This window comes from Ischnura elegans, assembly GCF_921293095.1.
Source record: "Ischnura elegans chromosome 13 unlocalized genomic scaffold, ioIscEleg1.1 SUPER_13_unloc_1, whole genome shotgun sequence".
Lineage (NCBI taxonomy): Eukaryota > Metazoa > Arthropoda > Insecta > Odonata > Coenagrionidae > Ischnura > Ischnura elegans.
The window spans coordinates 14,937,641-15,009,729 of NW_025791657.1; the positions used below are offsets into that span (position 1 = coordinate 14,937,641).

The following is a 72,089-nucleotide window of genomic DNA, read 5'->3' on the forward strand; positions in this document are numbered from 1 at the left end:
AATAGAACCTGTGTGATTTGGTTCTTGCATTCATCTTTCATGCATTCACACATTAACTTGCACATGTTATTGTGTGGTGTAAACAGGCCTTGAATCTATGAGGTGATAATTTTGATTCTCATTATGTATTTTTTTGGTCAACTTTTTTGAAAATGCATGTATTGTACGTACAGATAATTTTTTGTTAATATGTAGCTTCTTGGCGTAGGGAATAGGATGTATTTCATTTTATAGATATATTTTGTTTAATGAATTTGAACCCTGATAAAAATAAACTCCACCATGGTGGGTTAAGGAAGGGTAGTAGCCTTCATGGTGGGTAGTTACCCTGGCACAACCCATGCCCTACCCACCATTAAGAGTAAGGGAAGGATAGAAAAATCCTTTGTCTACCCTTCATTGGGACTTAACATTTATAACTGAGGAAATCATATCCTGAAAGTGTCTCCTCAGCTACTTTCACATGCTAAAGAGCATTGAGTTCTGTACAAGAACGTAAGCAGACTTTGAATCGTACCCTCGCCCCCGAAATATAAATCGTTTTCCTTCATAAAAGAAAACAAATATTGAAAAATAATGGATTTAAAAAAAATTCTTTAACTATTGAAGTTTTTTCGATCATGGAAAGTGTTTGAATTAGTTGGAAACCCATTACTTAGTATCCTGTTTTTCAAAAATTTCCCCACCCCGTTTTGGACACCCCCCCCCCCCCCCCCCCCGAACGAAATTCCTGGCAAAGCCACTGTACACAATAAATTCTAAAATTGTGTGGAAAAAGCTCATTTAGAAGTTCTTCATTCACATTTTTAGGATGTAACCTATTTGTGTGGCTGACAATGAAATATGACGAGGGTGTTGTTCGGTATATGTATGCCGATCTTATTTTCTGAAATGAAATAGGTGTGGTAGAAAAAAAGTCACAGCTTTCTTCCACATAGACTCAGGTGCGAATCTCATCTTAAGATTTTGTAGTATAAGTTTTGTTAAGAAGCATTATCTCAGCAGTACCTCGAAAGCCAAGGTTGTTAAGGCACTAGTTCAATATCCTCCTATTTGTAGGTTCAGGGTTCAAGACCATGTGTAGGCCAATTTTTTTGTCTTATAATTTTAGAAATAACTTTTTTAACTCATCCTCATTAGTTTAATTTAGTTGCTTAGCGAGTTTTTAATTTTTTATGTTAATTTATGGATTTTTTGTTTTTATATTAGTCCTACCGTTCCGGTACCCTTCATTGAGGCTGGCAGAACCCTTCCCTTACACTCCAGGAAGGAGAGGGCCTACCCACCAATGTTCTAAAATACCCTTTGTGTACCCTTGCTGCAGGGTATAGGAAGGTTACACCTATCCTTCCTCTACCATTCATTGAGGCTGGCCAAACCCTTCCCGTACACTCCAGGAAGGAGAGGGCCTACCCACCAATGTTCTAAAGTACCCTTCGTGTACCCTTGCTGAAGGATATAGGAAGAGTAAACCTATCCTTCCCTTACCCTCAATGGAGGGTAAACCTCTCCTCAATGGAGGAGTTTATTTTTATCATGGAAGGGCATGGAAAAACTGTTGGAGTAGAGATTGTAATGAACTACTTGAATGGGAAGGTCTTTTTTTTCTTTCATATTTTTGGGATATCTTGCATTTTAATTTTCATGGCTGTCTTTCCAAAATCATCACCAGGTTATGACATGCACAATAAAAACTTTAGAAAGCAACTTTCCTGAGGCCATAATATCATACTTTGTTGTATATTAGTGTGCTACTTTGCTTTGTGCAATATTTCTTCAGTAGATGCTCGCTCGCGGACACATATTTTCTTATTTTGCATTTCACAATTTGGTGTCTCTTAAAAGATGCAACCCATGTAGCACTGGCATAGAATTCAAATCCTGGAGACATGTGCTGAAATCACCCTGAAATAGCAGATTCTTGTAAAGTCCGAGTCATCACCAGTTCATTCCTGTTCCTGGCTTCCACAAAGCGATCGTATACCCATCTGTCGATCATTTAAAGCCTGTCAGTTTTCATTCTCCCTGATCTTATATCTTTCTCTCACATGGAACCTGGGTAACTCTTCAAAGGCAGTACGTTTAAAATCTTTTGCTCTGAAAATAAGTTCCCTTCATTTTGATGCCAGCACCACAGTTTTACCACTCCTGCTTGGATGAATCTTGGCGACATCAGTGTCAATATAGGGCTTATTCCCAAGAAGCAGTCAAGTAAAACATTTTTCCTCCCCACAACTCTTGTGGAGTCTTACCTTGAATAGCTCTATGTGGTACACGGTTAGTCATTACACATATTGTGCGATTAGCACGTTCTGCCATACCATTCTGTTCAGGGGTGTATGGGGTGCTAGTCTGATGCTCTATTCCATGTACCCTTAAAAATAATCAAACCTTTCATTAGGTTATTCATGACCATTGCCTGATCTTACAACCTTTATCCTTTTATCAGTCCTGTTCTCAACCCAAGCTTTAAATTCATTGAATCTATCAAATGTTTCACTTTTGGATTTCAAAAAAATAGCAAAATGGCTTCCTGGAATAATCATTAACAAGCACAAACATGAATTTTGCCCCAGCAGCTGAGACATCACTTATTCGACCAAAGAGATCCATATTTACCAGACCGAAAACTTGATTAACAGGCATGCTGACACCAATCCATTTTTATATGAAAGCATAGACAGTACGTTGAACATCCTTTTTCATATTAATTTAGAGCATCCCATGTATGTATTTGTAAGGAGATGAATTTTTTATCACTGTTACTTTTTCTGCAGTGTTTTGAAGGAGAAGGGGGAGCTGATGACAATTTGGGGCCTTCTGTGGAGACTAAGGGCTTCACTAGGAATGTGATTGAAAACAATTCACAGCTCACATGCTCAGCCCAAACCACTGAAATATACATTCCTGTGCCAGACTTGGTACTGCCCAGGGACAATGAGTTGGTAAGTTATGTTCTCATACACAGTGAAACCTGATTTGAACCACCTTCATTTGTACAAATTTCTCGGATGCTATAAGAAAGAGGGTGTCTGTCATACATATAAGTATATTTATGGGAAGTCACTCATAGTTATGCAACCGTCAGTTGAGGGCTTTTTCAGTTTGAAGCAGAAAGCTAAACCACACTAATATTTTTCAGTCAATATCACTTGTACAACACTGGAAATATTCTTATAGAAATGATGGAGTAGACTTGTTGACAACTGTGTGAAATCTCTGTTCAACCCATTTGTCTTGGTTATAACTGGGCTGTGTCTTATTATTGCCCTTTCTTTGTTTAAGCCATCTTCCTCCTTCATTTCAATGAAGGATCCAGCTTGTTGTGGCACTTCTTTATTAGCCTGGGTAAAGAAAAGATGAAGACAATTCAATGTACAGCGGAACCTCGATCTATCGTTCTGTGGCGTTACGTCGTTAAATCTGGTCGATTGTTCATGTAAGCCCAGACGGGAAAACTCCAACCGTTGGTCACAAGCTGGATCAGGGAAAGACCCCACAAACAAGAGAGCACACTCACAAGAAAAAAATTGCCAAAAATAATTTACGAGTATTTTCGTTCAATATCTATTCGAAGTAGAGTATTCAAAATCAGAATTATTACAGAAAACAACGATGATAACTAATGATCCCATAGGAAATATTACCAAACGAAATACCAGCAGTATAACTTTTCTAAAATCGGCTGTCCCACTAGCCGTCCGTCCAACAAGAGCGCCCAAGCAGAAGAGAGCTTGGCTCTTCCACCACGAGACAGGATTGAGGGTAGGGGTTTTTCGGAGGGAGCGGAGGGGTAGTGAGGGCGATGTTCTATCAGCTGCGTCACTGTCCCTCTTGACAGGCTGCTCCGCAAAACATCATCCCTGGGTTGGAGTGAACAGCATACCAGCCAGAATTTTCCCCTCAAACTTCTGGGTTGGAGACATCAGTCGAATCAGAGGGGTATTCATTGGAACACAAGGAGGGGAGAGACATGGTGGGGAGAGGTGTTGGAGGGAGAGAGATATGTGATAGGACTATGGTAATACTTCTCACTCCAAACTGCATACTAGAGACTCATCACCCATTTCCCCTTCATTGCCAAGGAGTAAGAATTCCTCCGCAGTAGTCCTATATAAGTATTGCACTGCAGGTAGGCTGGTTTGGGGCTGGTTTTGGATGCTGGCTTCAAATGCTGGTTTCCGGATGCAGGTTTTCTGGAGGCAGGATTTTCTGGAGACAGGATTTTCCGAGACAGGGCCTTTGTGGAAGGGCCTTTACGCGAAAAACCTTAGCACAAAAAGTCCTTAGCAGGAGAAGTTCTGCAGATAAGTTTGGAGGAATTTCTGGGGGGGTACCAGAAAGTTTTGGGGGCGGGAACACTAAAAAATGCCACAGTTCCAGCTGTTTTGCCTCTGCTCTAAGTGGCCAAAACTCTCATTCAAACCACACGCTCTTTGTGACATTACTCCTCCTCCCTAATTGAATATTGATATTCTGGAGTTTGATCTGTGAGTGGCAAGAATCTCATTAGTATATTGGCCAGCTGGAGTGGTCTGAAGGAAACACATTTCCTTTATGTAGAGTGAATGTGTCTCTCTCAACCAAAGGAAGTTTTGTAAGGTCCCTTCAATTGTCAGTTTCCTTTGCGTTTTGTGAGTGCACATACCTCAATTGAGGAAAACCTCTTACAGTACCTTCATCCATTGCAAAAACTTCCTCTTAACTGGGTGCTTGTTATGAGTTTCCGGTGTGGATGCTGGGGTTGGTCACTACTATGAATGCTTCCGTTCCAGTAAAACAACACAGTATGTATTTGTTTTTTTTTCGTGCCTCCTGATCGGTACGTTACAGCCAAAGATGACTTTTTTCATGTTTCAGGATTGAAGCTGTAAGGCTCGCTTTACCATTCTATAGCAGAATTGGACATGTGAGCGAAGGTGCAGTCAAAATGCATCTTGCATAAGAGTGAAATGCTAGAACACATGAGCCAAAATGAGTGAATGTGAGATGAAAAAATAGCCCCTGTTCTAATTTTGTTCATGCTTTTGTGCAATTCCTAGCCATTTTAGAAATAAATGCCGTTCTAATCTGAGCAATTCCATGCCCCGTGTAAAACGGCCTTATCAAAGATTTTGGGTGTTTGCAATCTTGAATCACTTGGATTTTTTGTCATTTTGTCATGTCAACTACATAGATGCCCATAGATGTAAAACAGCTCACAAACAAATCAGTCAATGATCCAGAATGTGGAAATTTTACTGCTGGAATCGTGTATGCTTCTTTCCTGTCACTTAATTTCCTTAACAAGACTTTTTTTGTAACATATCTATGGTTTTTGATGAGGGATACCTGTAGTAGATTCAAATATTTGATGAAAAGAATTTTTCTTCTGTGGAACGTGTTGGTGTGTTCATAAAAAGGAAAAAATTATTAGAGTTATTGTATAGAAATTTTTTAATAACTGACTTAAGGAGACAATGTCATCACAGACTTCTTGAAATTCTGTCTCAAAATGGATTCACAGATAATGAGGGTTTTACTTAACTCCTTTGCAAATAATGAGAAAACACTAATCTCTCTGTCGCTATTGTTGTGCCATGGACACTTTAAATACAACATATTATGCATTATAAATGGAAATATAAATCAAAGATCTACTGGATGGCATAATTTCTGAGTTTGAAGGTGAAGAATTTACCCTCTTTTACTGTGGCTAGCACATTGAGAAGCATTCCACACCAAGGTGTGCAGGGTGAACTGGTCATGTCAGCCATTTCATTTTAGGTTGTCACTAAAATCTTATGCAAACATGATTTTAGCCAGCATGAGTGGTCCTAGGTGAAAGAGGATGTTTTATTGTTGTTATATATAATTATTTACATTTTTATTTTGCCCCCATTGATTCGCACCCAGCATTATCTTCTAGGTAACTGTGAAAGACGAGAATAAAGACCCTCTCAGTGAAGATAATTATCCTGTGATGAACACACCGGATGCAGATGGAATTTCAAGTAATGCTTTTGACCCATTGGCAACTGACGACTTGGTAAGTTCATGTTTGATTTGTTAAGCACATTTTTGCTACTACACAAATTCAGTCCTCCATGAAGTATTCCAATATCATTTACGATAATAACAGTACCTTTTCCCTTCCTTTATCAAATATGGAATAGGAATATGATCAGAGAAATATTTCCTCCAGGGAACATTCCTGTATCAATGGCCAGAAAAGTAAAACCTTAACCCTAACTTTGTCAAATGTGAATAAGTAAACTTGAGATGTATCATAAGTATTCATTAGGACTTTCACAGTTAATCATGTTGGATAAAGAAAAGCTTCCGGGCTATGTGTCCTTTGCAAATTTTTGGGTGGCACCAATGTTTCCTGACTATGGTTTCTTTTTCAAGGGGGATTAAGGGAATCAAAATCCCAAAAGTTTTGGCCCATTTCCCCGAAAGTTTTTTTCCAACTAACAGATATGTGTCGTTGGTGATGAAATTATTCAAAATGAATGGTTCATTGTTCTGAACAGAATAGGGGCATAGAGCTGCTCTGATCACTCACCTTTGCTCACTGAGCAATTGAGGGCTCTGATGTTAAGGCATTTCCCATTTTTGTCAGCATAGAAACACCATGCTCTCTCCCAATCACCACAAAACAGAAGGGCGGATCAACTTCATAAGTCCTAAGATATCTTTGAGGCAACTCTCCTGTCTGCTAACCTTTTCATTGGTACATATTTCTTCTCTTTTACATCATTTATAACCTTTACTATTCTTCCACCAGTCCTTCTACGACTTTTTATCAGGCCATCAGTCTCATTATGTGGTATAACTAACTGTATATGCCCCCATTCTGTTCTGTGGTATGACATCAGTCTCACATAACTAAGTGTTACTGCTTACTGTCAAGGGTTTTCAGAAGAATTCTGTTTTCTGCCACTCTTTGTAGCACTTCCCCATTACTTACATGGCCGATGCATTTTATCTTCATCATTCTTTGGCTGCACCATATTTCGAATCCTTCTACTCTATATTTTTCTGCTGCTGTCAACATCCAAGCCTCGCCTCCGTGAAGAGACATGTTGAAATGTTGTGACATGTTGCAAAGAAAATGGAAGGAAAACAAGTGAAATTCATGATACCTATTGTAGCATTTGGTACTCTCATGCTGAGTTATTGTGATGTCATATCAACAGATCACCGACCATAGTGTGGCTGGGCACCCCTAATGATTTGAATCAGGATTGCCTGGTGAAATCGTTCCAAATGAGAAAAACCTTTCATGGTGAATGATAAAACATGTTGTGTTGGTTGTGGCTGGCTGTATTGCCACATAATCAGGTAATGCAGTTTCTAGTCAAATCTACCAAACATGAATTGCTCCTAAAAAAGGCATATTCTAATTGTAGCAAATGAGGATGTGGTGAGAACTGTATGGAGTAAATTATATGGGGGACTCAGGATTTGTCCTTCACCATATTTTGAAAGGGTATTAGGTAGATGTTGGCAAACCAGGGTGGCTGTTGAGAGGCATCAATTTCTTTCCGTGAGCTGATTTTAATGGTGCATTTTATGTATTCAACTTCGATTGAAATGAAATATAACGATTTCTTATAATGGATGAAATCAACTTTTTTGTACTCAATCTGCACATGTAGACAAAGAATCTTGGTTGTCGATAATGATGTCATGAGACCTTGATGTCTCAAATTATTGCTGATAAATTTGTTGTTCCTTTTTAGGAAGGTTTTCCTATGGCTAATTGAAATGGCAGAGTAACTAAATGGGCCATATTTTGTTAAGTCGATAAATTTATCCCGCCTTTTCTGAGGTCAGAATAGCTAATCAGGAAATTTTCCAGTTATGCATATGTCCTATATTTGATGTGTTGGTTGTGATCTTTTTGCTTCTAATAGCAATTGGTGAAAACCTGTATCAATGAAGTGTTAATTCTCTTTTTTCCTCAGGGTGGCATTGGGTCTCCTTCTGTGAAATCAGATCTGTTCAGTGATGATGGAGGAGGATATGCACTCAATGCAAGCAATAATGACCTCGTATTCCAAGCTTCTGATCAGGTAGTCATAATAATAATAATAATAATAATATTAATAAAAATATTTTAATTGGTCCAGTGATTTGTTTAGACAAACATAAGACATGTAAAGGAGTGCATAAGGTACAAAAACAGTACTAATGAAGAAAGAAATAAATTTTTATATGAATAAATTCATTGTAACTATGTATATAGTTTTTTGCTCAAAAAGTTGCAGTTAACATGAACACAACGGGGTGATATAATATAGTTAATTTTTGAAGTAGAGGGTGACTGGCTGTGGAAGGAGAGATTTTACCTAAGAGCTGCAGCATCCTCTTTTGAATTTTGAAGATTATTTTATAATTGGGTCTATGGCCCCAGATAAGGATACTAAACATCACATTCAGGTAGAATTCACCATAGTAAAATGGGATTAATACATAAGTAACTATAATTTATCTGATAGAATAAAAAAACAAGTAGACCTCATTTTTCTGCAGATCTTCTGAATGTGTTCTTCCAAGGAGACTTTATTATCAAGTTTTACACCCAAATAAGGAGAACTAAGATTTTGTGGAATACACATAAATTTTTACAGAGATCAGTTAGTGTGGAGCTGGTTGCATACACTGTAGAGTCACATGCATTGGTAAACCTTAAAATTTAAAAAATATAATATATATTCAGATTATTACCTTAAATGTTATATTCGTTTGCTTAAAGTAACACACTTTTTAAACAGTTGCTACTTGTGAAGCACCCGTAAAAAAGCACCAAATATCAAAATGTTATGATAATAGCATGCCAACGATCATTTTAGGCTTACTTCGTGCATGTAAAGAGGGAGGTAATTTTCCCACTGTACTTAAGGTTAGATAGGCAGTGGAATGAGTGAAACTCTCCGTTATTGTTTGCAAGCTATAAATTGCTCCTTTATACTCCTTAGCTATTTATTTCCTGGCTCACTACAGAAATAAAAACTGCTATGCCGACATATGGAATAACACCCCCTTGCATTTTCATAGTAACCTTTGTTAGGTGAATGAATGGAATGGTAATAGTAAAGAAAAGCAGGGATTATGGTTATCATCCACAAAACGCAGAAGAATTTGTAAGGGCTACCATGGGAATTAAAGGTTTGTAATAGGTCCAGGCATTGTAGTAGGATGAGCTAACGATATGATGCAGTCTTGGCTAGTGAGTTAACTCATCTATCTCTCAACACAGCATGCTTTGTATTTTTTCCGTACTCTTGCGAGTGATTTGCCCAAAATTGAATTTCATATCTATATTTTGAAAGATTAATAAGGATTTTGATCATAATATAAAACGTCTAGCAGATAAAATCCACTGAATATAAACACTCTTAGCATGTGTGGAAGATGAGTCAAAGTAAAGAATAATGAGGGCAACGATATTTTGAAGCAATTTAAAAAATTAAACTCAAGTCCCAGTCATTCATTCAAACATTAGAGAAAAAATCATTCACATTATGTAGTAGTTTACACATAATACACATTATGTAGTAGTTTTTTTACTTGATACTAATTCTGCATTTTCGTGATAGCATGAGTTATTTCCCTTTTTGAGCACTCTTATATGTTATTGTTATTGTACAATTTAGTGCATGTAAATGTGACACACAAGCTGTAACTGTGAATATAAACGAGTGAATTTTAGGGGTAGTGTATAGACATTTATCAATGCAATATGTGATAATCATTTTTTTTGGCAAACTCACCAAGCTCATTATACATTTCCAACTTCCTGTCTTTAATGATGCTGATTGTAAACTAATATGCAGGCAAAGGCGTTAACATCTTCCCAAGGTGAAGAGGTGGATGCTAAAGGTACTGGAGGCATCGTGACAGGCCTTGACTCTATGCAGGTTTTAGCCAAGAAAGAACTATCTCCCAAGGAGGCTGATGCCACGGAGGTATGCATGAAATTCACATTCAATTAACCCATTATTCCCCAGATTCCATGTTGGGCTTTTACCTTTGGTTATTTTTTTATGTTACGGTTTCTTTTGACCTAGTTAAGATTATTTTTTTGAAAAAAATTATCATATTCATCATAATATATCATTTGCATCATGTTATGTTTACGCAATGCTGGGCAAACTCAGGAAAAAAAAGAACTTTTTAAAACTTAGGTTGCATATTTTATTTTTCATCATCTTTTCTGATGCAGTGTCCAATAATATTCTGCGTGGAATTAAAGAGCTTATTTCACAACAGAACTTATCTCTGATTTGCACACTCGACATCTTGGCTGGGAATTATAAGTATGCCAGAAAATGAAATGCCTTATTCTCCCTTGACGAGCATGCTGGGGTTTGTAATTTTTCCTAAGGTTTCCCGCCATTGGGCACCGATTTTCATGCCAAATGTCATCAGCAATTGTATTGGAAACAATTTCTTGCCTCAGTAGAATTTTACGATCTGGGACCGAAATTCTAACAAAGGAATGCCTTTGCCCATGACTTTGGCATAAAATCACAACGGATTCACTGCTGCACTATCGACCCCTTTTAAGAATTAAGGTTTTTTGCCCTTAATCTGAATAGGATAACATTCAACATAAATATCGAGCAAATCTAGCCTCCCATTTCCTAATTTAAATCTTTGATGAAATTTCCATTTTCTTCAGGAATCTTCGTGAATACCTTGATGTCTTTACTATAGGTTCCATATTCCGGTAAAATGAAGCAACAGTGATGACAGAGTTATCATGCATTTGCACTATGAGAATATGTTTTGACTTATCAAACAAATAGTAGTAATCCCTGTTAGTTTTTTTGTCAGATCTCTCGAAGACATGAGTGGGCAGTTTTCCGTTCGATTTTCTCTTACTGTTCCTGTTGCAAAATATCAATTGTCACTTAAAAGCTGCTGATAGATTGTAACCGCTGAAGAAATTATAATAATTCTTGGTAAGTTATTTTGGAGACTTTCTAAATATCCAGCAAATTTAGAACAAACCTTTCTCTTGTTGAACGTAGAAATCCTAGAAATATCACTTTCAAGTTTAACCTCTCCATATGGGAAAAACTGATTGTCTGTAGATGAGGTACACTACAATGTATAACCTACTCTAAATTGTTCCCCACGAATGAACATTTTAGCTGTGTGCCACCTGAAATATGGAACCATATGTTGGGAAATTTCCTAACTGAATCAAATTTTGGTTTAGTCTTTTGAGGAATTCGGTCCGGTCCGACTGTCAAAAATTTATTACTTTTATGCAGTGTAGAATTATTGGAAAGCTGTCGATATTTATTTAATTCATGGAACGGAATCTGCGTCACACATTGCCTCACAATTTTGGCCGGCATCTCCTTTTGGCTTGTCCAGTACTACATAGTGTGCAGTAATATATGTTACCCGTATAACATTATCAGTCCAATTATTTTTTTTTAATCTGCCTTACTCTGAGTTATTTTGTGGTTTTATATCTCCTCAGCGCAGTTATTTGAGTAGCTCAAAAATAATTCAAGTAATAACCCTCTGATAAATAAATGACAGATCTCAATTGGTGAGTGGCCTCCATACTGAGTAATAATTGTTTCTAATGCTTTTTTTTGCACGCAGAAATTTGGGACTACTTCGGGAGTAGATTAAATATTTTCAAGTTTAGATGAACCTGTTTGTCCTGTGCCTCTTTTACTTGGACGATATTTTTTAGATACTGCATGAGTAAACTGATTTGCCTTGCAGCACCTCCTGGAATCATTCATATTTGAAATACTGATAAGAGGTAATCCCCATTGTAGTTCCAAAGCTTTGAAAATATCATACATCGCCTCTCATGTTAATTTGTATTCTTCACTTACCTCCTTGATGCTTCTTCTAAAGTATACGGCAGAGAGGTAGAAATAACAGGTAAATTTTTTCTTCTTTTTATTTTAATTTGAATGAAACACTTGGATGAATTATTTTGCTAAAGGCTGAGCAAAAACTACCGTAGTATTATTGATATAACTACCGGATGAGAGTTAAAGATGCATTTCAGAGGAATATCTAACTGATATGGACCCAACTGAAGCTAGATTATTAGCCTTACAACACGTAAGCGATAGAAGAAAAGAGAGGTAACTCAGGATTGCACGGAGAAATTCCAAAGAGCGACTAGAGGAACACTCCACCTTCCATCACAATCCTGCTTCAAGGAATACGGTTCTCACCCTCTCATTCTACCGTCTCTGAAACAGAATGCATCTGAAGCTGAATTTAACGTCTACGAAGTAATCGTTCCACTCAATGGCATGGGATGACATTGCCCTGTATTGGTTCCATGTGTTCATTGAACAGTTTGAATCAACGAAGTACCAGTGTTTTTGTTATGTAAAATTCGTACAGATGGCCATCTTCGAATTCAAAAAGCTATTCTCGCTTTACTTTATAAACTCACAACCTGTGAGTGCCAAAAATACAGCTGAACTGCCTCAAAAAGACTACCTTGTCGATTAAAAGCCATACTGATAAGTTTTGTTATGCTTTGAGAACAGCCCTCTGGTCTACCAGAGAATTCTCATTGTTGTGTATTCGCAACTCCTTTTACAACAACCATACTTATACCAGGAATGGTGAATTTTCGCGACAAATTTAATATGATGAATTAAGAAACTTAGAACTTAGAAAAAAATACTTCTAGTGGTCTTACTCAATAAATATTTGTAAAATATCATTTTTTGTAGTACTTCAATGATTCAAAATCGGTAAATTTTGAAGTAAGATAAAAATTATTATTTTAGTGAAAATTTTTACAAAAGTAACTGAATGAAAACAAAAGATATTTCAGAAATCCATAAAACCTGAGAAAAAATTATCCTTCAGAAAGGTATTTTTCTAATAATTACAATTCAATAATATTGCGTTTATGCAACGCTGGGTTAAATTAATGGATTAAAGTGATGTTTGGGGGAAATCCTGAATTTCAAGATCCGTAACCATGGGCGCTTGAGCACAAATTTTGAGATATTTATCATTATTTTCAAATATGTGCACGACATATTGTAACCGTTGCCACTTGGCAATTTTCATAAGTAACTTTAAATCAGCATTCACAACGAAAGGAGAACTGATTCAATATTGTGTGGATTTTATGTTTGTGTGTATACAGTGAAGATTGAATGGAGTGTTGAGTGTTTCCCCTCCCCCCAAGATTCCCCACTTTCCCAATTTTGTGGTTTTTTCCATTATGTGTACGTAACCAGTGAAAGGTTCACATTTTTCCCAATCCCCTCCCTGCAAACACCTGTGAGCAGCAAATGGAGGGTGACGGAATCGGCACCCCTTCCTTCTACAAAATGAGAACATGCTTTGGCTATCCCCATGCCCCATGGTGAGGATTCTATGAAAACCTGCTTTTTCCTGAGTTTCCTCTGGTGGCTCCAACCTTAGAAAATAACAATCTCTGTTAATTAAGCACGGACAAATTCCAGCGTGAGGAGACATATCGACCCCGGATTTGTGTTACAGCAAAAGGCTATGTCCGACAGCTGGAGGTGTGTAGCCTGTCAGCTGGAGGAGAGGCAGAATGAGCAGAGAATCGTGGAGGTTAGCCTGTGAGGTGAAGAGTGGCAAAGAAGAGGAAATAGGAGAACTGATCAGTGGATTTGCCGTGCCAAGAGGAATAAGGTCAACCCACGACACCTTGAATTAAATATTCTCTTAGCCTATGGTGAATGAAGACGCTGCAGGAGCCAGCTGAGGAGGTCATCCCCATCCATGATGGAGAGCCGATAAGTAAAACTGTTATCCCGCTTGACTTTCTCTCAGTTAAGAAGATTCACAAAGAAATCCCCAATATTATCAAGAATAGAAGAACTAACTCTGATGAAGACCTGTTGTCCCGCAATATTTGTACCTTCCCTTTTCTTTATTCTTTTGGCCCACCCTTTTTTGCCGTAAAAGAATTAATATTTATGACAGCGTATTATTGGTGAGTGCTTAGGATTAGTGTTGGCATTTCCACTTCATTTCTTTTGTATTTAGCAGGAGATTCACAAGAAAGGAAGATTATTTTGTTTCTTGTGATTCTAGAGATGCCATTTGTATTTGGTAAGTATGAAATCTGCTTACTTTCAGCCTACTGATACGGAGGATGGAGAACTGGTTCTGAATCCCACAATGGCCATTGAGTCTATGACAGAGGCAGAGGGTGAGTGATCTTCAGTGTTTGAAAATGACTCCTCACTTAAAAGACTTATAACTGAGTCCAACTAGGCGAATGTCCAAAAACTGAATTTCAAAATTCAATTAAATTTTGCAAACATTACATTAAATTTTTTAAATATAGTTTTTTTTTCTATTTTACACATGAATTCGTCAATATATCTCTCAGACTCAGAATTCAATAAAATTATGAATTTAATTTTTTTCGTACTTTCTTTCTACTCTATATTTTATAAAAGCTAGTTCTTCGTCAATATTTTCATTAAGTACACTGAAGATTTTATTTTTACATGTGGCTTTACCCCGGGTCCTCAATGTAACAACTGGGCACTTTAACCACTGCACTAATGCTCACCCTTTGCAGAGTGGCTCTTATGCATGGATATATTTGACCTGCAAATTTTAAACTGCATTTCAGTTTAAATAATTTGGTTTTATAACCCCATATGGGGCTGATTCAAGGACTGCCCCCGATGGGCAATGTATTACACAAGAAAATTTGATTGAATTGTGAGACCCGGTTTTTGGACATTTCCCTTGTGATAGATGTAGCATCTATATTTTTAATCCATCTGTACATTCTATAGTTAATGATTTATAGTTCTGCTTGAGATTGTAATCAGGTCGGAAAATGTCTAATAAAATTTTCGTCATGCTTCAGTGACATTAACCAATATATGCAATCATTTGTATTCATGTGGGAATTCCAGTGTACTCTACCCAACAGTTTAGTCTTTAAGACTTGGTAATAGAAAAAAATACCAATAAATCACTTGTGAAGAATAATAAGCATGAGATTCCAATTATGTACCATGTCAACTGGGGCGTCCATAGACAAAATGAACTTTTTTGTGCTCTAGGCAACTGCTTTAATAGGCCTAACAGTTGTTCATGGATAAAGTGTGATGAGGAAAAAACTGATTTGGCTAAAAATAGGCTAAACTCAATTTCAAAACCTTGTGTGAAGCAGTTGTAGTTCTGCAGAGTAGTGACAGTGGGTAACCAGGCCCTGCTAACTTATTCTCCTTTGCTAAGATTTCAAGGTTATAGCTTCTTCCAAATTGTTAAAGGTGGTACAGCGTTGTACAAAGCATCACCCTTTTTGAGGGTGGATATGAGAAGTTTGAATTAATTATTTAACTTCTGCTGCTAAGTTTATTTTTTATTAGGATGTTTTAGTGGTATTTTCTACATTGCTTCACATTTAAATACTTTGAGTATTATGAAAATCACTCTGGACTTTTTCAAAATCGCAATGTTAATGTGGTCATTGCTTCTGAAAATAGATAAATTATAAGGGAAGAAAAAGTTAGGGAATTGGAAAATGGATACATGTTCGCAAGCTGTAAATCAGGTATCTTTGCCGATTTTCAGCCTTTTCATGTGAAGTCTATGAGTCGACAAAGTGAGGAAATGAAATAGATATTCTTAAAGACTTACTCATGAATCAGGCTTCATGGTTATTGCTTGCTAGACTTAATCCATGATGAATTCAACCCTGAATACTGGATCAGCAAGTGAAACCAGACGATTGTAGATTGCCCTAAGAGGGAGTCAGGAAGTAGTATGTGGGAAGGCCTACTGATATATCACAAAATGTACTTGTGCTTTTTCAGTGCGTCTTTGCATTCAAAGCCTTTAATCAAAATTTTGGATGCATTTTGCAAACACGCAAGCTTTTTGCCATTTTAACATTCTGCGTTACTGGTCTGTTCTGATGGCTTTTGAAACTAATCCGTTCTGAACCATCCAGACTCTCAAACTAAGACTGTCAGAAAGACATATCAGAGGAACTGTGAGAGCACATTCAAAGAGAGCGTTAGAACCCTTTCCACTCTTCTCATATGGGGTGTGCATTAGGGCGGATCAGAAAATCGATTTTTTCAAATCCATCTGGCCCTGTGAAAAAAATTTGTGGGACCGATCAAAAATAAGGCCTGAAAAATTTGAGACCTCTAGGTGAACCCCTGACCCTCTTTCAAATGCAATTTAGAGGGGGAGGGAAAAAATTCTAAATATGTAATATTTTATGGTCATTCCCTATAGGTTTTGCCGAGTTACTGTTCTTCTAGGGCAAACGTTTCGTGCATTTTGACGTATCTGGCATCGTTTAGCCACAAAATGCCTAATTTGAGTCCGCGTCCGCGAAGAAAATAATCCAACGCCCACGCAGCGTCGCGGATACAAGAACGGCAGGCCGATCCCGTCCCCTCCACGCTTGCTTCTTCCCCTCCCACGCCACAAATACAGCAAAATTCATCCCGTGTGTGCTGCTAGGAGGGCGTTCATCTTTGATAATATAAATCGGAAGATGGTAGAAGGTAAAAAAGGATGCTTAGTGAGACGACTTGTCTCTTATTTGGCGCCTCGTCGGCGTTAAACAAATCGATGTTACCAACATTTACAGAAGTGATGAAATATTTTGCAATCCGAGAACGCAGGAAAGGAGTCTGCGGTCTATGAAAAAGCCTCTCGAGTGGCTATAAAGGTGTGCGAACTTTGGATATGCGCTTCTATTCTGGTATTGTCCGACAGCTGCGACTGAATGGATTTTGGTTGAAGGCCGCTCGCCTCTCCTACGCCCAAAATGCACCAATATTCACACCAAGTGCGTCTTTCTTCGTTAGTCTAACTAATATTTGATGTTTCAGCATCGTCGGTGGAGGAACAATCACGAAAGAATTACTCAATTATCTCCTTTCCAGTCTGTATTTCTTATTTCAGTGTCATTCCTAGTCTCTCGCTGCTGTCAACAAAGTTTTGGAGAATTCTTTCTCAAATCTCTCGTTCGTGTGTTTAATAAAAGGAATATTTAACTTCAAATTTGAACGTTCATCAATAGATTTTTGAATTTCCACAGCGCTAAGGTCAGATATAACCGGAGGACCGTGGTCTCTCTCCAATATATCATCAGCGGGTAGTCCATTACATCGATATTCTAATTCAGCAATTAAAAAATCTCGGATTGGTCGCCAAACGTATCCTTGCAACAACGCAATTTGGGTCCCTTGATTGCCCTCCCAATGTTTATGTCGCAATTCTAAGTCAACTTAGTGCAATAAGCAAATATACCACTGTAAGGATGAAATATGATTTTATGCTTTCCCCGCGAATGACGTGGGTAAACTCTTCTCGGGAGACAAAACATTTACCCCTGAGGATGAGCCCCAATTCGGAGCTTGAAACTTTGGTCATTATGGAAAAATTAACAAAGTGGGAATCCCGAGAAGAGTTCACCCACGCTGCAAGGGATGTTGGAAATATGCTTGCAGCAGAGGGATGATGCCTCCTTTTTAGGCGGTGTTCTCTTGGTACCATCGCATTCACATCCTTTTTAATTTTGTTTATCTACTTTTCACTCGGAAAGGATTCGTGAATCGCAGATTTTATAACTTTTGCTAATCCTCCGACGGGGGAGGCAAACCCCCAAAAGTGGTACCCTGTTTCTTCAAGTAACACCACACACTTGATAAGTCGTCTTGTCTTTTTTTATCAGACAAGAGTATAGTCTTTCATTCCATCAAAATGGAGCCCTTTGATAACATCCTTTGATACGTCTCTTTTCGTATTCTCGGTAATTAGCATCTTTTTCTGTCTAGTAATTCTGGTACACTACCTTGGATATATCTTGCAAAGTTATGATTTTTGCGTCAGCTAAAGTTGCGAGAGCTGCTGCTGATTGGTTTTTGCATATACCTCTATCACAGTTGGCAGACTTATTTTCCCCGCAGAAGTTCCAGTTTGACTTTAGTCCTTAACGTTTATTTCGTGAGGAACGTAGAGTTATAAATCGGCAGATTTCTCGTCAGTTTAACCCTTTCGCTGCTGTTCAATCTCGGAAAACCTACTCCTCACATGCGGCGAAAATGTTAAAATGTGTTTCCTGGGCCCACTTCCAGGATGGGTGTGGTACACCATCCGATGGGTCGCTAATCCGTGGCCCTATCCTTGAGGAGCTCACCCACGCAGGACCGTCTCTTCGACCCTACCAGCGGGGGGTCTCCCTCCTGAAAATTGACCGCTCTGACTGCAATTTGAAAATCAATCACTCAATCCAATCATCAAAAAATTATTGTTTTCGTCGCAATCCTGCCAATGAAGCAATCAAGCATGCCTTTTAACCGTGTTTCTACGATGAAAAATAACGATTTTGTTAACTTTTCCAAAAACGTGGCTGCGGTCAACCGGAAAAATGGCCATTTTAGCAAAGTTAACAAAACCGTTATTTTTCATCGCAGAAACATGGTTCAAAGACGTACTTGATAGCATGATTGGCATGAGTGCGATGAAAGCAATACGTTTTTGATGATCGTATTGAGTGATTAATTTTCAAATTGCAGTCAGAGCGGTCACTTTTCGGGAGGTAGGCTGCCTGCTCATAGGGTCCAGGAGACGGTCCTGCGTGGGTGAGCTGGTCGAGGATAGGGTCGTGGATTAGCGACCCTTCGAAGTGCTTCGGCGAAAGTGCTGACTGCATGGCAGGGAGGATGAAAAAGTACGTCCACAGCAGTCTACCGTGCGGACGTACTAGGTACGTCCACAGCAGTGAAAGGGTTAATTTTCTTCGGATGAATTGATGAAGAAAATTTTTGATGCTATTTTTCCGTTCAAGAATTTAGGATGTTAACTCAACGCTCTCTTACGATTCCCTTTCTTCCTCAGTTGTCGCGTTTCTTTAGGATTCAATCCAGCAGCCATCGTCTTTCGTTTCGTCCGCTTGTCCCTCAAAATACTTCTTCATTCGGGGGAACCTTATGCTCCTTCTTGCACACACACGCAAAAAAATCGCATAATTTCTAATTTTCATTTAAAATTTTTTCAGTTTTGTACTTCAATAAAACCCTAATTTTGGTCTACTCGCATTTTTCGTAAGTTTTAGCACTTCCTGTTGTACCGCTATATCCATTTAATCGCACACATAATGTGCGTCAGCACAGTTCGAACGCCTTTATAGCCACTCGAGAGGCCTTTTTTAAAAAACCGTAGACTCCTTTCCTGCGTTCTCGGATTGAAAAATGTTTCATCAATTCTGTAAATGTTGGTAACATCGATTTGTTTAACGCCGACGAGGCGCCAAATAAGAGACAAGTCGTCTCACTAAGCATCCTTTTTTACCTTCTACCATCTTCCGATTTATATGATCAAAGATGAACGCCCTTCTAGCAGCACACACGGGATGAATTTTGCTGTATTTGTGGCGTGGGAGGGGAAGAAGCAAGCGGGGAGGGGACGGGATCGGCCTGCCGTTCTTGTATCCGCGACGCTGCGTGGGCGTTGGATTATTTTCTTCGCGGACGCGGACTCACAGTAACTCGGCAAAATCTATAGAGAATGACCATAAAATATAATATTTTTCGAATTTCGACCTTCCCCCCCCTAAATGGCATTTGAGCGAGGGTCAGGGGTTCACCTAGAGGTCTCAAATTTTTCAGGCCACATTTTTGATCGGTCCCACAACTTTTTTTCACTGGGCCAGATGGATTTGAAAAAAATCGATTTTTCCGATTACCCTCGCTACTTTGGATCCAATGTAGCTGATGAAGGGCAATGAGCGGATATTGGGATATGATGCATCCCATCTGACCATCCCTATACAATACATAATGACCTAAAGTATGAGATCATTAATTCTTCCATGCCTTTATACTTGGAATAATTTTGTAAATAATGCAAGGTGTAGTGGCTATTAGAGTTTCGTTAGAAATAGAGAAAAGTGCCCCTTAGAGAAGGTGTTCTTCATTTACTGCTAATGTTGTTCTTACAAATATTTCTTTTTTTAATATATGTTGTCCTTGAAGGTAAGTTCTTAGGATATCATTATAGTAGTTCATATTATTGCCCCACCATCTTCCTCTCTATTATTTATTATGCTGACAATGATGGTTTTGTGAGCTATAATTTCCTTCTGGCCACCATAGTTATTGTCAACTTTTACTTCATAGTTTCAGTCTTACATTACAAGAAAGTATTTGCATTTAATAGTGATGAGAATTGTTTCTATGCAAAATTATGTTGCGCATGCCATTTGTAAATTCAGTTTATGTTTACTTAAGAGCATGAAAAATTGCAATGAGGTATTTTCTGAAGTAGATACTTGAGGTTTGTATGTAAAATAATTTGCTCAAATTCTCTGAGGAACAGTGCCACTCAATATGTGAAGAAATGTATGGAAACCACGTTAACTCACACGTTGTTATGTGTGTAGCATCTGAACGAAGTATCGGCTTAAGTAGCTTCCTTGATATCTAATGACTCTTATAAAATAGTTCACCGAATCATAGATTTCATCCCTGATTTTACTTATTTTTTATGTGAATTCTTTTCTAGAGTCTGCATTTCCTGAAAGAGCCTCAGCCTTGTTTGCAGGGAATAATAATGTAAGGGAATTGAGAAGAAGCTTCATTGTAGATGGGAAATCATGCACAGGTAGTCCTCACATTGCAAAGAAGCCTTATTCCTGCGGTGAATGTGATAACTCTTTCTCTCGTAAGGACAGCCTTATCCGTCACACTCGGACTCATCGGAAGGGGAAACCTTATTCGTGCAATGAATGTGATAAGTCTTTCTCTAACAACAGCCACCTTGTCAGTCACATTCGGACTCATACGAAGGAGAAACCTTTTTCTTGCTATGAATGTGATAAGTCTTTCTCTCAGAAGGGTAATCTTGTCAGTCACATTCGGACTCATACGAAGGAGAAACCTTATTTTTGCAATGAATGTGATAAGTCTTTCTCTGAAAAGAGTCACCTTGTCAGTCACATTCGGACTCATACGAAGGAGAAACCTTATTCTTGTTATGAATGTGATAAGTCTTTCGCTCAAAAGAGCATCCTTGTCTGTCATATGCGGATTCATACAAAGGAGAAACCTTACTCTTGCAGTCAATGTGATAAGTCTTTCTCTCATAAGAATTCACTTGTCATTCACATTCGCACTCATACGAAGGAGAAACCTCATTCGTGCTATGAATGTGATAAGTCTTTCTCTGAAAAGTGTAACCTTGTCCGTCACATTCGGACTCATATGAAGGAGAAACCTTATTCATGCAATGAATGTGGTCAGTCTTTTTCTGGAAGAAGCCGCCTTATCAGCCACATGCGGATTCACACTAATTAGAAACCTTATTCGTGCAATGAATGTGAAAAGTCTTTCTCCTGATAGATCCACCTTTTCTTACGTTTGGAAACACAAGGGTTGTCTTGGTCGTCTTATTAATTGGTATTCATTAGCAATGAAGGTAAATAATTCTTAATATTTGAGTTCCGCATGAATGAAATAATAAAATGTCCCTTAATGTTTAAAATGGTAAAAAATATTCAGTTAGTCCTGTGACCGTATTTCATTTATGTTTAAGTATATTTATTCTTCTAAATTTTAAGGACTAAATAATTTATTCCTGTATATTTAACTGCTATTTTTTTAATGATAAAAAATTATTTACATTTAAATGTAAGACATGGGTAAATTATTTTTTATTATTACGAGTACTGCTTGTATGAAATGAAATATATGTCTCATAATCTTGAAATTGATATAATAATATTCAGTTAGGTCTGTGACCTAATTTGATAGATGTTGAAGTAAATTTTATCTGCTATATTTTCAAGGATTAAATAATTTATTCCTGTTTATTTATCTGGTTATTTTTTTACTGTTAGAAAACTATTTAGGTTTAAAGGTAAGTTATGCATTTCAACACTTACGATAAAAACTTGAATCACTTTGTCTCAAGAGTAATTTTCAATGAAATGTCCATGTTAATTGTGTGATTAATCAATGTTTAATTGTCTAATCAATGTTAGTTCATGTAGTGCTTTTATGTAATTTATATATTTATATGACTATAGTATGTCCTCTTGAAAGCACATCTAGCCATGGTTAATGCTTAAATGATATATGCCAGGTATTTTTTTCTCAGGTGAATGGCCATATATTTGATGGTAACTGTGTCCCGTTTATAGACACGAAACAAATAACTTCCGTGCTGTGTACAAATACATTTTTTGGTAGTTGGCCGTATTACACGCGTGGTTTTGCGTGTCGAGATGTATCAATTGAGATGATTATATCATGGACAAAATATTTCACGTAAAAAATGTGGTCAATATACATATATTAATCGCAGGTAATGAAAAGCATGGTTTTCTAAGTCCGCAAAGGCATTGCTATAATGTATGTATTTATGAAGCGAAGTTTGCATGCGCTACATTGTAATACTGTATTATGTTCAAGTGATTGTCTGTATACACCGCTTTGCAAATGTCTTACCGTCGGCGTGAAAATGATGTGCCACTTTAATTTGCAAATTTATATCTGGATCTTTGTGAATGCCGTAATAATGAATTAAAGGATATTTTGAAGGAAATTTTATTATAAATCCTTATTTCTTTGTTATGAAATTTTCAAAATGGAAGACACGAGTGCGAGTTTTGTTGTAAAATAACGAAAATATTTACACACTATCAAGTCCTATATTACTTAATTTGCATTTTGTTTTAATAATTGATGTATGAGTTCCCAGGATCAAAATACAGAGAAAAATTAATTATATTTAACGTTATCATTAAAAATACAAGTATTTCTTCTTAATATATTAACAAGTAATAAATATTTAAAATAGCAAAATCTTATAATCTAAAACGGTTGAAAAAAATTACCATTTCAAAAAGGGATGGTGTTTTTGGCAAAACACCAGTAGTTTTTAACCCATGAGGCCGAAAAAATAAATACCTGAAGTATATAATTTTCTCTCTTTATTTTACTTAATAATATTCTAAACAATTTAAATTGAAAATATGAGACTTAAAAAATTCCTTGTGGTAAAAAATAATTGTTGAGTTTTCGCAACTTGACGGAATTGATATCTGTAGGCAGTTGTGCAACCCGCTATACCGTTTATTGCTCTTTCGTAGGAATATGCCTTTTTTATTGTCGGACATAGTCCTACGCTATTTTATGCCACATATATGGCTTACATCGTCATATTTGATAATTAAAATTCATATATATCATGTTTTCAATGAGATATTGTATAGTTTAACCTAAAGTCTCTATAAAATAGGCATGCTTTACGGTTTGAAAGAAATTTGTCTTGGCGAATATTTTCACAGGAGACCATGCATTTCACATTTTTTAATTGACATTAATTTTATCACTGCAGATTAAGCCATTGCAGATCAACTCTATGGCAACATTAGTCCTTCCATACTTCACGAATCCGCGGAGAATTACATGGTTTTTCAGTTAATGGGTGTAAATTGCATAGAGGTCCGTTATCTACTGACTCCTTCACTTCACATTTTTAGATTAGTCCCTGCTAGATACCACTTGAAATTTATCAGTGACATCTACTTCTGTTGAAAAAGAAAACAAATTCCTTGTGGTAAAAAATAATTGTTGAGTTGTGTACTTGTGAGTTATGTACTATTTCCCGGCGTAAGTGCAAAAGCTGTCCAGTAAGGTGATTAACGAGGACCTTTTTTCCCTTAAATTCTTGTGCGGTAAAATGAATCCGCATTTCTTGTAGGTCCATACCTCCAAACTTTTTACAATACTCCCAAAACTCGAGGCTGTAGTAAGTATTTAATTTTTTTACTTCAATGTTTCCTTGCGCACAATGGAAGCGCAGAACTTGTATTGCTGTCTACAGTAACAACCGAGCTATCATTCCATCGAAGAATACTAAGACTTATAGCTTCATCAAATGCTTATTTTTATGTTCCTCTCGGTCTTATACCGAGTGTTTTACTTAATACTATCAGACATTCTTCCGTTCTATTTTCACGGTGAATTCCATGTATCAGTGTGGAAATTTGCACTTGGATTCCCTTTCTGTTCCCGAAATGAAATACCATCAACGAAAGTTTGAATTTTCTGCCTATAGGAAACTTCAAAAACATTCAGCGTTAATTAAACGTCTCATTTCCATACTTTTATTCTACCACGGATAGGAGGCCAGTTTTACAAGTGTTTCTCTGTTGATAAGAAAAGTAGGTAATTATTCGTGATGGTTAAGAAAGAAAGTAAGAAATGAGTTGGCATGGGATCATAGTATCCAACGCTCACGCAACCATCGAGTAGTTAGAAGAACATGCAATATAAGGTGAGTTCACCTGGAAAAGAATCCTTGCCACAAAGTCAGTATACATTAAGACGGACTTCCGACGTTGGGCTGACTGATGTACTCACTCACACCGATGTTTACGGTGAACGAGACGAGATACGATAAAGAGCCATTGAATCACTCCCCTCAAAACTCGACAGTAGACAATGGGAATATTGTCGCAACGCTTAAGCCTCAGACTGCGGGAAAAAAGGTTTAAAAAGTTTGATCATTGAGGGAATGTAAACGTCAGTTTCCCATAGTATTTATTGCCTCCTAGGTAGAGTGTAGGAGTATTTTTCATCACTGCAGGGATCGCTAATGCGGCTTAAGCCGCTCCGGCCATCCCTCAGTGCAATAGATACTTCACGGTATTTCCTATTGCACTGCCAATTTCTTATTGTTTCTTTCTGGCTCCATGACGTTAATATGCCTGCAAATGAAGGTCTTTCGGTTATTTTTCATCTAAGAGGACAAAAAAAACATGCAAAAAATCTCAATTTAGGTATTGCATCACTAAAATTACATAATATTTCCGTGTTATGGAAAGTGGAAACTAATGACATTTTCCCCTGTTAGGCAGTTAGTCCTAATTCATTATAATTTCCCATGCTAAGTCCGTTTTCCAATCCACGTAGTATGCACTTCGTTCCCTTTCTCCCTTGAACCCTGCTCCCTTACTAATGCTCTACTGGCACCATAAAGTGTGAACGGAAATAATGCGAACTATTGAAAGTAACGAAATTTGAAGCGCAGGGTAATGTTGAGACATCTGGTAGTTGTTTTAAGAATCAATTTTACCCTGCTTTTCGGTTTGTTTACGTTTGTAATTTAGACTGCCGAGTATTTTGACTTTTCTGGCACCGATTGGACGTTCTCATTGCACGTAAACACAAAATTACTTACAACTCCAGTTCAAGATTTCTGATTTTTCTATTGCAGCCATTTCCACGTCCACTTCCTCCGAGGGCAGTTAAACGAGGGAGCATCCGCGTTCCCTTGCTCACTTACCCTTCGTTCCCTTGCGCGCTAACCGGTTGGATCCACCCTTGCTGTCGTCACAATTGTAAGTTAAGGAATGAAAAATGCACGGAGGGTGAATAATTGCGAAATGGTAAACGGCCAAAATAATTATTCCCTCCTATTGCGCAAAAAGTGACATTCGTTAATTTTTTCATTTTATCGTTATTTTCCACTTTGCATTTCCTATTCTACTTTCCGTTTTGTATTGTTTTCTTGCCACTCCACGCTGTTAATATGCCTAGGAAAAAGGCTAAAATGTAAGCCCATCTGTTGATGAGAAAGATGGAAGGGTTGCCCCGAATGATATGAGCCCACTCCTTGCGAGGCACTCGGCTGTGGATTTGAAGACGCCCGGCTTGAGGGAAGAATATTTCTTCTCTTCCGCACAGGCTGGTAGCTAAAATCATGAACTCCCGCAGCTGAAGGGTTAATTTTCTCTTTAATACATTGTTTCCATTGACTCTTGCGTAAAAAAAATAATGAGGTTTCCTTTTATATTTTTACTGCCTAAACCGAAAGCTTATTGCTCATGGAGTACGCATTTCACGCTTTTACATTTTTACATGACGATATCTATTTTTCACGATTAATTGAAAAGTGAAAATTTCCACGCCCGCGAAAACGCGACGGCTAAGTATGAACGCTGGGAAATGCCAGTATGTCGTCATTCTAGCTCCTGCTACCGCCATGTTAGGTGACCGTCGAGCGAGAATATGTACGCCGCTGCGATGTAAGCTATTAGCAGGTAGCGCTTGGCTTAAATAAGGATCATTAACACCTTATCAAGCAAAGGAAACTTTCCGACCGTAGGCAGTTTTAATAGGTGATTATTAAGAAATATTCCCCTGATCTCTGTGCCTTATGCATGCATTGGTAATCACGGACGATGTAAAACTCCTATCTGCTAGTGTAGAAACTAAGTCCCTGTGACGTCACGTGGCGTGGAATCGTATGGGCGCTAATCTGGCCGTTTTCAAATGCGGTTAAAATTACCAATGCCATGCGTCGAAGCCAGGATTTCTTAAACTAAGTAATTTGTATATTATGAATGCACTAATGGTGGGTAACGAATCGTAATCAATTCCTTTCGTTTCCTTGATGAAGGAAACCACTCCATTTGAGGTGTCAATAGTCTTTGCTTCGAATACGTCATTTTTGGAATGTAGTCCACGTGATGATGTAACGGTTGTGCCGCGGGTTAACCCGAGGGTCTAGGTTCGTTTGAGTAATTGGGCGCCAGTACGGGGTGCTGAATAAGAGGGATAAATGATTCCGCTCGTGCTGGGAATTGAAGCAACTCCCCTGTTGGAGAAAGTAATTCCCGTAGTAAGTTGTGAGGATCGCGCTAGCGACAAAAGCACTCCCTTTTCATCACCGGGAATGTGGTAAAGGAATTGGGATTAAAAAAGTAATAATCTGGACTTACTTAACTAACTAAACTTCTGGCACTAAAAACAACGCTGGACACTAAACAAAAAACAACGCTGTCATAAATAAATATCTTGCTGTCTATGGCAATCCTCGGCCTCACGTCTCCTCAGAACGACTCCTCTCACTTCTGCCTCACGGGCTAACCTTCCGTCCACCGTTCGGTGCGCCCTCCGCGTTCGGGGGTGGGGTCCAATGAAGACAAAAGAAAAGCGGCGAGCGCATTAGCGTTTGGACAGGCAGCCGTCACAATGTGTCGAGACCATTTTTTAAATTTTGCCTAATCCTAGTTAATTCTCTATTCATTAATTAATATCTCAACAACGACGGGAAATATTGTGTTCGGTCATGGGGACACAGTAAATCGTGCGCCTTTTCCATAGAAATCTGGAGGCGGAAGGAGGCACAGCCCCCTCGTCGAGTGTAGGAGAATCGCATTTTAATCCTCACCGAAATTCGCTTTCACCGTTACGTGAGACCGTCATTTTTCAACTGGCCTTCCAATTTTCATATTTTCTGGAGTTAGCCATTTGAATATATTTCTTCCTCGTTCACTGCATGAATTGCTAGTTAACTGGTGAAGTTTTGACATCAGAAATAGCTGTTCACCTGTTAATGTTTTCAAAAACACTCTTCGGCCCCATCTGATGCATATAATGGAAAAAAATCGCAATTCCTAACTCATTGACGAAATTCTTAACAATACGGTTGCCTGAAACCGTATCATGAAAGAATCATTGAGTATTTATAATTTTCAAGTATTTTATGTCACTACTGCTCTTTAACTTGTAAGTCATTCTCTTATTTTCAACTTACAATTTTTTGCAGCGGCGTAACTATGGGGGGAAGTGAGGGGAAGCATCCCCCCGAAAGCCTCAGAAAAATCAAAAATTTATTTAAATTTTTTGTTTGGATGTGTTATATACTAACTGGGTCAGCCTCAACTTAAATTTAAAGGGCAAAATGATGTAAAATACATTTGTAGGCAAAATTTTTTAAAATTTTCCTCTAAATCTCCATTTCCGCATTTTGGTATTGATATATTGTAATTAATCACTAATCCCAGGAGTTTACAAACATTGTAAAACAGTTTCATCTGATATTGATTTAATTAAACCGGAAGCCTGATGGTTTGATGACCCAGTTTTTTCGGGTGGGTTATTTGAATCACTAATTAATTGTGTATTTTCTTCACTTTGTTTGAATCAACCGCAAACACTCCGTTACTAGTGTGAATTTGAAGCGACCCTAGTACCTATATCCCTTAGACTCTAATTTTAATAGTTTAACTTTTGTTAATATGTTGGGAGTAATTGAAACGGCTTTTATCCCAACGATCAGTGTAGATCTTCACTCATGGTTGGGATCGATTGATCCATTTATTTACATTTTATTTGCATGTAATACGATATTTTGCGTTAAATTCTGCAATTCAAGTCTATTTCGGATCGTAGTGCATTCATAGATGAAATTCTACTCAAAATTGAAGTCCTCTAAATTATTCTATATTCCTCACCCTTAAGAGTTTACCATTTCTATGATTAAGTTAATAAAATCAAAATTCACCTACAAAACGCTTCTCAGGAGCCTGATGTTTCAGATAGCTCGTATTCAAGTGAGTCATCGTTAGCTTGAAAGATTGTTAATCAATGGCGGATCCAGAATTTATTTCAATGGCGTGAGTTACGAGGGTTTTACAGGTAAGCGGTCTTCTCATACTTTACCTTAAAAACAATGTTTGTCCATTGCGGAATATACCACTTGTTTTAATACTAAAGTTTATTTTATGAAAACATTAGCACCTTAAATGTATGATAAAGGCATTTTTCCCAAATTTTTCTATTACACAACTTATATTTATATTATTATTATCTCGTGATCAATGTCAAATAAACCGGTATGGATTTCTTCTATCTTTTCATGTTATGCTCTTTATTGCCTAAAAGATTTTCTTAATTTCGCGTCTCACCATCTCCGTTCGCGGCCTTTTTTTTCATTTTAATTCGGAATCAACTTTTAATCCCTGAATTTACGAGCGAAAGAAAAGCTTATGAAGTACCTCTGCCTTCAACTATGTTTGTGATAACACGAAGCATAACGAACTAAATGATAACGGAAACGAATTAAAGATCTAATCATTTTTATCTATTCGCGCTGGACGTGGGTTAGCGATCAATGATATAATTTTCTCCATCACTTTCCGAACTTAGACTTTCATCTGAATCACTTGCAAGTAATTCTTCAATTATTTCTCCGTTACTTGGAATTTTTTTTCTACTACTTTAAGCTATAATAGGAATCCTTTATCGTAAAAATAGCCACTCACTGGAACTACACACGAGGGGGAATTCTGACACACTGGTTGAAAGAACACCATGCAGCACGAATGGTTCTATTGGACTGAAACGTGTGGTTTCAGAACACCTTCACGAGTTCAGAAAATATCTAAAGTAGTCCCAGTATATGCTTACTGTTCAGAGGTTCTCTTATCAGCGTTGATTGCTGAAATAATAAACGAAGAAACGCAGGGTAAAGCACCTGGCCCCTTCGCTTAGGACGGACGCGGTGGACCAAACACACTTGGGGCACGAGGTGTTGACACACAATGAGAAGACAGATAGAAGGCAGTGAGCTATTTAGGAAGATACGAGCGTGTTGCGCCCGCTCCCAGCGGGCTTCCCAGCTCTTTTCAATGCAGGTCCACAGAGGGATAGGCGCGTTTCTAATTTTAAAATGTAGAGAAAAGGCAGGGTCTTATGTACAAATTTAGTTGCAATTTACATGCAAATAAAATGTTCATGTACAAATTGAGGTCAGAGGACCTTTTTAAACACAACATTGGAAGTAATTACACTATAGAGCGTTCCACATTTAGTTGACAGTATGGGCTCTTATGGAGAATCGTTTCCCATGTTAATCTCCATTAGGCCAGGAGCGCGGTGTTGTCAATAACAGCACGAATGCGTTATGCACTGATTAAAAATTGCATTCTAATGCAGAAAGAAACGCTGCATTCATTGGTGCCAATAGTTTTTCGATAAATATTATTACAAAAGCTATAAAAAACATTTCCGTAAATTTCCGTCAGAAACGTGCATTTTTTTACTTTATGTTCTTCTCACAATTTCTGCCTAACCGTTGTCTGTATTGAATTGAATCTTCTGCAAAAAAATTCTTTACTCTATTTTTTCCTTGAAGGTCTTCACCAATTGTACAAATATTGAGTTTAATGTTGTTATGCCGACGTAACACCCTTTAGGACAAGAACATTTTGATTTTTCAAGGTAAAAAGTAGTCGCTTACTAACTTACGTTTCTTACGTCGTAGGTCCCTATATGCTGCGTTTCAAATCTGAAGAAAACTACAAGGTTATTTTTGGTGAAAAAATCATTAACTTAAATCAATTTTGAAGCGAGTAACAAGGTTTTGATCTTAAGAAAAAATATTACGGTGCCGCTGGGCCGGGCTTCTTGCTTTTGTTGCACGCAGACGGAAAATCGGACGGAAAAGGAGTTTTTTGTCGATGCATACTATGAAATGTATTTATCTATTTGCTTGATATCCTAAACAGAGAATATCTACCTATACGTCGTAACGGCAGTGTTTTTATCTGAACACATTGATACACGAAAGTAAGCAAGCGGCTTGGAAATAAGACGCTTTCGCCTTGGGTGTTTAGGTCCCATCGCGGAAACCAAGAAAAAGAATATATCATAATCTGTACGAAACACTACCCCATCCAGTGCACGCATTTAAAAAAGGTTGCTTGGTTTTTTTCTGAGTTCCTTTCATAGGGTACCATAAAACCTGCCCCAAAAGCGATCCTAGCCGAAGGGGCCGTGGGAAGAATTTACGAAGGCGTTCAGTTTGTCATTGCATTTTTTTGGATTAAACAAGTGTTGTATGGTCTGCTAAATTTGTGTAGTGAATTGTGAAGTGTGTTTTACACTTATCTACGCTGTAACACGCCCAATCAATATGTCCTATACAAAGAAGAGGAGAAAAGGTGAGAAGCTCGTAAGCCGCGAAAGACAGTTCGTGCCCAAAGTCTTCTCGTACTTCAGGAAATCTCTCAGCAGTAGTGAGGCCTGCCGAGAAAATTCGAAGGCTACTGGGTGCTCGGAGTCTACTGTTTACAGAGTTAGAAAGGAAAGTGGTCCATTGGTAACTCCTTCAAAAATTAATAAATTAGACTGTCTTACGAAAATTCGAGAGCAGTGATTTTCGACGATTTTTTGAGATCGGGAATTAGAAGGAAGGTACATGAATCCTTCGTGAAAAATAATCCTCCGAATCTAAAATCCATCTTAAATTCGGTAAATATGGATAGTATTCTCCCAGATTACAAAAGGACAACACTATATCGTCTTCTTTTGGACATAGGCTTCGTGTACGAACGCAGACGGAAAAGAATCATCCTTATCGAAAGGGATGATATTATTCGTTGGTGGGACAATTAATTATTTAAGGTAGCTAAACAATATCGTCGCGAGCACAGGACTAGTGTATTCACAGGCGAAAGTTGGATTAATGTTGGACAAATAGTGAACATTAGTTTGCGAAACAAACAATTATAAAATCCGCGTCAAGCTTTCCTGGCTGGACTAAATACTGGGCTTGGCTCCCACTTCCCTAGGAGGACGATTAGCAATTATACACGCAGGAACGTAAAATGGGTTCATAAAAGGAGCATCGCATGTGTTTCTGTACAAAAAGAACTCAATTCATGAGCATGAAGAAGTGGGTGGCGAGTGTTACGAGAGATGGTTTTAGCACTCACTTCTTGCAAACTTACCCGAAGGATCAATTATAGTGGTAGATAATGCCTCTTGTTACTCAAGGAAATTAGAATCCTTGCCTACAACAAGGTGGAGGAATGAGAACATTAAGAAAATTATCTTTGAAGATGTCCGCTTGAAAAGAGATCTTTAATTTACAATAAACCAAGTACGGGAAAATTTTGAAAAATTACAGATTGATGATGTCCTATACAACATCGCCTTTCATGTAATACCAGCAGAAGCCTAAAAATATTGCATAATATGGAAGGAATAGAAATTTTGTCTCATTCAGGAGTGGCGATATTCCGGATTATTCCGAAGTGTATGTGGCTGGGTGGTAGAGAGTTATTACCCAATCAGAAGTGCTGCCCCTTCCACCTCACCGTCCCCCTCCCTTTTTTCCTCAATTCGGCTGACCAGCGTTGCCAAACTGTGTAAATAACTGTTCGTGAGACAGTACAAGCACAATCTCCACAGATTAAGTTTGGCAACACTGCAAGCTGGAGAGTGATGTTCACTGGATGAAAGTGTGAGAGAGACTGTGGCCTCGTACACACTTTCACCAGCCATTCTTCTCTGATCATTCTACTCTGAAGCTAGAAGAGTGGGGGGGCTCAAACACGTTTGGTGTATAAAATGATAGATATATAACTGAAATTCATCTTCAAATAAATGTACTAAACTATTTTGCCAATGGTAATATGTTTTCAATTTATTTCCATATTTTGTAACTACAACAAAATTCGTTTGGCGTGGTTGGCATTTTAATGAAACAAGTAATTTGTAATGCATTCTTTCAATTTTTTCAGCAATGTATCTCAAGCTATTTTAGCACGAGATATGAACATGAAATAGTAGGAAGACACAATTGGGTTTAGATGTACATGGTATAAAATAGCAATTTTGATGTAATAACTCACATTTGACCTTGTATATTAGCTTAATTAAGGCTGAGTTAATTAAATAGCACGTACACATAGTTAAAACTCAGCCATATTAAAGATTGTATGAAATTTTATGAAGGCTTAATGAAACTTGCGTAAATTGGCACACAGATTGTGTAAACCGTGTACATCCTGTATTAAGTTGTATAAAGTCACGACTCAATGCAATTGGAAGTATATACATTTCTGCATGCAACGTATAAATATTTTATGCAATTGAATAGGAATGCATACAAATTTTATTTAGGTTAATACAATTTTTATTAATGGGGTAATGCTATTTATCAAAATCCTAATTTAATCAAAATGTAACCATTATTCTATACATGTGAGTTAAAGAGTAAACCGAATCAGTTTACAGTACACTGGGATGTTTGATAATAATCTGATGAACATAAACGGAATTTTCCTCTTCGGGATGGCCCCATCGTATCCTCCAAAGTATATGAAGCTACATTCATCGCTGAAAGAAGTACAAATGAACAAAATGGGTATCACCTTTGAAGGAAACTAAGGAATGTTAACTGAAAATACAACTTTAATATCAATATTTGGTCCATGAACTACCACTGCCAAAATTATGCCAACAGTTTTCAACTATCTCTGCTCTTCAGTGAAGTTTTCTTGGGTTTTGCACCGGGTCAGGTTCGCCATTTTTCCTTCCGTGGAAGCAGAAATGGAGAACCTAACCCGGTGCGAAATCCGAGAAAACTTCACGGCAGTTGTTCGCCGGGAAAAAACCAAAATTATATAACTCTGCTCTGATAAAAATCCATGCTTTGGTGAGTGAGATTAGTTGGATCTTTCCTGACTATCAAATGTTAACATTTTTTGGCATCAGGCATCAATTAGTATATTATTGCTATAAAAAGTTATATACTGGAAATAATTTCATAATATGGGATATGGAGTTTTTGAATCTATTCGTAAGAATTATTGCTTTGAAATGAAAAAAAACTTACAGGGGGGACCACGCGCCTAGTAGTGGTTCTGTTGAATGGGCCTTACTTTGGCTGTAATTAATTAATTTTCATGCGGTATTTTCAACAGCCGTATATAATTCCAAAAGTTCGCACCATTCAGCAGATGGGCCAAGTGAGGTAGTAGTAGCGTACGAGATACCCACCCAGGGGGCCAGGGTTATGAGCTTTGTCATGGTAATTTATTTTTTTTTCTTCATCGTGATTATACGGCATCAAATTTTTCATTAATTTTAATTGCGACGAGCATAGACATGAGACAATTTTTTATCATCATAATGGCGTTTAATTATTTAAGCAGTGTCATTTCAAACGCGGAGATACAACGACTACACTAGATAGGGTTGGTGTTCGCTAAATATTGACTTTTTCTTTTCTTATGCTGATCAACTTCCACATTAAAAATGAAAACCCCTCTTGCGAGAGCAAATGCCATTAATTGCTCGCTGCGAGCAGCAATATGCGAACAGACATAATTAAAAGGAACACAAAACTAATATAGATTGCCATGTTTCTCAAACACTTGATTCGAATTTCAAAAGTTCGTATTCACTTTACTCCAAAGGGAGTTAACTTACACAGTACCTATGTGCTCCAGAAACCATTCCGAAATACAACTTCAATTGAAAAATACGATGTAATAGAATTTGATAACCCTGGACCAGGCGCGCTGGCGTATAAAATACGTCAATTTTCGAAAGCCAAGGATTTCATCATGTACGTACATTCTGGGCTTGAATGCTCTTGTGTATTCCTAAAACGTACTTTGACTGTTTATATTGCGAGTTCTCGAAGTTCGAGGTATCTTAGCTATTTTTTAGATCAGCTAGAGGAACCCGTCACCCGTGGCGTATAAATTACGCTGCACGACTGGCCGTGTACAACCTGGGTACATCTATATTTGTATCAGCTATAAATGTACAGGATTGAATTAACTTCGACAAATAAAGATTAATTTCGACAAAAATCGAGTGTTATTATACATGCACATATCATAGGCAAAGTACACCATTCGCACGGTTGGGTAAAAATAACAGTCGCGCACGACAGAGGGTTAATAGCAACAAATAAGCTAAATGTGTCTGCTCTCCGCTTCCCAAAATCTTCCGTAGCCCTTCAAAAATAATAACAAGAGGCCCACCAACAAATGTCATTTCTTCGAAAAAAGCCACTGTTATAGCCCCCATTAATCTTTCGGTGTGTAGAAGAGTAGCAAGTTTAGCCTTCATCTAAACGCGTTTGAAATGACACTGCTTAAATGACTAAACGGCATTATGATGATAAAAATTGTCTCATGTCTATGCTTGCTGCAATTAAAATTAATGAAAAACTTGACGCCGTATGATTACGATTAAGACAACAAAATAAATTACCATAACGAAGCCCCGAACCCTAGCCCTCTGGGTGGGTATCTCGTACACTAACACTACCCTACTTGACCCATCTGATGAGTGGGGTGAAATTTTGGAATTATATACGGCTTGTGAAAATACCGCATTGAAATTAATTAATCACAGCCAAACTAAGGCCCACTCAACGGAACCACTACTAGTTCAGAGATGCGTTCCCATTCCGAAGGCCATAAAAAATATGGCATTGAAAAAGGCGGAGCAAGGTGCGTGGTCTCCCCTAGTGAAATACTTCTCAACTCTTCAGCGACAATTTTTATGTAAATAAAATAGGGACATTGATTTCTTTGAAAGAAATTTCATTTTATTACTGCCAAACATATCTCCGTCCAATGAACCACTTTCGGGAAAAGAGTGGGAAGATAAATTCTGACTTAATCTTGCTGATATTCCAAAAAGTTTACATTAAGAATTTAAAATAATAATTTAATGGCCAACAGACGAGCGCTTTGGGTAACAAATTGAATATTTTAATTGAAACTTTGATACGCTCTGAAAAACGCTCCCGTCATTTAAAAAAGAAAAATAAGATTGACTTTTTGATCTCTTCTACCGAATGCCAAAGAGAAAAAACACAGAAATATATTTCGGTGCAGATATGGACAGTGTTAATAGTAAAATAGGTACAAAATGGAAGCTAACGGATAGGACAGGAATAAATGATATTATGCGACGATAGAAAAGGGGAATAATTAGTTTGTGGAATGGAAAGAGGACTCACCGTTGCCTTGGCTAGCAGTGTTGGCAACACGTGGTTACAGTACAAAGAGTGGTGGAGAGGGACATGCTGATGAAGGAGAGCTCTTCCTAATGTGGATCATCATCATAATAAGTGATAATTCCAGGCACTGCCGCTGCCAGGTAGCACACGTTACCCGCATGTGTCCTACAATCCAATGCATATCTGATACACCAATGGAAAGCCCCGCCCCTCTTTCTCCCCTCCACCTCCTGTAGAGCCCGCGTCCACTCACACTCACATTCTGCATCGCTCTGTTCATATGGCAACGCCTCATTTCCAAAGAATAACTTGAGAGATAATTGCGAGAGGGCCCAAGCTAAATAAGTACATACACTTTTATCACTACTACCCGAGCAAACCTTCGCGCCAAAATACACTGTCTCAGTCTCCAAATCACAAAATGAGCGCCATTTAGTCCCATCCCATTTAGTCCCGCCCAAATCCGCAAACTTATTCTTCATCCTTCTAATGTCATTAGACTCGCAGTCCACCACTACCTTCACCCGATCATGGCCACACAGATACTTCATTATACACGCAGTACAATCATCTTCATCATACAGTCTTTCATAATACGTACGCATGGTGTCTACTCCATCTCCATATACAATAGTAGTCCTACACAACATGGCGTTCACGCACTCCTGCCTAGCTTTTGCCGCATCAGAGGGAAGCGCAATCACGGCAGTATCCTCTCCCAGGCCAACCTTAATTGACGTTACATGCTCTGCAGTTGAAGTAATTGCCTCTTCCAAGCACCGCAAGAGTTCGTCACGTCCACACACCTGTGCTTTGAGTCCCTTCAAGGAGAAGGTCAACTGACGCTGTAGAAATTTCATTTCATTCCTCAATGCATCCACGGAGGACTTCAAAGATGCAATGTCTTTATCTGATGTAGCCACGGGTGTTGTGTAGGTAGCGCTCGTACTGAATGACGAATGAAGGTGACGCCTTATCACCTGGTCCCTCCGGTGTACCAAGGACACCAACTTTAGAACTTCTGAGCGCTCCATGTCTTCAGGGAAGCGACGAGCCATCTCCTCAGCTGAAGATAATGCGTCCACTTGATTGTCATCAGTCAATTCTGGTTTGGCCCCTCTCGCCAGTAGTTCCTCCACGCAATCGGCCTTCCCAAGACTCACCCCAACATGCAAGAGGGTTTTTTGCCGCACGCCCCTTGCATCCACATCTTCCAGCATGTCCAGCAGCTCTTTATGCTGGAGAAACGAACCAGTCACCAATGCAGCAAAGAGCCTTTCCTCCACAAACTCTTTGGCGACTCTATCAGAACCATTGACTGACATCATTACGAAAGTGTTTGTTGGGTTAAGCAGACAGTAAGTTGCCAATTGAAACAAGGAGTGGTTCCAATGGTTACCGATAAGAAATGCAGTATCTCAGTGTTGGCGCGAGAGGATGAAATTTTAGCTGCAAAGAAACAAAATGAAAATCAAATCAATACTATAAAAATAGTTAAATGCGCTGCCAAAAAGTGTACAGGCGCATATGTGGCTGGAGAAAAAATATATTGCTTAATACGCAACCAAAAATAAAAGGCAAATTTCCCGTGAAATATGTTTGCTGGAAATATTTCTACTACCCTAAAGAAATTCAATTGTAAAACGAAGAGTCGGACGTATATCTCATCTTATTTCACCTGGAAAAATTTGCAGCAAAATGATGCATAAAATTCCTATCAAGCAATGATTGAGAGTTCCTGTCCAAAATGTCCCCATTTTGACATAAGCGGAAGATCTTTTTAAAAGGTTTCTATAAAATTAAAATTTTTAGCATTCCTCGAAAGCAAGATGAAAGAATGCTATCGATAATTTATAATACAGATTTAAAACGTCATAAAGCAAAGCCAAAAACTGAACTGATTAATGTCTACCTCTAACACTTTTTTCCAATGTCAAATCTTGTGAAATTCCTTTCATTTTTCTGATGGCATAAAAGGCAACATAATGTCGAGTATCCATATTTGAGACACTGAAAAGCGACCACAAGCAATGTTGTATATATTAAATTTTCGATATGGCTGTGTCTAGTTAAATAGAAAAATGGTGGATTAAATTTGAAAATAAGTTTAGGAATAGTGTTTGAAGTTTTCCAACTGTGAGATAAGTACTAGGTATCAGTGGCGGCTTCTGTTAATTTAACCAGCATGTGCATTGAAGCAGATATACGATGAGTTGGGGAGACTAAAAATTTAACAGCAAATAGATTTTAGACTCACAACGTGTTATTGGAAGCACACCAGCAAATGGCCGCTAGAAGCACACGAAAAAAAAGGCGTTTTTGGCATGAAGTTCATATGAATGCCACTAAATGGCACTGGATACATTGACGGAATAGGATCTGGGGCGCAGGTAGTGTAAGTGGCTGCTACACTACCTGCAAGTTACTCTTCATATATGCGCGTGCGCACACTCGAGTCCTTTTGAGTCTACTCCCAGCATCCATTAGAACTTGGCATGCCCCGCTTACCTCGTACCGCCCGAACACCCACAAGTGATCGCCTAGACCGAATATGCGGCCGGTTCGATGCCACGGGATCGCACACTTGTAGAGCGGTGATTTCTCTTACGAGATAGCTGTAGCGTTCGGAGATACATATTTCATCCATATGCAGACAGAACTTTTATCTTTTTCATTGCTATGGAATAGTTAGCTGTTATAATTCAGTCATGTTTGGGTGTGCACTTCCTAGCATGCGTATTTGCACGCGCCGCCACTGCTTGCTATACGGTGACAATTGTATTAAATAAATTCCTCCACGCGACAGGAGCAGGGATGCCGATTTACAAAAAATATTGGGGGGATATTTCTTCGGTAAATTTTATAAGTAGTGAGTTTTATGTTTTTGAAACACTTTAGAGGAGTCATACGACCAACAGTAGAACCTTGATAACCCTAATCTCGATATGTAGGGGAAAATCGACAAGCCTGGTGCAATTTTTCTTCACACCTATAACGAACTTTCGAGGGGGCTCGGGCCCCCTCAGGCCCCATGGATTTGGCGCCAATGGACAGGAGTGCTTACTTAAAACATGGCTATCACACGGTAATTGATAATTAAAATACAAGCATGGATTACACGCGTTCGTAACTACTTACCTAATTGGTTAGACAATCAGGTTGAAATAGATACTCGCTTCTTCTCTGACTTTCCTATTCCCAAAACAGGAAGGGCTTTACTGAAATGCAAAATAAATTATTTCTTTTAGTATCTTGTAATGTTAATTATACTCAAATAAAGCAAGTTATCTTCCTTAATGACCCCATTTAACTTTAAGCAACTTGAACCCGAAATAATTGAATAATACCTCTCATATAACAGGGCGTGAAGAAAAAAGTGGTGGATCAATGCCTCGGATGCATCGCGCACAAAATATATGCAGCCTTTGCCTTAGAGAGAGGCCTCTACACACACGCACAGCGGGCTTATCTTATCACAGGTGCGATATAAAAAGGCGGTGGTTTAAAGATAACCATGCAACGCTTCTGAAAGTCAACACTTGAGCAAAGATTATTGCGACACTCTCAATCGAGAATAATTGATAAGAAGGATTAATTATATGTTTTTACTCTAATTCATTGGATTACAGTCCGGCCGCCGAAAGTTGTCCGATGACATTTGGAAGGGTTTAGATCGGGGCAGGGGGAAAGGTTGCCAGGTAAGAAGGGAAAATGCCCACCTGGCATGTTAAGAAAGGGTTCCTTGAAGAAAGCAGCAGGTAGGGACGACTAGCGAGTAGGACCAAACTGATGAATCCCCTGCTTTTCATCTTAAGGCTGGACGGCGATATTTGGTGGAGCTTGGTGACAGGATACATGATAAAGACACACTGTTTTATGTTCCACAGAAGTATTAATAACCGACCCAGGTATCGATATTACGCTATGTCATTTTCAAGGTGGAATAGGTGTCATTTTCAACCAAAAAAATTATGTAGTGTATACTCGAAACCTGAGAAGGTTATTAACATTTAAAACAAAAGTTTTAATAACCGACCCAGGTATCAACATTACACTTTGTCATTTTCAAGGTGGCATAGGAGCCATTTTCAACGAAAAAAATGACGTAGTGTAATGTAGATACCTGGGTCGGTTATTAAAAATTCTGTGGAATATAGAACAGTGTATCTTTAATATTTCCAATACCCTGCTTTGGTGATTCGTAGGAAGGACTGGCTTTGGTGGTTTAGGTTTGTTTCAGTACTTCATGTGCCATGTGACAACGTTGCATGAGTAGGCGAGGGTGTGAGGTGCGTTTGGTGGAAAGTGATTGGCTGTAAACTGTGCTGGCTCCGGGTTCTTTACCCCTCCTTTTGAACTTCCATCGTACAACTCTCGCCGGCTCTACTGTAATCGCGATATTTTACCAGTTGATGGGGATGTGGGATCAAGGGTAACAGATTTTGAGCCGACCTTACACAGGCTGACGGTGCCTCCACATTACCCCACGGAATGCGCGGGCGAAGCAAATAATATTATAGGCAATAGAAGACTGATAAAAAACATGCCAATTGTGTCGTGAAGGGGATCAGCATTTGCAGCGCCTTGCGGGAAAAAAACTCGTTTATTTTCGCCGCTCGACGCGTGTGACGAGAAGCCTTTTCTGTCATTTATAGACGTTGATGCGACTCTTACTTTACATTTGCTTTTGTTTCGTTCACTGATTATCACAATAAAAGTTAATTTTTGATGGAATAAATCAAATTAATGGGTCAAATTTAAAATATAAGGACGACAAGGGTCATTCTCCAAATTTCCATCGGACCAATTTTCAGATTTCAAATTAGTTTTTCCGCATTTCTTCATTCAAGGCTTTAATAATTTTTCTAATGAAAAACGAATTAATTCAAATGACTGATAAATATAGTTGTTTTCGTGATTTTTTAAAATAATTGTTGTAATTTTTTTACATTGGAAATGATATTAAAACGTTTTCAATGAAACGAATTCACAGTTCTTACGACGAAACTGATAATTGATTGAAAATGAGGGGGTTTATTCAAAAAAAAGTTTTAGGGGTCGAATTGGCGAAAGCTGTCCTTAGTAGTGTAAAACTCCCGTCCTCCTACTGTTAATTTAGTAAATTCTTAGAAAATATGTTGTCAAATGACGAGATTCATATCCTTCGTTTACCATCTTAGTAAGGTAGACGTGATAATGAGAAGAAAAAAAGAAAAAAACTGCGAAACAGAGAGATTTAAAATGTCATTCTTCCCTCGTACTATTGAGGATAACATTATCATCTCAACTAATAGAATGAATGGCGTCACTTGCTAGGATGAGTAATTGCATATTTTTAATAGTTCTAACCGTGCATGTATTGGCTATAGGAATTACTAACCATTAGCAAGTTTTTTCTATGAATTAGTATTCATATGTTGCTATTTCTATGACCATGCGGTGTGCATGTGGCGGTCCTCTTGCATGTTTTATTTTGGTGATTTGTCACCCCCTGCCAAACACCGTAGAGGTGTCTAGCTGGGTCTTACATAGATGTATGAGACTCTAAGCAAAGCTCGGAGGGCTAAGACACGGCAGGTTGACAAGAGGCGTTTGATTGCACCAGGAGAAGGCCAGTAAAATAACGTCACTTATCGAGCAATATGGATGGGTGGTGAATATCATCTTTTTAAAGGATTTGAGCGGGCGAAGATTCGCGAACTACGACGAATTTCAAGAAGTGATTCTAGCCTACCTACAGGAAGCAGGTTCTAAGAGGTAATACGGATGCGGATAGTCGTCGAGCGCAAGGGCGAATGCGTAGAAGTATAGCTAAATGTTCAAGGGTTCTAACCATGTAATATGCAACGGAAAAAATGTAGGGAACTACGACCAAAATTTGCAGGCTTTACATCTCTCATGTCCCTAGCAATATACGTGTCTTAAACGAGGACAAGTCAATGCGAACATGAGCTCTCATTTATAATGAAAGCAAAATACTTATATCGATTGTTCTTTTCTGCTGTAAATATTTATGCAACCCGCCATAGTTCTAGAAATTCACACCCCCTTGCCGTTAATAATCACAGAACAAATAATGCTTCTAACTCCCTGCTATCCACAATGATGAGGGATTTTAATGAACTCAGCCGAAGTTATGATATCTCTATGTAGATTTAAAAGTCACTTGTGATAAAGGTGAACTCATTTTAAGAATTCTATCCAGAGAATATGTTTTTACGTTAAATTTTATGTTATTATATCTACCTACATATTTTATTCATTGATGTGCAATAATGTAGAGATTTTTTAAAATAAGTAATTTTTAATGGGTTTATTATACGGGTGTTCATTATTTTTCTGTCTATCATCTGTGAAATTATATGTAATAATATGGTTAATGGGTTATATCCCGTAAATAAATGAAATGAAAATAGTTTCCAGAATTCCGTGATCTGATAGCAATGTTTTGGGTTACTATGAAAGGAAAAGAAGAAGATTATGGAAGCATTTACCTCCCCTGCAACGACTTTATCACATCCTACATTTAAATTTCAGGAGTTTACGCGGTATATCATTGAAGCTTCTCCTGCCTCCGGTTCATTATTATGTCATGTGGTGAGACCAGGTATGTTATTTTCCAGAACTACGTAGTTCTCTGCATTTAAATAACTAAAGGGTGATGGTAGGGATTGATTACTCACCAAAACACATGAGAATAGTGTTTATAAATCGGCAGAATAGAAAAGGAAATATTGTGGAATCACCGCAAAACATGAATCGCACCATGCAACGCATAAGACAACTGAAGTATTGTCACCCGCTGCGTATTCAAATGAGTTTACAAAAGTCGCCACTCGTGTCACCGAGAGAAAAATTGACATTAAATTGAATGACGGTGAAGGAGAAGACGGACGAGAGGGTAATAATAACCTCGCATGACGCACACTAAATCTATAGCAGAAGAAACCAAAAAAAAATTGACATCAGGAAGAGTCTAAATGGACAATTAACAGTTACAAAAAGACATTTTTTCCAGATTATTTTTACTTATTTATCCTAATTCAGGCTTTAAATTATTCTTTTGTGTTCACCACTAAAATTTTTAGTTTACATTTTTTACTGAGCGATACATTTCTGTTTTCTACCTAAAGGCAACTTCTTTTTTTAGGTTTTGTCGAATAATCTCTTTCCTTGAAGTATATCTTACGCATTTTGCTAACTGAAATAAAAGACGAGATATATTCCTGCATCTGTAAAAAAAACACCTTTTTAGGGCGGAAGCAGTGTTTTCTGTGGATGCGCGTGAGATTTATAAGACGGATTTAAGGAAATAAAATCACGGTTAAGGCAGTGATAACTCAAATTGCCGACAGATCCTAAGGTCAATCTGCCGATTTTAATCGTCGGAAGCAGAAATCTTTCCTGCAGAAATGAAAAAAAAAACAAATGGGAGCAAGAACAAAACTTATGACGGAATATTTCATTCGGTGGAGGTTGTTTCGCGGTCTCGGGGTCTCACTCTTAATACTATATATATAAAAGAAAGTCGAAAATCGTGTTAGTTAGAACAATTATAACTCGAGAACGGCTGCACCGATTTCAATGAGATTTGGTTCTTTGGATTTGTCTCTGGCGGGGTTAACATATAGGCCATTAAAAAAGGATAATTTCACAAAAAAATTCATCTCTTTCCTATGCACATGCTTTTAGGAGTTATAGTAACACAACAATTGATAAGTCGGTCAAAACTACAAATTAAATAATTTGTTTTGTTTTTACCACTTTAATAACTGAATTTAGTAACAATATCACATTTTAATTACTAAATATATTCAAAATATTAATTAAATTGAAATTACATTAAAAAAATTTAATTCGAGCTGATTGTAAGCCCAGCCGTGGCCCAGATCGAGTTGACACTTCACTACCGTGTTTGTAAACAAATCTCCAAGCAATTGTTGACAAACGGTAATGCCCGTGTTCCTGTCGAGGAATCGAGTAGTTTTAACTCATTTCCTTGGAATGATTGCGAATTAGTTTCAGCGGAAGGTGAGCTCATCAACAAAGAGTTCCAGAATATGATTGATCACCAAAAGAATCAAAGATGGTTGATTTAGCGTGCAAGAACGAAGATGTGGATGACTAAAACGAGGTAAATTCAAATAGTTCGTACTCTGCATGGATTCGAATCTTTTAAATGTGTAACAAACGAAGACGAAATCACTAAATAGCTATCTGAATATTTTAAGTCCTTGGACGTACCTGGCTTACCAAGGCACGATTTACAGAAAAATGTAGTTTCTGTGCTCATGATCTTTTGAAGCCTAAACCAACCATAACTATCCAACGGAACGTGTTTGGTCATTAAAAAAATTGGTGATGAATGTGATTCACGCAACTTTACTCAAAGGAAAATTCAAAGGTTAGGAAGTCCTCATTCCGTAGATTCCATGATCTCAACTCATATGCCCTTTTGAGCTTAAACTTATTCAATTTCCAATTCGTGTTGCATTCGTGGTAACGATTAAAAAATCGCATGGTCATTCTTTCAGTTTTTGTGTTGTTTGTGCTCATGTGCTAATGAAAACCCATGATTTTCTCATGGTCAATTTAGCGTGCTATGTTCACGAGTCGATAAACCATCCTCTGTGTTTCTTCCTTCGCTTCAAGTGCGTAGCTAGGATAGGGGGTTTTGGGCGCAGCTAATACCACGGGTCTGTAGGGTATAGAAAACTCGCTATGTGTGGGGGCACTTCCCCCAGACATTTTTAAGATAAATGGTTCAAAATAGTGGGTTTTGTGGCTGTGTGAATAGTTAAATATGTTTTGTGTGTTAGTCATCCGTCCCCCAAATATTAACAACAAAATCTTTCATAAAAAAATTCTCTAAGCTCTTGGGGGGGGGGGGGGGTTTCCCCCCAAAACCTCCCCTCGCTGCGTCACTGCTTTGCTTCGCTATATTTATTTAGCTTCATCCGCTTCATCTTGCGCCTGATAACAAAACAAAAACTGTTGTTTATCAGTAGGTGCTTGACGCAAGACATTAAACCCGAATGTGTAGGGCTCACCGTGGTGCGTTTACACATGCAGTACATTTACGCAGTGCATTTTTTCCAAACAGAGATACTAAAACTGGCGCGCCTTAAGTCATTTAATGCGAATGCTGCTTCATAGGGGCTTTTCTTGCACGATTTTGAGCATCAGTCAAGCGTCGGTCTGGGGTCGTGTCAACCTGCCCCCTGAATGGGCCAAGTGTATGCAATAGACTTGGACCTAAAAACATTTTTTACAGCTAATAGCGCTAATAGCCAACAACTGAATGCGTATAATTTTTATTTCATGAACTGCTATATTAAACCACAATGCCCAAAATTTCTTAAGCTAAAACGTAAGAAAATTTGTTGAAAAAAATCCGCGTAAACGTGCTCCGATTCACCCTATGTAGATTCAATCAAGAAAATATCTTTCTGACAAGCAATTTTGGTACTCATTTACGTAGTTTTATTGAATTTGTATCCTTATTTCATTATAATAAATTAAACATGATTAAAAACGATACAGCCGCTATCGATTTATAAATGGTGTAAGTAAACTGTAAGTTCATTGATTGTTAGGCGGTACGAAGTTCGCCGGGTCAGCTAGTACTATATAAGTGCGGAGGTTTTATTGAAAATAAAAGGGTTGGATACAAATATGTTTCCCTCTGTTTCATACTTGAATTTTGGCCGGCGATGGGGATTTTACGATGAAAAGATGTTCCATAGGTAGAGGTTTTACTACGTATGCAACACAAGTTTGCCAAATATCCAGTAAAAATTCCATAAAATTCGCATTATTTTCGCTCAGGATACAATATTTTGGGTTATCCCAAATAATCTTAATATTTCGCGTCATTCCGCGAAAAAAATTGTTTCGCGAAAAATTCGTGCCTCTACCAATTATTCCTCCCCCTCCAGCAATGACAACAAGGAATGCAGATGATATTGCCTCAAGTCACCTTGAGCCCATAATGATGCTGAGTGAGGAACCTGGTAATAATATAGCGAAATGTAGAAAGTCAGATTAAATGAAATTCGGTACGGTTAACGTTAATGTTTTTACTGAATCATAAATATTTTTTCTTGATTTCTAGGTGCAGGAACTGAAACACTATCAGTATCTATGGAACAAGAGAGTGTGTCCCTTGCATATATTGTTTAATTAAATGAATTTGTTGATGGTTTCATTAACTTCTCTCAATTACAATTTCTCATTTCTACTTTGAGCTTCATTCAAGCTTTGTCTTTTTCTAGATGTGCCTGATGAGAAACTAGAGATGTCTTTGGCTAGACTAGACATCCTGGAGGGAGAACTGTCTACCATCAAAGCCGATGTAGCTGCTTTAAAGAAAAACACAGATTTAATTCTGAAGTTAATGCAGCAGGGAGAGCTGAGGGGGGAGATACAAAGGGCTGCTCATATACCCTTCCCATGCAATTGCCTGTGTTAAACAAGGAACAGGTGATAGAAATGCAGGCAATGTTAGGAGTGGATGAGCAGTTTAAGAAAAACTTGGTCACTTTATCCCTTAGATGTAAAGCAAAGTTAAATTAATAGATGTTTTGGCAAATAGTATGATTAACCATTGGTAGCCTGTTCTTCTTCCAGAAAAACATTATGGGAGAAATGGAAACGAAAGACCTCGGCCAGATTGTCAGACGAAACCTGTCGAAATTGATGGTCAATTCAGTTGCCACTAACTTCACCTGGCTTGGAACAACAGATAATGAAAACGAATCCCTGAAGGCACAAAAAACCATAATCACTGTGTTAACAGGTAGTTCAGGAGATTTACATAATTTTCAAGTATTTTTCCTTTCTACCCCAGGGAGTAATAATATTTCATTTATAATTACAGTTTCTGCCCGGAGAAAAGGGATTTACGAGGAAAAACTGTTTGTAAGAGAAGTATCAAACTGGTTGTACCAGAGCGACAGAAGAAAGGATATATAAGTTCACATATTTTGATACTGCTTTGCTGAAATTATTAGAATTCTTGCTCCTTGTATCCGTTTTTAACTTTTTTGAACTTGTCTGCAGTGTGCTTAATTTTAAATGGTTTTTGCGGGAAATTAATCTAAATTGCTGTTTGATTCAAATTATAAATATTAAACTGGTTGTACCTGAGTTCTAGGAGAAAGGACAAAGAAGTATACTTAATTTGATAATGCTTCGCTTTAAATATTAGAATTCTTGCTGCATGTATCTGTTTTTAACTTTTTTGAAATTGAATGCAGTCTGCTTATTTTTAAATCGTTCGTGTGGGATATAAACCAAAATTGTTTGCTTGATTCAAATAGTAAATTTAAAACTGGTTGAACCAGTTAGTAGGATAAAGGACAAGTGACTGACTTATGTCCTCCACTTTGACTGCGACTGTTCAGGTGCCGTATGATCCAAAAATGCGGAATTTTTTTTCTCGCCAACAGGTTTTAAATAGGATGTAATGAAAATTCATCATCACCAAACTAAAATTTTCAATTTTTTTTTTCGGTATAATTGGATAATTTATTTTCCACGTCGATCGACGTGGTCCGCCGTTGACAATGGTCCGTGGTTATGCAACCCGTATTACAGAAGGTTATAAATTTTCTAATGCATAAATACATCATGTTTGGTCGCTAAATATCGATGATTTAAACAAGTAGATAGTTAATCCGTATTTAATTACTAGCCTCGTACCATTAACTGAATATTTTAACTCGGAATCCCATCCGACGCTCTTTTTTTATCGTACATTTTGTGCACAAAGCATTTTTCGACGTTCACCTTAGCTGGGGAGAATATACATTTTGATGTTGATCTTCTGCACATATTTGAGGTAAATACCGGAATTAGGTACTTTCTAAGCCTAGCCTTACATACTTACCTTGGAAACCTATCTTAGACCACGATCTTTTATACTCTCCGCTTGAATGGTTATTCACTCGATGGTTCTTGAAGAGTGATGGAAAAGAGTACAGGTATATTACTATTCATGCACTCCTCTATGTTGGAAATACACTAATAAATTCGTAAAAGTTTAATTTGTAGGATAATATGTCTTTATCTCGAATTAAGATTAACAATTTGCATTCTTAGCCAGTAAAATTATAAAAAATAGAATGACTTTTACAAATGGTTTATCAGGTTTTATGACAATTAAAAAAATAAAACGTCAGTAAATAAACAAGGATATGATAAAAACACTCACATAAAGAAACATATCTGAAACATATTCTCCAAACATGATGCACGTAATTTAATCAATCCTTCCGTGAAACTCTTTGAAGCAATTTTCCAAGCAAAGAGGAGGATTTTCTGCGCTATCAGGGCAGTGGTATATAGTTTGCTGGCGTTTTCCTTTTTTGTACATACCCGGCAGTTTTTTTGTTTTCTTCTATCCCCTTTAGTTGTCATGGGGTTGAACTTGGGAAAGTGCATCTCTAGTGGTTGGGTATTGATTTGGGAAACGATGACGTTTTCCTGAGTCCGGCCAAAACGGATGAGTTTTCCTATACTACTGAGTCTAAAACTCTGTAGACTCATTTTCTCTCCCTTTGAATACATTTTATACAGTTGGTAACATTATTTGCACAATATGGAGAGCATCCTTTTTATACCAACGCAAGGTCTTTCTTGAGATTATGTGGTAGGACAAAAGTTGATCTAACCTATCAACACCACCCATGAATTTATTGTATTCACTCGCCGCTTCAGGAGCCCTCCTTTCAATTTTCCTTTTGCTCACACTATTCACCAACTTTCCCGAGTGCTGTGTGCAGCCCCCTCCAACTCGGCTGCTACGCCGCTGGTTGGCTGGCCCCAAAATCCTCCCACGTTATTCAATTTTTTTAGTTCGTTACAGAGTGGCGCTGCGAGCATGTCGCGCGTCCAGTATCGCGTTGCTGTTACATTCATTTCAACGATGAATCAGTGAAGCTCGTCATTTGGAAGATGACTTATATTGCTAAAAAGCAATTAAATTTGAAGATGGTCCGTGCATCGCGCTTTTTTTATGTGCCTAATAATTCTACAAGATACAGGACAACCAGAAAGGAAGGCTGAGCTGAAAATAAAAGCTTTTTCAAAGCTGTGGTAAGTACTCAAAATGCGGTGGGTTACCTAAGTTAGTTTTATAGCTCTGTTATCGTTAATTTGGTAATTTTTTCATGGTTTTAGATCTCAGTGACCTCGTGTTTTAATTGAAAATATGTGGTATTCGCTAAGAATAAATTAGCGGTGCAAATAGATAGCGGAAATACTGCAGTATCTGCAATGGCGGCTTTGTTTACTCTTCCATGCATGCCCTTTCTCTTGTTTTTAAAGAGGTCGATATGGCAAAGCGTGCGATATTTATTCACTAGCCTTCTCATTTATTTAGAGAACTTTTTATTGTTATCTTCGCGGGAATCCAAGGATTCATGTTTTTCACACAATACCGAAATAATAATCATGCCACGTTGCCGTGGAGGCATGGTTCCACCAGTATTTACTAATTGTGCTATTGTACTTAATTACTATGGTATAACCTCGATGATTTCGTAGCTCGCTTTCCAATTAATGAATGGCTTTATATATTTAGCGAAGAATTTTGAGTGAGTACAGAAAACAGAGAATCGGAAGAAAAATGTCGCACCACCACGATTATTAACGAACAATGATAGGGAAAACTTGTACTATTTCATTCCTCTGAGATACAGTTGTGCAGTGAATTAGTGTTTTTATGGTCGTGGCGAAAGTGTTAATGTGTATCCTCCTCCAGTTTTAGGACTTAATGACAGTGAAATTATAATAGTAGCTTCTGTTACCTGGTGGGATAAGGTTTATGGCGCCCTGGCGATAGTTTTGCTTGCATCCATGCTCATTTTATGCAAGAATTGATGTTATGTAGCGTATAATAATCTGCATGGACTAACGGTGATCCGCCTACGGATGTTTAAATATAATTAATTTCATATTTTTTTTACTTCTGTGGATTAGCTGCCATTGCAGTTTAGAAATTGTTGTAGTTGTAAACAAAGTGCAACAACAGTAATGTGGTCAGGGTATTTTTTGCTGAAAAGGGGCAGGGCTTACTAGCTGTAATAAGAAAGGAAGTCATGAGAATAGAGTAAATGGTGGTAATATTAAGAATTGAAAGGATGAATTTAGCTCTTGATATTTACTATCGAAAATTTGGCCCCACCCTATCATGATGATAATTTTCTTGTGCCTCAAAGCCTCACATTTTTGGTGTGACGTAACCTCATGTAAAGCCATTATTAGAAAACTGTGGGGATCTTTCATGGTAAAAGTACTGTCATTCCACATTTATAACTGGTACGACCTGGGATTTCAACTGTTATTTTTTATATATTTTTTTAAATTTTGCCTAATTTTTAAAAATTTCTATTTCTAGGTGGTCATTCCTCTCCAGATTCTTTGGTGGAAGTGATACTGCCACAATTTTGGGAAACCCTCAAATCTTCATGAACTTTGGGATTTATTTACATTTTTCTCACTTCCAAACATTGTCCTTGTCCTTTCAGCTCGCATGTACAGTGTTAATTATAGTGCTTGTGCTTTCATGAATAAATGCATTGAAAATTTAACAACAATCACTTCCTTCAATTACCATTCCCAGCCGTCCCCTTTTCCTCTATATTGGTTACTGTTTCGATTGATCTTGTGATGTGTATTTCTGTGACTTTCTTGGGTTAAGAATTTAGCCAGGTGTTTTCCAGCCAAGTCTTAATTAGGGTTCCCAAACGTACATGTAACATTTCAGAATAACCATAAAGTCTTAATCTAATCTTAAATGTGTCATTATGGGAAGCTTTTAGTAATTAATGTTGGGCCAGTTTTTTTTCATTGCGAATCTAGTAATTTCTGAATCGGGTATTACCGTATCCTTGTAGTTACCTGCTAAGGATTGCCTGTTTAAGGTGGGCAACTAGGTGGTGTGCATCGACTTTGCTTTTCAGTGACGGTTATCTTGATTATCATGTTGATGCCGATAGATGGTGAACCGTGTTAAACCGTGATGTTTTAAATTTTTGGCGATTTGGACGTAATAACTTCTGTTTTATGTGGTAGAGCTAATAAAATACGACTGCTAGCAGACGATAACATCTTATATTCAATTCCTTCTAAAGGCAATGTTTTTTGTACATGGACTTTCTAACTGGCTGTCAATGAAAATAAAAGGCTATTTAATAAAGCGTCTTGGTGTTCAATTCAGTTAAAGGCATTTTAAATTCGATGTTCCAGCGATGAAGAATCGTATTTGGTTCAATGCAATTTCGTAATGCTGGACGCGCGGACACCCACTAGCACCATCTATCGGCGATTCCCTCGCGCGGAAGCTTTTGGGGCCACCCAGCGGCCGGGAGTTGGAGGGGGCTGGCTGTGGGCTAATCATTGTCACCTCCCTTTTGTCCTTCCATTTTAGCACACAAACCCCGTCGTCCGACCACATTTCCACCACTTTTCCTTTTTTTTATTTTTTTCGCAGTAACTTCCGCGGGATTACTTTTCCGGTTACTCCTCAACGTGCCAGTGCACAACATTTTATTTTCTGCTAAACTTGCAACAATGTCCACACTGGTGAAGTGGTTGTCCATAAATACAGTGTCCTACTCCTCCATATGCCTGCAAAAGTTTATGAACAACACAGCCCGCGTGTCCAAGTCCTCCCTCGGAGTTTTCCCCGGCTCCTGTATGAACTAAAATTTTTGTGACAAGGCCACTGGGTTCAGCCAGCATGTATAGCTTTACACCAAACTTATGCTTTTTTCCTTTGATGTACTGCCTGGAAGACAGTCGCCCCGGTATAAGTCGACATAAAATCATGGACTCGTCAATACTAAATTCTCGGGAAGGGTAATATATTTCATCCATTATGTCATCAAAATAATTTAACAGTGGCCTTATTTTCTGAAGGCGGTCAGATAAACGTGGTTTTTGTGTCCCTTCGGCAGGTGCAAAATGCAATACTCGTAAAATTATTTGAAACCTGTCCCGAGACATGTGAGAGGGAAAGAAAGGGATGTTATAAAACTTGTCTTTCCGCCAGTAATCCAGAAACTGAGATATTTGGATCAGTCCCATGTGCAGTAGTAGTCCCATAAACACGAAAAACTCATCCTTTGTGACAGGTTTCCAACATCCTATGCGTGCGCGAGGAGATAGCCTCTCTTTCAGGAAACAGTCCGCCTTATTATTTGTTTCTTGAATAATTTTTTCTACTATTTGGTCTGTGAATACCAGTCGAAAAAAATCCCATGGAGTGTCTCCATTTGGTTTCACTTTCAAATTGCTCTGTCTAGTGACATTCATTTCCGGCAATGCGGGTGTTTCCATAGACCAAGTGCGGTCAGTGCGACGCGCGTGGATAGACAAACCCGGAGTCACAGTTGAGCCATGGCTTAGAGAACTTGAGGAGCTATCACACATACCTATGGATGAATCTTATAAAGCGTCATTATCCTCTGGATACACGCAGTCTTCGGACCCGGTGCTTCCATCATCCTCCATATCGTCACTACTTAGAAGAAAGCTGTCATCACTGTACCCTGAACCGGAAAATCATCTTCCAGGTTCGCTTCAATTTCTTTCTCTGGTAAATTTCTATCTCTGTATCCCGAAATTGCGTTGGGTGAAGGCATTCCTGCATTCGTCGACAGAATAAAATAAATTATATAAATAAAAAACACATAGGAGGTGCAAATTTAATAGGCAGATTTTCTCATCAATTTTTGAAAAATGTTTACTTTTCTTACCAAGTATTGATGAAGAGGCATTTGAAGGACCAGCTGGAGACTCTTTGGGTATAGACACAGGATCCAACGACGGATCAGAATCTAAAACGTTAATGCAAAGAGTGAAAGAGCTAATAGTTTAAGTGTGTCCGAGCAATCTCAATGAAACTGATGAAGTAATAAAGCAATAATTACCTGGAGTTGACTGCACTTCAGGAGTAGATGATAATTTGTTTTGGGAAATCCCTATTTTTAAAAATATTTGTTTCGATGATTCCCCTAAATATTAAATTCTTATTTTAGCTTAGAGAAAATGAAAACTTGAGAATTAGGACTGCACAAAAATATTAAAATGGGTAAAAACTTACCTAGATATTGGGGAGATATTTCTGCTTGGCGTCTTCTTTTCCCCATTATGGATACCACTGACCAAATATACTGGAGTTAAAATTGCACTGCTCGATGTCAGAACGTCTCTCCTCCACGTTCACGTCTGTTCTGCGTTCTTGAATCTAAAACTTCAGGCTAATTTTCCACCGTACCGTCACTTTGTAGTACATTGCTTCTGAATTGTTGCTCACCGACTAGTAGGTCAGAAGCACAGCTAATGTAGCTAAATGTTGAATCTGTCGTGTATTTTACTGATTACATAACAGAATGTGACACCAGCAAATGTTTCCTTTAGGACGTAATGGTATCCTGTGCCAGAAATATCAATTACAGCGAATTTATACCGACATCCATTCTCCGTATTCTCATCTTACCGTTTCGGGTCTGAAAATATTTTCGGCAGCATTGCTTCATCATCACGGTAGAATTTTTATTACGAAGTTTCCACATTGTATTCATTGTGTACCGATGGGTTCTTTAGTACTCAAAACAAAGCTGTCTCAACTAAATCTGAGAAAAAAACCTCCGCTAACAAAATCGACGGGTATAGTGGGATTCAACCAACAGTTACAACTGTGTGATTGTATACACATATTTTTTTCCATCTACCACAGCACCGTCGTGGAAGTAATCATTTTTAAAGCTGTGATATTAGTCTTCACACGTTAAGAAATAAAAGAAAAAGAAAAGATGGCGAAAAAAGGAGCAACGTGTCGTTGTCTCTAAGATCATCAATATTTATTATGTACGTATTAGCTTACCACGCGGTATGAACGTTTCGTAAATATAAATTAAAATTTCATAATATTTCATTTATAAAGTAAATTACGGATTTTTTATCTAAGAAATTATGTGAAACACCAATTACCTCGCAAAATTTATATATTAAATCTCAAAAGAGAGCATAGGAAAAGTGATAGAAGTTACTCAAGGTAATGATAAACATAACTTTCAATGTAAGAAAGGCACCTGGAAACGGATCCGAATATATGATGTCTGGGTCATAAAAAAGAAGAATAATTAAGCGCATGTCGGTATATATAGAATTTATCCAATCAGAAGCCATTTCATACGCAAGTGTGTTAGCACGTCGATCGACGTGTTCCGCCGCTGGCAGAAGACCTCGACCATGTCGATAAACGTGCTCCACAGTGAAAGTGTTAATTTGATATAGCTTCGCTGTATTTACTTGAATAGAGTATGTGCACGTTATATGGGAAGTGATCTAAAAAAATTACAACCTCAATTAGGCTAAATTCTGATCCTGAGAATAGAGAGGTACTTTTTAAGTGAGATAATAATCATTAAAACTTGCAAAATTAACGATGCACTGAAACACCAGTCAGACATATTCTCAGGACTTTGACGTCATTTTGTTTTATGTAATCTCAGGCATACCTTGTTCTTTAGGGTCAGCCCCTCTACAGTGTATACCGAGTTTGGAAAGAACCCATGGAATGGCTTATTGGCTAGATTAAACGCGTGTACATGCCATTATCTACATTTTTTAATTCATTTATTTCTCGGTTACGCTGACAACAAGACTCTCGTCAACTTTTCTACCTTGAACCCAGATGGCACAGAAACCTCCGCCTCTAATTCGTATGTGCATAGTACCCATTGACTACGGGGATACTATGCCGCTTCGTCGCTTTTCGTTATGGATACTTTCCGTTCACGGCCTGTCGACGAAGCGCGTACGTAGCATGTGAATGTCCGCTACGAAGTGCTTTCGAAAGGATACGAAGCGCGCAGAAACATAGCGTTTAGGCTAATCTCAATCGTTTAAGTCGAAAATTAGATACATCGTAACTGGCACGATCGGAAAATGTATCGAACGCAGCACAATCGATAACTACCTACCATGGCCCTTATATACCCTTGGCCCTTTTACGAGGCAGGAAAGAAAAAAACCACAGAAATACATTACAGATATTATTTATTTTCTTTAGTAAATCACAATTATAATTAATAATCACAATTATTTCCAATTTTCTCTTCTAACCAACATCTAATTTAGCGAAACAATTACCTACTCTTATTCTCTTCGAAATGAAAATTATTTAAAAGAGGACCGCCCTGATAAAAATAAACTCCACCATGGTGGGTACAGGAAGGGTACAGGAAGGGTAGCATCCTTCATGGTGGGTAGTTACCCTTGCACGACCCATGCCCTACCCACCATTAAGGGTAAGGGAAGGATAGAAAAATCCTTCGTGTACCCTTCCTTGGAACTCCTTCCCTTGCCATCCGTGTACCCTTCCTCTACCCACCATTAAGGGTAAGGGAAGGAGAGAAAACCCCTTCGTGTACCCTTCCTTGGAACTCCTTCCCTTACCATCCGTGTACCCTTCCTCTACTCACCATTAAGGGTAAGGGAAGGATAGAAAAATCCTTCGTGTACCCTTCCTTGGAACTCCTTCCCTTACCATCCATGTACCCTTCCTCTACCCACCATTAAGGGTAAGGGAAGGAGAGAAATATCCTTCGTGTGCCCTTCCTTGGAACTCCTTCCCTTACCATCCGTGTACCCTTCCTCTGCTCACAATTAAGGGTAAGGGAAGGATAGAAAAATCCTTCGTGTACCCTTCCTTGGAACTCCTTCCCTTACCATCCATGTACCCTTCCTCTACCCACCATTAAGGGTAAGGGAAGGATAGAAAAATCCTTCGTGTACCCTTCCTTGGAACTCCTTCCCTTACCATCCGTCAACCCTTCCTCTACCCACCATTAAGGGTAAGGGAAGGAGAGAAAAATCCTTCGTGTACCCTTCCTTGGAACTCCTTCCCTTACCATCCGTCAACCCTTCCTCTACCCACCATTAAGGGTAAGGGAAGGAGAGAAAAATCCTTAGTCTACCCTTCCTTGGGACTTAGCATTTATAACTGAGGAAAACATATCCTGAAAGTGTCTCCTCAGCTACTTTCACCTGCTAAAGAGTATTGAGTTCCGTACAAGAACGTAAGCAGTCTTTGAAAGCAAAGATAGACGGGCTACACAACTAATCTTTAAAATTTCCTCAAGGAAAACAATAATATTCATATTCAGTGGCGTAGCCAGGGGTGGGGTCAGCCCCCCCGAAGTATAAAAACACAATCGTTTTCCTTCATAAAAGAAATCAAAATAATGAAAAATAATGAATTTAAAAAATATTTCTTTGACTATTGACGTTTTTTCGATTAAGAAAAGTGTTTGAATAAGTTGAATCCCATTACTTACTATCCTGTTTTTCAAAACTTTTCCCACCTGGTTTTGGACCCCCCCCCCCAAACGAAATTCCTGACTACGCCACTGTACACAATAGTTTCTATAATTGTGTGAAAAAAGCTCATTTTGAAGTTCTTCCATTCACATTTTTAGGATGTAACCTATTTGTGTGGCTGACAATGAAACATTGCTAGAGTGATGTTCTGTATTTGAATGCCGATCTTATTTTCTGAAACGAAATAGGTGTCGTAGAAAAAAGTCACAGCTTTCTTCCACATAGATGCGATGCGATGCGATTCTCATCTTAAGATTTTGTAGTATAAGTTCCGTTGAGAAGATAACTCTGTCAACTACCTCGATAGCCGAGGTTGTTAAATCACTAGTTCATGATCGTCTAATATGTGGGTCCCGGGTTTAAGACCACGTGAAGGCTAATTTTATTTCTGCCTTTTAACTTTAGAAATCACTGTTGCAACTCATCCCCATTCGTTTAATTTAGTTTATTAGCGATTTTTTAAATTTTTATGTTAATTTATGGATTTTTAGTTTTTATATTAATCCTACCCTTCCTGTACCCTCCATTTAGGCTGGCCAAACCCTTCCCGTACACTCCAGGAAGGAGAGGGTGTACCCACCAATGTTCTAAAATACCCTTCGTGTACCCTTGCTGAGGGGTACAGGAAGGGTACACCTATCCTTCCTGTACCCTTCATTGAGGCTGGCCAAACCCTTCCCGTACCCTCCAGGAAGGAGAGGGCGTACCCACCGATGTTCTAAAATACCCTTCGTTTACCCTTGCTGAAGGGCACAGGAAGGGTACACCTATCCTTCCTGTACCCTCAATGGAGGGTAAACCTCTCCTTAATGGAGGAGTTTATTTTTATCAGGGCGGCCGATACATAATAATTATCTTCAATTCCTCCTACGATGAACGTTCACTATCACAGCATCCATTTGCACAAAACAAATCCACATCCACTTTAGATCTATATGTCACTACTACCACGACGTCTTTGTTCTTGACGACAGGTTACAGCGAAGCAATGGCACCTTCCTCCAATCTGGGGGCCTTCAATTCAACAAGAATTTTCTCCCCGTCTTCTCGTCCAAGACCACAGATTATTTTCTGACATTACAAGATGTGATGGAAAGCTCTCACACCTGAAACTAATAATTAATAAAAATACCATGTAACTTACTAGGTCACATCTGTCGTATTATTGTTAATTGTCACAGTTATTGTATAAAGGTAGAGAACAACTCACTTATATACTTACTTTGTTAGAAAACACGCACTGATACACATTTAAACATTGTGAAACAAAACACACACTGGAATAGTGCTACCAACCCTACTTATACAAAATTATCCCACTGAGGTTATTGTCAACCTAAAATACATTCCAATAACATCATTTCCAATTTTTGGTATTTCTGCATGAGAAATCAAATAACTAGGCTCGTAAATAATGTAAATAATTGTATGCCTGTATATTTTTTATTTTAAACTATAGTATAAGATAATTTGAAATGATGAAAGCCGACGTATAACAAACCATTGGGCAAGCTATGAAACAATATTCGATTTATAAACTTGGCTGCTTATTCCTATTTTCTCCCTTGACCACACGTTTACCGAATGAATTAATACAAAAAAGACAACTAAAATTCAAGAATTTTCAAATGAATTGCTGCTACAAAATTTGGAATCACCATTTTCAGTACTGAAGTTATGCATTAACATCCCGAAGCCACTAACTAAAAATTACATCCAAATAATTACAGCGAGAAAGAGTACATACCTTACTGTTTTTCGTAGGGGTGAAATGTTTTCTTCTTATCACCCGAATGCACTTCTTCTTCAGTCACGATTATTTGGAAAGCTAAAACTTGAACCATGTCCCACTCCTTTTTCTTTACACCCCGACAATACCACAGCCACCTAGGGAAACTGTCATGCACGAAAGGCATTTTCAACAAAAAAAATACCTCACAAACACGTTTCTGAAGCCCAGTGAATTAAATTAAAAAATAAGGGAAACTTCACCATTACCAGACACTATTATTCACCAACTTAACCACAAAAATCCTTGAAATGTGTTGAGACGTCACGTAAACATCGCGATCTCCAAAGCTTGTGCAGGCTTTGATCGGGCCTTCTTCCTAGGAGTAATGGCATCACCCGCGAAAGAAAATAGTCCCAAACCGAATACAGTTTTATCGATGAGATACAATTTTATCGATGCTTGTGAATTTGCCAGTCCTGTTGTATATTTTTTCTTCATTAAAGGAAATAAAGAAATAATACTTTTTAGCAACTACTTTAGCGCGATTTCCTGTATCTTGATGGTCCACCCTCGTATTCAGATACGTAAAATTCCTGTGCCGTCTGGGAACTGCCTCATCGTATTTCTCGCTCCTCGTTTCTTGCTTTTGCGTTCGTTTGCAAATTGATATTGACATTAAAATTAATAGACGCACTTAAACAGTGATGATCCTTGTAAATAGTACGACTTAATTCGTGAAAACCAGGTCACTAATTGTGTCACAGTACTCGTACTATTTACAAAAAAATGGAAAATTAATATTCGATAAAAATTGATAGTTTGGATATTCAAAATGTTTTTAATTTAATTCTAAATACAGTGATGCTAATATTTTCCAATTCGGATGTGAAATAACCTCATCATTACGTATCACAAGTCGGCACTAATTTTTGGAAATGCACCGCGCGCAGGGATTCCTCGCTTAATGGATAGTCATAAAAAGACAGTTGTACCTTGAGAACCTATAAACTTATGTCGTGAAGAAATATAAAATTAACCGAATTTAAAATTGTGCTAGCAAATGCTTCGAGAAGCATATAACAACCGAATGATTGAAAATTAATTATCAGATCTAGTAATCAAACATTTGATTTCCATCCAGAGAGATTTCCATTATACATCCGAACGTAGTTTTCAACAAGATTATTTTAAGATAAACTTCACTAATGCTATTCATAAATCTCAACTAAGCAAATGTATAGCTGACTCTGTTAGCGAAATTAAAATAACTTGTAGAAACATTGAGATAATCATAACTCTGCTTTCCAATGCTTTAATTCTACGAAAGAACAAATACGTCGATAAAAAGTATGTTTTGTTAATGAAATGAAAATCAGATTACTGCTTAGACTGGACCAAAATGTAACTCCACTTACGTTTCAAACTTTAAATAGCACAGAAGAATAACCCAGCTCAGAAGCGGCAATTAAATAATGAACTATGGATATTCACCCAGTCACTACGGGCCAAAACTCAATATGAAACATTATTTTTCGCGATTCCATAGGTTAAATAATAATGCTAGAGAAAATAGTTAAATAGATTAATTGAATTAATATCGTTATTTCAAATAATGATACAAATATCGATAGTTATCTGCGCACCGGCACTTTTACTTCCGTGAACCTTGGAATCGTGCTTACAAACTTTTGGCCAATAGCCTTCTTTTAGAAACACTCTTACTTAATTCTCTTTGTCCAAATTTCTGATAAGGTTTTCAGTCGATCGCTCTTTATTATAAATGTGGCCACACAACAAAAAGCTCCAATGCAACATTAAAACATTGTGCCGTGGCATGCAGGTATAGTCCAACATAATCTGCATGGTCAATCATTGAAGCATCCACCTTTGTGGTGTTATATGAAGAAATCTTCACGAAACCTGATTCCATGTTATGCATTTAAACGTAGTCCCCTTTACACAGATCTAATCCACCAATATTTTCCAATGCACACGCAGTTCATTGTATCATTAACACGATTATAGTCAGGGTAAGATGAGCGTTTGTTTCCAACTTATTAAAGTATTTAATGTATCACGAAAGTATTATATTATTGGTATTTTTCCGCCGGTACTGCTGAGGCAGTACTATTATTGCTTTTAAATCTCGCTAAAAAAATACCGGTATTATTTTAAATACAGCCCATGCTTGCTGTCCGTAAAAAAGGCAGGACAACAAAGTTTGAGGAACTCTAGCGTCTAAACGAAGCAGTCAATTTCAATGCAGCAAAAAGCGTGCATAAGACAATTTATTTCTACATTAAATAATGTGCTGTTTTAAATCTTCGGATCCATTGTATTTCTTTTACTTAACTTCTTCCCAAAAGAAAGTACCCGTTTTTGCGCGTAAAATCACGTTTTTCAAATTTGGGCGCATAGTATTCCCGTAGTTTTCGTTCCAGTAACTTGCAATTTTTATATAAGAAAGCAAGACGTAGTATTAAGTTTGCAGAAAACAAGTTGTTCATACCACTACAATTGAACGATTTGTCATAAAATACTCAAATATCTGCTAACTTTGAAACCAATGGGTCAATTGAAAATTGATTGGTAATAATGAGAGGTTTGCGTAGCTTATATCAAATCATTCAATTTAAGTGGCATTAACAATTTGTTTTCTGCAAAATTTATTTACTAGATCGGACTTAGTTACATAAAAATTGAAAGTTATTGGAACGAAAACAACTGGAATACTAAGCGCTCAAATTTGGGCAACTGCATTTTACGCGCAAATAACGGGTATTTTTTTAGAAAGAATTAGATACAGGAAATAATATGGAACTTAAGATTTTTAAAAGTATATCATCCAACGTAGAAATGAATTCTCTTTTGTATGACTTTTGTTCCATTGAAATTGATTGCTTCGTTTAGACGCTGGAGCTCCTCAAACTCGGGTGCCTAGCCTTTTTTTACAGACAGTCTCTTGCTCTCGAGGCACGCTTGAACACGCCCGCCTCGCGAAACAAAATACTATTCCTCTTCGACTGAGATACCGAAGCCCGAAGCAGCAGAGAAGTTTGAGGGGAAGGTAGGCAAGAGAGTGGTAGTGGGAGAGAGATGGGAGAAGGAAAGGCCCCGACGAAGGGAGGGGAAGTGTAGTTGGGGGATCCTTCTCTGAAAGACAATAGCGCCTGTTCCCCGCCGGCACTGTGATAGACTTCGAGCCGTAGAAAGGCCAAAAACATCCACCACGCTTTACAATATTACGCAAATCTGGTTGCATGCACGCTCTACCGGTATATTTTTTTTAATTGTTTAAAAAATACATTTTATAGTTAAAATTTTTTTCAAAAAATAGTTCCATACCTATAAAATATTAACCGTTCGTTAACATCCATTCAAATAAGTAGTCACATTGCAAAGCATATTACAAAATTTTTAAAATGTTACAATAGGTGTATAAAATATTATCTAAAAAATATGATACTGTCATTTTATAATTCAATTCAGTTAAGTAGATCTTCCAAAAAAAACATTCAAGTTCGCTAAATATTTACATTTGAATGAAGGCTACATTATTTTTGCATTTTAATGGTCCTGCTAAGCATTAAGCTTATCAGCAGGTTCCATTATTATCTTTACTCTCACAAAACATTTATTAAGTTTTTACACACAGTAAACATACATATACCCCAACATACATATGAGCATTAAAGTATTCCTTAAATCCCTAGCCACATAGTAGTATTACATTATGACACTCAAAAACATATCTAAGAAATTATAAGACATCAGTTTTACGATCTCTCCAGTAGGTGCTTTTTTAGTTTACTTTTTAATTCCCTAATAGTTTTTATTCTCTTCAAGTTATCTGGTAACTCATTTATTGCTATTGGGATTTTAGAATTCATTACACTTTTACCATAGTTGTTATTATATTTCGGTGCATAGTAATGAGTAAGATTTCTTATTTCCAGGGAGTGGTTGTAATCTTTGTGAAGCTTTAATTTATTGTTGAAATAATTATTAATTACTAACACATAAATGTACAGGTCAGTAACCTTTAGTATACCGAGTTCTTCATACCAAGATTTATTATGTCCAGGAGAACCCTTGAGGGATATTCCTGCATTCTTATGATTTGTTGTTGATTCAATCCCTGCGTGAATTAATTTAAGTTTTTTTTTGAGTTTTAAACAGTGTCCGGATAGTATTGTGCAGTACTTCTCCAAATGGTAATTCCGTAGCGTAATATTGATTCAACCAGTGCGTGATATATCATAACCTTTGTTTTTGTTGAGACTAGGGTATTAATTTGATACATCTGATAATTAATTTTCCTTAGTTTACTGTTCATTTTAACTATGTGTCTATCAAATTTCAAATACTGATCAATGGTTATACCTAAGTATTTGTAATGTGAAACTTGTTCCAGAGGAGTGCAGTTGCATGTGCTAGAAAGGCCCTTTTTATGTAAACATTTATGGTCATGCATATAGAGTTTAATGGGAGTAATCTTAAATCCTTTATTAATAATTTGCATTACTTTTGTTTTATTAGGGTTTATTGTTAGGTCATGATCATGAGACCATACAGCTATGTTTTTCAGATCTTCTTGCATGTACTTTACTGCCTGAGAGTATTCTTTATGGCTTGTTATTAGAACCACATCATCTGCATAAAGCAAACTTTTACCGTACTTACGGGCTTTAAATATTCCATTCACACGAATGTTAAACAATATAGGTCCCAGTATTGATCCCTGAGGTACTCCATATTGAGTAATCATGAAATTACTCTGAACATTATTAATCTTGACTGCTATTTTCCTGTTTGACAAATAACTTCTAAACCAATCTAAGACATTTCCTCTTATTCCAAATTCTTGAAGATCCTGTAATAGCATCTCATGATTTACAGTATCGAATGCTTTTTTGTAATCAATGAAAGAAACAATTACATGCTTGTTCTTGTCTACACAAGAGTTCACAATGTCAGCAAAAGTGTCTAGAGCTTCTCTAGTACCCTTATGTTTCTGAAAACCATACTGATTTTTATTTATAAGTCTTTATTTAGAGATAAAGTTAGTTAAATGAGCAGCTACATATGTTTACATGTATATGTGTACATATATATTTTTCAAGGACTTTGCTTAGAGCTGACAAGATTGATATAGGTCTATAATTATTCATGTCAGTAAAAGTGCCATCCTTATATATTGGTCTAATTAAGGCTAATTTCATACCTTGTGGAACAGTACCTTCATTAACACTACATTTTATAAGAGCGGTCAAAACTGGTATTAAAGCTTTTTGACTTTTGATATCCTTAATTCTAATTTTATCTTCCCCACAGGCCTTGTTTTTTTAACTTTGTAATAATATTAGCAATATCAGAATAGGTAGGTTCTGGTAGATGCATACTATTTATCATTGACTCTGGATAGGACTTCCATAGCTTATTTGAACATTTAATTTTTAAATTATTTATGCCATGTGTATAATTAGATAAAAATCCATTACATACACTACTAGTGTCTTTATCCTTACAAAGATGTTTTATTATCATGTCGTCATTATTTTTATTGACTTGTTTACCCCTGATAATGTTAATATTCTTCCAAAGTTGCCTTCCATCTTTGGAATTACTAATTAGGTTATGGTTGTACATTTTTCTGGCATGACAAATTTCATTTACACACTTATTTCTAAGTCTTTTGTATTCTTGGTGGTAGCCATTGTTTGTCCTATTACTCTTTCACCTTCTATATGCTTTATCCCTGTCCTGCTTTTCCTGAATTAAGTCATCTGTTATCCACTTATTATCTGGTTTCCTACCTAAGTAAACCCTCTGTCCTTCAACCCTTCTTGATGCATCATGTATAATATCCAAAACTCCACGCATGTTTTCGTATAATTTATTTGCGCTGGATTCTTCTAATATTTCACGCCAATTTTGTCTTTTCAGTGCTGAGTTCACTTTTTTTTCATCAATCCCATATGCCAAGGAGATATTGCTCCTCGATCCAACATTCATCTTTTCCTGTACTTTGAGTGAACATCCCACCATGTGGTGGTCAGCTATATTTGCTTTTATGAGTATCCCCTCAATAAAATCAGTACTTCCATTATAGAATATGTGGTCAATACAAGATTGGTGAAAAATACCATTTTTTTTGTCTCCTCTCTTGTGAAACTGTTAATTATGGGGGTGAAGCCGCAGCTTGATAACATGTTGAGATATCTATTGGATATTATGTTGAGCCTATCTTTAATGTCACCTATTATAATTGTATTAAAGGACTTACCAAGTATTAATATCTTTTCTAATTCATCAATAAAATGAGTTTTGTTCATGTCTGGAGGTCTGTATATAATAACTCGCTGCGCTGCGCGCGCTCGTTAGGGGGCTACGCCCCCTAAACCCCCCCCGCATCCGGCTTCGCCGGCTGCCCCCACCGGACGGCTTCGCCGCCCAGATATTGAGGTAACCCTCTGACAGAGACCCGATAGTTCCTCGGAACGTACCGCTCCTAATTAAGCCTCTGTTATGATTGCTTCACTAGATTTAAATTTTGTATTTTGTCTAGCAATTGATATTTCTGCTTTAATGAATAAGAAAATCCCTCCACCTCTTTTGCCTTGTCTTAAGCTAGAAATAAGTTTATATCCATCTATTTTATATTTATCCACTTCTTCTTCACACAAATTTACTTCGGTTAAAATCAGTGCAACGAGGTTGAATTGTTTGGCCAGAATGTTTATATTCACCAAGAGAGCATTCCAATTTCTTCTCAAGGATCTAACATTAACATGGATAACAGTATCACTTTTTATTTTATCAACATTATCTATGGCAAACGCCGATTCGTATTAAAAGTAGTTTATTGTTGGTTTAGTGATAAAAGAAAACGATTCCATTGTTACCAAGGTTTTGCAGTCCACAGGGCACAAAAAAACCGGGCTTTCCGTTAGAGAGGGCTATCAAGACTATCCAATTCTTTTTCGTTGTGTATTCTTATGGGCATTGATTTGTCATATTTTTTTACTAACAGTTTTACCTCTCTGCACCAGACATATTTGTAACTCTTACATTTATTTTTTGTTTTCCATAGTAGATCCCTGAAATACCATGTAAGACGTTCATTAACAAAAATATTTCCAATACCTTTTGTTGACTTAAAATCTTGAGATTTCAAAACATTCTTACACTTCAACCATTCTTTTTTGATATTATTCATGGTAAATGATTTAAAGTTTATCATCATATTCAAAGTCATCATATTTAAAGTTTTTCCAATGATTTTTCACTAAATATTCTAACATACTCTGAATACTCGTCTTTTTTTACAAATATATTTCCATTTTTTATCCAGATATATTTATAACCAGAACATTTTTTTTTGTTTTCCACAATAATTCTCTGTTATATTTGGTTAGATTATGATTAATGTATACCTTGGTGTTATTTAATTTACCTTTGACTTCACCAGAGGAAAGTTTGTGCTTGTTTTTAATCCAAGCTGTTTTTATTGTGCTGTTACTAAAGCGAACAACAATTTTTGGCTTCTTGTTAGCAATTTTAGAGGTAATAACATAGCAATCTTTGATATCATTAACATCAGTGTTGCTCACCTGTATAGCCTTCCCTGAGTTTATTACTTTTTCTTTAGATCTTCTCCTCTTTCCACTTGAAGCCCAACAATGTCAACGTCATTTATTAATTCCTTTTGTTCTAATTGACATAGTTTCTCCTCTAGACGAGTTTTTATGTCTTTTTCTTTTAGATTGATTGTTAATTTATCTATTAATCATTTAAGGTCACTAATCTTATCATCAAACCCTGAGCATAATTCATACAGTTTGTCGTATTTATCCGCAATACTGGATAAATTATTTGATATATCCGACAGGTTTACATTAATTTCTAGCTTTTCATCACCTAATCATGTTGCGGACACCTTCTTCTGACGGCACGTCACACATCTCCAAGCCTCCTTTGATTTTTTAGACATGCATCTGTAAGTAGACTCCTTGACACCGGCGCATTCGTAGTGAATGTTACCAGCGCAGGAGCTGCAAGCCACGAAGTCACCGTCCGAAGGGAGAGAGTCACGACATCTTGCACACATCATCGCTCAGAGGAGATTCCAGATTAAACTTGTAATTGGCTTATAATAATTAAATTAAAGCCTGAAGAGTTATTCGCTGCTTTTTTGTTTTCGGCCAAAATGTAAACAAACTGTTTCTGCTCGGCAAAACAAGGATAAAAGCAGTCACAACTCACGCAATTATACTTCTGGGGTCGCACCACTGATACACCAAAGAGAATACACACTTACTAAAACTTGTGACAGCTCATTATATCACAATATGTGTACAATACAATGTATCGGCACTACAGACATTGGCAGAAGGGTAACACACGTCCAACCAGCATGACACCAATAATAATAATGAATATATATTTTAAGTTAATAAAGACACAGCTTTTACTCAGATGTTTGATCAGTTCTGAGTCTCTATTTGGAGCGGAGTCATTCTCACGAGAAAAAGGCTATTTTTTGGGAAGTTAGCAATTTTTTTCCTCCTAACTGGATACACATATACATATTCATTGAGGCCAGGTTTCATAGCTATTAAAACTAACCTCAATGAATAGCATATTATGGCATTATGTTATCACGATGGTGTGCAGTTTGCGTCGTGGCTGCAGGGGGTAAGTATTCAACTTCTCTAAAATTAAATTCAGACAAATTTCAACAATCAAATTTTGACATAACAATTTTGTAGCAGCTGTCGAGCTGCCGCCTAGTAGTTTCCGTGGTGACCAGCAGTTGTAACTAGGAGCACCCAGTTTGTTAACGCTATAAGTTGTAACTGCCTCCACCGAGAAGGCGCCATGGGAGACTTTGAGAGCAGCAGTCGTAAAGCTCTCCCCTAGGGTGTTGCTTATTTTTTATTTTTTCTCGGATTTTTTATTTCTACCTCTTAAAATATGCTATGGGGTGCAGAATGGATATCCTAAAAATTTAAGCTCAAGTAATTAAAATTTAGAGGTCGCTCAAAGAGCATAAATGCAATAACATTAAATTTTCACAATTTTTTGAAGTAACATCATTTTCAGGGGTAACACACGATTTTATGGCCCTTTAGGGCCGAAATTTGCTCCATTTTAACGTCTGCTCAACAGTTTTCCAGGAATACAATACTTTACCGCGAGCTACAGCCGCGCGTCACACCCCTCACGGCGAGCTGGTCACTCGCGGCCCGCATTCACGGTCAACTGATCACGGCATTACGCCCCCCTCGCGCCTTCTCTTAAGAGAGTCGGTGGAAGAAAGGAGGAGCTGCCTAAAAACCTGTATGGTTTTACATTGTTATAAATTCTGGAGACTTTTTCGTTGAGATGAATTCGCAGAATAGATGGAACCATTAAGAATGATGTTTAGAGACAACTGTGTATGTTTTCTTACCCAAGTTTGCGTGTTTCACATTTTCTTTAACCTCATCGCAGTCGGATTTTGAATGGCGTAGAGTAAATTTTCGAAATAGAAACGCTATTGATAAATACAATGTTGTTTATCGCGCGCAAGTCTAGTGAAGTATTCCTCACCGGCGTCCCTATAACAGCTATCGCTGCTTGTTTCGTAAAAAAATAAGCTGACTTTGATTCGCGAAGTGCTGCAGTTGTTCTATCACCACCACTTAACCCAGAAACAAGGATTGTATGCAAATACGAGACAAACGATGATGTCCGTGGTCCCATTCCGGAGTACCTATTATGTCGAGAATTCAAATAATTCAAGAAATACGGGAAATATATTAAATAGAGGTACAGTGTGCAGTGAGATGTTATAATTCAAGATTTATTTTTGACGGCGATCTACGAAACAGCTAAAGAATGACATGGAAGTGAATGAAAAATTGGATCAGTTCTTTGATATTGCCGCGGTAAATGCTCTGGAAGTTATTCAAAACGATATGGATAAAGTGCTCTTGAAAATACAGAGGCGACCGGGACACCTACTTCAAAAGATAGCTTATAGAGAGAGAGTTTTCAAAATATTTTTCTTTCTGAAAAACTTCCATACATTTATTAGTTTTGAGTTTCTGCTTACCCCAACAAAACTAATCACCCAAATCATAGACATATATATTATGCGCATAATATGAAATGGATTGTAAACTGGCTGGTTGGGGTGAACTTGGTTTACCGGGACAACAATAAAGCGCCTTTGGCTTGCCAAACAATGAGATCCTTAACGAAGCACTTAATAGAAAGAGAGGCGGCAGAGAAGTCGGCGCGACGAGTAGAGAGGAAGAGAAGATATGACGAGTATCGCAGCAAGTCTGAATTAAAGAGTACACAGTAAACCAAGTAGGCCTTGTAAAACTAAATCCCTATCGATTCCCTTTTCATGTTATTACATTGTTGCTAATGATACGTCATTCTTTTAAGAAATGATGATATTTTAATCTTAAGTAGTGAGGATGTTTCTGAAACGAATTCTATTGATGATAAGCCAACGGATTTGTCAAGTAAAAGATAGATTGGTAGGAAAATCCTCATTGCACCCCAAATTGCACTGATCTTTGATGCCTTGTGCATTAGCGCGATATAAGCAGCAATGGTTCTTGCTGCTACTATGTTGTAGTAACAGGGGTTACTGTCTACCAAAGGAAATATTTACTAATTCGTTGAATCAAGTAATTAAATATTATTTTGTATATTACGTCATTAGGTGGTTCTATAAATCTCTGGCTGATTGATGAAATAAAAACAACATGAAAGATTCCATAACTCACCGGAATTGCTAGTGGCCGGGCCGGGCCACTGCTGAGATTGTTCACGACTGCGTTGAATAATGGAGATTAGCGAACACAAAAAAGCATTTTCAATTGATTCAACAAGCGTAAATAGAGGTAACTAACTGTTTTCATATCTAAGGTTCTCAGTCTTATCATTTTTTTTGGGGATTTTTAACCTGAGAATTTCCTTTTTTTCATACGTTAGGTTCGAAGAACAGTGATGTAGTTAATTTAAAGGATAAACTACAGCAAACACTCGGTATGAAAAACGCCAACATAGTATACGACTCCTCCTTTCTTCCGCCGACTTTCGCTAGGGAAGGCGCGAGGGGCGTAAGGCAATGACGGTCGCTGTCCGTGAATGCGGCTCGCGAGCGACCAGCTCGCCGTCAGGGGTGTGACGCGCAGCTGTAGCTAGCGGTAGAGTATTGTGTTCCTTGAAAACTGTTGAGCAGACGTTAAAATGGAGCAAATTTCGGCCCTGAAGGGCCATAAAATCGTGCGTTACCCCTGAAAATGATGTTACTTCAAAAAATTGTGAAAATTTAATGTTATTGCATTTATGCTCTTTGAGCGACCTCTAAATGTTAATTAATTGAGCTGAAATTTTTAGGATATCCATTCTGCACCCCATAGCATATTTTAAGAGGTAGAAATAAAAATGCGAGAAAAAATAAAAAATAAGCAACACCCTACTCTCCCCCGCCAGCAAACACTAGCAGCAAGAAGTGGCGTCCTCTTGTGTTCTGTGTTCGCCATCTTGCCTGTACTTTAGCAACCTCAAGGCTCAAATATATTGTTGTTGTTCAAAACGGTGCATTCGTTGGTTCGCACGAAGATCCCCTCCCTCGTCCACGTACGCGCACGCTAAACTTTATTCGATATTAGTACGTAATGTGTTTTCCTTTTAATGTCAGGAAGGAAGCCAAAGAGGCAAATGAATTGAGCGGCCATGCATTACCAAGACTTTCATTTTTATGTTTAAAATCATGAGTATATTTGTATTTGAAAATTTTATTTTATTTTCGTATCTTGTTTCATTTATTGTGCTCCACGGCGTTAGAACTTAAACTTCATCAACAAAAACTATCGAGGTGGGCATATGTGTGGCAACTAGACAAATAGCACTGAAGAAAATTTTGGTAGTTTTTATGTTGAGTGCCCGTTGATGTGCACAATAGGATTTTTCAATTTTTCTCATAGAACCTAAGGGCTTCGATAGCAATGTTTTTAGTACCATCAACTTTGTTCATATTAAGGAAATGGAACGTAAAAAATTCATTGAGTGTCTCTTAGGAATATGGTCTATCTTTTCTTAGACTAGTCAACATTCGAATGAGTGTAGTCGTTTTGGCCAGTTATATATCTGCCGTTTTCTGATTGGATCAATCGCAACCAATCTTCACAAACACCTAAAAAGGGAACTATATATCTTTGCTAATTGGCCTATCTTGATTCTGCTTTTTTGTTTTCAATAAGATCAGCAGGGAAGGCAATAGCCACATCTAGGCTGACAATTATTGATTCACGGAAAGAGTATTACAGTAAAAACTGTGCTATGGCAACTGCACTGTGACTCTGCTATGGCAGCTGCGCTATAGCAATGCTAAGGCAACAGTACTGTTACTGTGCTATGACAACTCCACTGTGACTTTGCTATAGTACTGGACTGTGACTGTGCTATGGCAACTGCACTGTGGGTGTGCTATAACTGTACTGTGATGTTTCAATTTAAGTGCAGTCTAAGTAGAGTCACAGTACAGTCCCTTTAACACAGTTACAGTGCAGCTTTAGAACAGTCGACGCACAGATTTTTTTTTGCATGGGTATTTATGTGTAATGGAATATGGAAGGTGATGACAATTTCCCATGTTAGGTAGTTAACCCTATCTCATTATACTTTCCCAGGCTAAGTAATTATTCCCTCCTCTTGCGCAAAAAGTTACATTCTATGAAGTCGCTATTTATGCCTTATTTTTCACTCTGCATTTCGTATCCTCCTGTTCATTTCGTATTGTTTCCTTGCCGCTCCACGCTGTTAATGTGCCTAGGAAAATTCTCCTAATGTAGCCCCATCTGCTGATGAGAAAGGAAGAAGTGTTGCCCCGGATTATATGAGTCCACTCCTTGCGAGGCACTCGGCTGTGGATTTGAAGACGCCCGGCTAGAGGGAAGAATATTTGTTCCTTCTCTTCCGCACAGGCTGGTAGCTGAAGTCATGAACTCCCGCAGCTAAAGGGTTAATTTTCTCTTCAATACAGTGTTGCCATTGACTCTTACCTACTGCAATAGGGTGGTTTCCTATTATATTTTTATTGTTTAAATCAAAAGATTACTACACCCGGGGTACGCATTTCACGCTTTTACATTTTTTAATGACGATATCTATTTTTCGCGATTGAATGAGAAGTGAAATTTTCAAGCGACGCGACGGCTAAGTGTGAACGCTGGGAAAAGCCCGTATGTCGTCACTCTGGTTCCCGCTACCGCCATGTAAGTTTACCTTAGAGAGAGAATACGTACGCTTCTGCGATGCTGGCTACTAGAAGGTAGCGCTTGGCTTAAATAAGGATTATAAACACGTTATCAAACAAAGGAAACCATCCGACCGTAGGCAGTTTTAACGGATAATTATTAAGAGATGTTTCCCCGAGCTCTGTTCTTCGTGCATGCATTTGGAATCTAAAACGATGTAAAACTGCTATCTACTTGTGTAGTAACTAGGTCCTTGTGACGTCACGTGGAGTGGCATCAAATGGGCGCAAATATGGCCTTTTTCAAATGCGGTTAAAATGACCATTGCAATTTATCTAAACTGGGATTCCTAAAACTAAATAAGGACGGGAGATATTGTATTCTGTCGCAGAGACGACAGTAAACCGTACCCTTTTTCCATAAAAATCTGGAGGTGGAAGGGAGGCACCGCCCCCTCATCGAGTGTTAGAGAATCGCTTTTTAATCCTCATCGAAATCCACTTTCACCGTAACGCCACACCCTCATTTTCAACTGGCCATCCAATTTTAGTTTTTTTTTTTTTTTTTTTTTTGAGTTCTCCATTACATTTAATTTCTATCTCATAGACTGCATTAATTACTGGTGAAGTTATGACATCAGAAATAGCCATTAACCTGTTAGTGTATTTATTTACCTTTTAGTTATTAATTTTTTCAAAAACTCTTCGGCCCCATCTTATAGCATTTAATGGAAATAAAGTCGCATTTCCTAAATCACCGACGAATTTCTTAGCATTGTGGTTGCCTGATATCGTATCATATAAGAATAATTAATTAGGTATTTATAATTTTCAAGTAATTTATGTCACTGCTGCTTCTTAAATTCCAGGTCACTCAATTATTTTTTATCAATTTCAATCTTTTTGACAATGACGTTACTATGGTAACTTTAGTTAAGGGAAATAGGATCGAAGTTTTTCCCGGCGAACAATTTGAAGGAATTCTTCTCGGGTTTTCCACCGGTTGAGGCTTTCCATGGCCGACGTTTCGAGGCTCGACTTGAGCATCGTCATCAGGGCAGTTGAATGTCGGACTGAGGTTTTGATTCCCTTATATACCCTGCTTGGAGG

At 37.7% G+C, this 72,089-nt stretch overlaps 1 protein-coding gene and 1 long non-coding RNA gene across 2 annotated transcripts; one reads left to right on the top strand and one right to left on the bottom strand.

The window, feature by feature from the left end:
- The first annotated feature begins 7,284 nt into the window (after positions 1 to 7,284).
- Positions 7,285 to 21,091, top strand: LOC124172097 (zinc finger protein 3-like). Its single transcript, XM_046551504.1, has 6 exons — positions 7,285 to 7,326; positions 7,953 to 8,060; positions 9,825 to 9,956; positions 14,113 to 14,185; positions 20,527 to 20,787; positions 21,027 to 21,091. The coding sequence occupies exons 1-6, from the start codon at positions 7,285 to 7,287 to the stop codon at positions 21,089 to 21,091; spliced, it is 681 nt and encodes a 226-aa protein (XP_046407460.1).
- Positions 21,092 to 32,218: 11,127 nt separating this feature from the next.
- Positions 32,219 to 36,029, bottom strand: LOC124172029. Its single transcript, XR_006868049.1, has 2 exons — positions 35,590 to 36,029; positions 32,219 to 32,942 (listed from the first exon to the last, which is right to left on the bottom strand). It is a non-coding gene; the product is annotated as an uncharacterized LOC124172029 (long non-coding RNA).
- Positions 36,030 to 72,089: the final 36,060 nt, after the last annotated feature.

Excerpts from the sequence above, each read along its gene's own strand:
- LOC124172097 (XM_046551504.1), top strand. The coding sequence starts at position 7,285 with ATGTTGTGTTGGTTGTGGCTGGCTGTATTGCCACATAATCAG. Across the intron at positions 8,061-9,824 it reads TATTCCAAGCTTCTGATCAG|GCAAAGGCGTTAACATCTTC; the intron begins GTAGTCATAATA and ends ACTAATATGCAG. Across the intron at positions 20,788-21,026 it reads TAACAACAGCCACCTTGTCA|AGCATCCTTGTCTGTCATAT; the intron begins GTCACATTCGGA and ends TTCGCTCAAAAG.